At 41.0% G+C, this 72089-nt stretch overlaps 1 protein-coding gene across 1 annotated transcript; it reads left to right on the top strand.

Annotated features, from left to right (window-relative positions):
- Positions 1–17636: 17636 nt before the first annotated feature.
- Positions 17637–65971, top strand: LOC127448385 (5-hydroxytryptamine receptor 2A-like). Its single transcript, XM_051710870.1, has 3 exons — positions 17637–18090; positions 48197–48397; positions 64472–65971. Exons 1-3 carry the CDS (start codon positions 17637–17639, stop codon positions 65275–65277), a joined length of 1461 nt encoding a protein of 486 aa, XP_051566830.1. The 3' UTR covers positions 65278–65971.
- The last annotated feature ends 6118 nt before the right edge of the window (positions 65972–72089 follow it).

Genomic DNA, 72089 nt, shown 5'->3' with positions numbered 1-72089 from the left:
CCAGTATTAAAGAGACCTAATTTGGATCCATCCCAACCAAAGAACTACAGGCCCATATCTAAAATGCCTTTTATTTCTACAATTTTGGAAAGAGTGGTGGCTGAGCAGCTCACTTCTTTTCTGGTGAAATATAAAATCTTTGACAAATTTCAGTCAGGTTTTCGTAAAAAGCACTCCACTGAAACTGCTCTGCTTAAAGTTTCTAGTTATATTTTGATGGAAACTGATTCTGGAGAATTCACGGTTTTAGTTTTATTGAACCTTACTTCCACTTTTGATACTATTGATTACAGTGTTATTATTAATAGGCTTCATGATTTGGTTGGGATTTCTGGATCTGTCTTAGAATGGTTCTCGTCTTACCTTTCGGACAGGAGCTTCTGTGTTTTTGTAAATCAGATCTTGACAGAGACAACAGTCCTATCTTGTGGGGTTACTCAGGGTTCTGTTTTGGGTCCTGTTCTGTTTTTGTTATATATAATTCCTCTAGGACAGCATATCAGCCGGTTCAGTAATGTCTTCTACCACCTATATGCTGAAGATATCCACCTATTGTTCCTTCAAAGTTTCTGAATTTCAAAAATTATCAGGCTTAATTGGTTGCTTGACTGACATCAAGCAATGGTTAGTGGACAACTTCCTCCAGTTGAACACTGATAAAACAGAAACTCTGATCATTGCCCCTGATAGTGTAATTCCTCTAATTAGACAGCAAATTGGTTCTTTAGGCTCCTCTTTTAAAGTGAGTCTCAGAAACGTAGGTGTTATGTTTGACATATCGATGTTTTTAGATTGTCATTCTAAAAAGTTGGTTCGTAACTGCTTTTTCCATTTGAGGAATATTTCAAAATTAAGAAGGCTGGTTTCAAAGGCTGAATTGGAGATGATTATCCATGCTTTTATTTCTACTTGATTATTGTAATTCTCTTTTTATTTGTCTAAAGAAAAAAGCTCTTGATCATCTTCAGACTGTACAGAATGCTGCTGCAAGGCTCTTAACTGGAACTAAAAGAAGAGCACATATTACTCCTGTTCTATGGTCTCTTCATTGGTTGCCAAAACATTTTTATAATACATTTCAAAGTCTTGGTGTTAACTTTCAGGGCTTTGCATGGACAAGCTCCCCAGTATATTTCAGACCTGTTAAAAGTATTATTTAGCTACTCTGAGCCTTAGATCATCTGGTCAGAGATTGTTGGTGGTTCCGCACACCAGATTTAAAACCATGGGGATCGATCCTTTCAAGCAGTGGCACCTAGACTACTGAATGCACTTCTGTGGTCCTTACGTTGAATTGATTGTGTTGAGCCCATATTATGCTAATTTGCAGGTTCATGATTTTATTTTGGGGGTCTACTAGAATAGGTTTACATGCTTTAATGTTAAAAAAACACATTATTTTTCTCATACTGTACATTTCTGCTAAACCTATTTTCATCCTCTGTCTCAAACGCTCTGATTTAGGTCCTGTCTCTTTAAAGCCCCCCTTTCCGAAAACCACAGTCTACTCCAGTCTGCTCTGATTGCTCAGCTGGCCTAGTCTGTTGTGATTGGTCAACCACATAGAGTGTGTGTCGGAAATGTAACGCCCCTTACCATAACCGAGTTTCAGGCTTCTTTAACAGCTGTAAACACTATTGTAACTACAGTAACAATGGTGTTGGTTTTTGCCGTACCAGTCTGAGTCCAATAATGAAAGTTTGGAAGAACAAACTGATCGACCCGAACCACCTTCACAAGCACGACTTGAGCAGGACGTTTCTTCAGTGGTAAATTTGACTTTTGTAGCTTTTTTACAAGTACATTTTTGATTATTGTGAACCTAACAAAGCTTCAAGTAAAAGACACATAGTGCATCCAAGTTAGTCATCTTTTGTTGGAATGGGTGCAGCCAAACTTTTTTCGCCCAAGCTATGAACAGAGAACAGTGGCTTACTCCCAGTTAGTTAGCAAGTTAGCTATGGACTACCGTGGATAGCGGCCGTAACATTACAGCTTGTAATTATATAATTATATAAGACTCTGAGATCGACCATTTTGTTACACAGTTTTACGTAAAACTGGCCCACAGCTGAATAGTAAACCCTAACCAAAATAATAACATTACGTCTGCACTACCGTGGATTACAGACTGTTTGTAAAAATAAATCCATCTCCACACTTGATCACTATTTACGATAGTAAGAATGACAAACAATCTGCATAATTCTACACAGTTGTAAAAGTGGGCCCGTAGCTGAAGAGCAAAACTATTCCAACACAATAACATTAGCTAGCAGGTTAGCAGAGGCCTACAGCTGTGCACTGGGTGTACACCATTGCTACAACACAAAACTCCGCATTTGAACTCTCAGTAGCAGGTAAATCCACAAATAATCAAGCATACTTACAGGTTGTGATCCTGAAGCGCCAGATTGTCCCAACAAAGTGGGAACTGCACCATCTTTCAGGAGTAACAGTCTTGAAAATCTGGCATTGGTCGTGGTTGTACTGCTAAATAATTAAAATACATTTTAACCACCGATTCTTCAATTCATCTGCCGTTGGGAGTCCAAACAAAGAGGTTTTGCTTTTGCAGTGAAGAAAACAGCATCTTCTCAACATGGTGACAACACTAACCCAACTCATCCTGGCCTCGGCTATAACTAAGTTTGTTTGAGGGCAGGCCAAAGTAGCCCTTAGGCAGGCATTATGCAAATGTATTACATAGTGACATAGATACATTACGGAAGAAATGGATGGACTACAATCCAGCCGTTTCTTGTAGTTCTTGAGCAGTGTTGTCTGTGGGAGAGATTAACTTCCTTTTGCGTGGACTTTGTGCTTTGTAACTTTGCAGACCTTTTACATGCACAAACAGCTATATTAGCTACACACTAAAGGAAAGGTAAAATCCCAAAAAGCATAATAGGGCCTATTTAAGCTCTATGTTATATTGTTTTTCTACTGTATATTTTATTTGATAAGTTTCTGATGTTTCCTTGTATTGTGATTTATGGTTTGTTTTATTGTTTTATTGCATTTTAATATTTCTGTGAAGCACTTTGTGATTTATATCTGCGAAAGGTGCTAATAAATAAACTTTACTTACTTACTATATGCATGTATCGCAAACCCCCCAGGTGTCCCAGTTTGAGACTTTCAGAATCTGGTCACTCTATAGAAAACGCGCTAGCCATGTCTGGGACTTCAGTTATGACACATTTGAACCTTTATTGGAATGACTGTTCGTTGTGTTGCCAATGCATGATGTTAAGACAAAGAGAACAGAAACAATATAATATCCAGTAATTTATTCTGACTTTCTTTCACTCTTTCTCTCTATCTCTCTTCCACACACACACACACACACACACACATTCTCTCTCTCTTTTCACTCATTCTGTCTTACACCGTCAATCAGTGATTTGTTTTACATTTAATTTGGAATAGGTATAGAGATTTGTTTGATGTTCAGTTTTCAGAGTTGCGACAAGACTTACTTTCTCATGTAAAATGCACTAAAGTGGACTTTCGGTTAAAAAAATTAGCATTCTTAAATCGGAATTATGTGTTTTCTTCTTCTTTAATATCAGTAAAGAAATTCAGTTGGTCTTATTTAAATGAAGATTTTTAATATTATAAGTATTATTTACAAACTGTACATGTGGGTGTCCAGCTATATGACCCACGTTGCACAAATGCCTGTTTCCCCTATTCTATATGTATCACATGATATAAAAACTAAAACTAAAATAAAAATTAAATGTAATGTAATGAAAAAATAAAACTAAACTGTAAAATATTTAAAAACTAAAACTTACAAAGAAATTACAAACAAAATGAAAACTAAACTAAATTGGAGTGAAAAATGTAAAACTAAATAGAAATAAAAACTAAATATTATAAACTTGCTCTCAGAGTTATAACACTAAACAGAAATATTCATAAGGAGTCACAGGCCACAGGCCAATGACTTAAAAATCATGTTAAAATGTATGCGAATAGTCCCACATGGTGTACACCATATGGAAATTAATGCAGTCTGGAATCTATATGAACCATATAGACATATACAGCAGAGTTTATTAACCCTCTCACAACATAGTTGGAAAAGTAGGTTTATTTCTTTTGGGAGTACTTATCGAAAGAGCATGACGCCGCAGTCCTGCGGGATGGCGACCGACATGATTAAACTGCAAGTGTATAACCCTCATGGTAAGCCAGGAGGGGAGCACTTAGAATAGATATATGAACTATATAGTCATATAGGATGAATTAACCCCATCACGAGCCCAGTTGGGAAGGAAGTTTTATTACAACGAAAGTACTTGTGACTTTATGGGACATTTTCAACTATCTGTATGCAGATGGTTGTGTAAAATGACGGGGAAGCCTGCACTTAAAAAGGGGCACAAATTTGTTTGGGAAATGGGCAGTTCAACAGCAAGTAATTAGGCAGCTGTGTTGATTATAGCTGGAAGCCCACCCATAATAAGGGCTTGGGCTCACCTGCTTGAATGTAAGAAGCACTCTATTCAGAGAGGACTTGTGAGGAGATGAACGCCATGTCCAGGTTATAAAATCTCGCGAACGTGTTTTGTGAGGACCGTCCTGCTGCCAAACATATGTCCTGTAAGGACACACTGTTTGTGAATGCCCATGAAGAGGCCATGCCTCTGGTTGAATGCGCTTTGACACCAATAGGGCAATTCGCACCCTGTGATTCGTAAGCGAGTGAGATCGCATCAACGATCCATTGAGAGAGCCTTTGTTTGGAGATGTACATTCCTTTTGTGCATCCTCCATAACAAATAAAGAGCTAATCTGACAGCCTAAGCTGACAGGTGCGCTCAACACATGTATGCACAATACCCTCACTGGGCGTAACATATGCATCGATTGCTCTTCATCTGAATTAAATGGTGGTAAAAAGAAGGCTTGCAAACGAACCAACTGAGCCCTGAAGGGCGTTGATAAAACCTTAGGCATGTAGCCTTTAATAGGTTTAATGGTGTTTAAATGACAACCTGCTTCCAGTGTTCATCACCGACTGAACCAATTCTGGCTCGCCCGACCGTGCTCCGTTCAGAGGCCACATGCATAGGTACCCCAGCTCTGGCTTTGGATGCCAAATCATACCTTGTGCTTGAGAGAGAAGGTCTCTCCTCAGCAGTATTTCCCATGGAGGGCTGTCTAGTATTTCTATCATCTCCAGAAACCAGGACTAATTGGGCCATGTCGGCGCAATTAACAGAACTGATTCCATGTCCACTTGGACTTTGCTGAAGGAGACGCACTTGGGGAAATGCATACTAGCCAGCACATCCACGCCCAGCGGGGCTTGGGACACGGAGTACCAAAGGGGACAGTGGCCATGCTCTGAGGTGGCGAATAGGTTGACTTCCGCTTTGCCGAATATTTCCCAAATCCTCATCACTGTCTGAGGGTGAAGTCTCCATTCCCCTGGTAATGCTCCCTGGTGTTTGGCCTCATGTATTCAGATAGAAGACAAAGGCAGGCCTAACACAGTCATAAAACCTTATCAAGTCATAAATCTTACTGATAAAAACTGTGCCAAAATCAAACAAAGGGAGTCCAAAACAGACTACAAATCCCATGAAGCCTTGCTCACTAAAGGATCGAACTCTCAACTCCTATTGGATGAGGCACACGACAGAACGCACCTCAACCATGACATCATCAGGAGTAGAAATACCTCTGAAATGCTTCCGGGATTTGCTTCCAGCAACTTTGCTTGCCGTGCGTAGACGCAGCTCATCGCTGCTCTCAGGTGCAGCCTTGTGGCACAAGGAAGTAACGTCCGACTTGAAACTGTGGCCATACAATCTCCATCTCGCTGGACGATTTGAGATTACTCTGTGTTCCACCGAACACTCTAACGGATCTGAAGGAGACAGCCGAACAATCCGCATCTTCATCCGTTTGCCTGCAGAAGTGAAGAGATTTTTCTTCCATCTTCAATCAAGTCGACATCGCTGATTTCTCCGCCAGCCCGCCGAGAATCAGCAGCCGTACCGCCCGCCGACAGAGCGAGGAAACGGCCTCCCGTCATCACCCGAGCCTCGAGGAACCGAGTCTGAGTTAAAGGACGGATGAACACACATTCTGCATCCTCATGCGATTCAAGTAAGAGGTTTACGTCTGGGCAGAGATAGAATATTATAGTGTGTTATTCTTGTGTATCAAGATTATTGCTTGTACAGTTTACGGACCGCCATGTCTACTCATTATTAATACTCAGGGTATTAATTATCACGAATTTGATTTGCTGTATTGTAGTCCAACCACATTGGACTGTTGTGCATTTCCGCCATTGCGGGTGAGACCGGCAAACTGAGTTTATCCATTAAAGAATCAAAGACTGCGGGACAGTTTACGAGCCGTCCACCGCGTCTCTGAGTGATAAACTAACAGCTGCTTTCTCTCCCATGATCGCGAAATCGGCTTTGGGGCCATCACTTAATTCTCTCACTCTCTCGTACTAACCACACACGCACACGCGACCCCTCACAAACATTCTCACACACATTTTTGGCTAGTAGATAGCTTCATGATAAAGCTCAGCTTTGTCCCTAAGCTATCGTACAAGCAGATACACGCGGTAAACTGGTAGACACCATTGATTGGTTTCTCTCCGCCCACATTCGCGGCCATATTCTCTGGTTGGAAGTCTCGCGTGACATACTCTCCACGAGAGTCACGTCCGCCATTTTGTGCGCGTTTCTCCTTTCACACACACACACACACACACACACACACACACACACACACACACACACACACCTTATGTGTTATAGGATTATTTTGGTTTCCATATCTAATCATATCACTGTTTAGTTTGTAGTTGTAAGTCGGAAGTTTATTGACTGCATTGTATTAATTATTAATTGATATTACTGCATAAATAAACTTTGTTATATTACAAAGAGAAGTGTTTTGGTTTGTTTTGCATACACCTGTGTCATGCTGACGGGATGTCAGTGCTCGGATTCAAGCCTTCATTCATTGTTTTTTTCCGAAAATCGATATTCTTCGGATGTCAGTTTCCTAAGAAAACTATCTAATATTGAGACTGTTATACTATCTGGTTATTAGTCCCTGAATCCAGGGTGGTGCCCCGTCAATATTAATCCTTATTAATATTCTATTGATTTTTGATCATTGATAATTATCTTTGATGATTGTTGAATTTGAATGATCAATAAGCTAGTGTTAATTTGAATTAATGTTTCATCGATGTTAACAGTTAACGATTATCTTTGATAATTGTTGATTTAAAGGATTAGAAAAAGCTAACATTGATTCTCATCAATGTTCTATTGATTTTAATAATTAATAATTATCTTTGATAATTATTAATTGTTGCTAATAACCAAACCCGCTCCTAAACGTAGCACACTACATTTACTGGAGCCCCATATGAGGTTTTAATGAGTTAAGATTCAATTAATTAATTTAAATATTAATTCATAACTAAAGAAATAATCAATTATTTCTGATAGTAACACTGATCTAAACAACCAGTAAAGCCCTACACTGGCGTGACAACAGATCCGCTCTGAAATTCAGACGGCCTGGGACATGTGTCGCACAGAATGAGAGGAGATGATGCCCGCTCCATTGGAGGAGGCGTTGTGTCATGCTCATTAATTGTAGTCATCGGAGTCCGCCCTGGCGATTTATATATGCCACTACAGTTGTGTTATCCGAACAAATCAGCACATGGTGATTCACAATATTGCAATGAAAAGCTCTCAAAGCTAGAAAGACACCATCATCGCAAGGACACGAAGAAGCTCCTTGTCTTTGGCGTGTGCATGCTTCTCACCCTTGCTGGGGAAAAAGGCAGCAATGTCCTCTGTGAACCACTCAGCGAGTGACACAGCATCATCCCCATCATCAGAGGTGCCAAACATAATGAAGCCGTGCCCTCTAATAGAGGGCCAAAACTCATCAAGTGCATATTGTACAGGTGAGGATGTTAGATCGGAAGTTCGGGAGGCTCGCAGGGCTTGCGCCGTCACGAGATCCTCTCCTAAAACTTCCAACACAACCTCACTGCCCCACAGTGCCTCCTCCTCAGAGGACACGAGAGGCTGGACCTTCCCTTAGAAAGACGCGTATCACGCAAGTGCTCTTTTAGTCAATATTGTATATATATATATATATATATATATATATCCCCTCCAAGTCTGACCCACACCTCAACGTGGTGAGGGGGTGAACAGTTCAGTAGGGGATTGCCTACTCGGGCTGTGCCATCAGTGATGAAGGTGCTCGCACCGAAGAATCACCTAGGGCGTTACGCGAGGTGGACAGACCTTGCAGGAACCCTGAAAATGACTGGCCAAGTGGGCTCCGGCGAAGACTGCCATGGTGTCTCTTGGCTACAACTTGGCATGTCACAACATTGGCGAAGACAACACAGCAGTGGAGCAGTCGCAAGTCACTCTGATGGACGGTATGGTTCCCATCTTGGTATCACTTCTGGCCAGCTTGCTACACCAGCAGCCTCCAGCCTGCACATCTCAGTTTCTGAGCCTGCTGGCAACGGTCACTGTTGGAAGAGAGAGTGGGATTATTTACACAAGCTTCTCCCACTATAATCCATTCATTGTGATGGTGTGTCACAGACGCTAAGTCCTGCGGTGATGGGCGAGTGGCGATGGGTGCAGGTGGAGGATACCACTGGGAACACTTAGTCACGGACCTGCATGTAGGTGGCCTGGGTGTGATGGTCATTTGATGCTGACCTGGAACGACAGTACCATCCATATCCTGCCCAGGAGACAGAGCAGCCCTTTTTAGGGACAGCGCTGCTCTCTTCCACGGAAGAAGGGGATAGAAAAGTTTCCTCAAACATTGCTCGTTCCACTCACTCTGCTGGTTCACCGCGACCAGCTGAGTATGTGCGCACACTTTTGGACTCTGCTGATCGTCACGAATGGAGACAAAGAATACATATTTCAAAGCTGCATGTTTTTATTGTTGTGGAACAGTGGAGTAGGTGGTGTGTTTGCATTTGTATTTGTGTGTGTTGTGTGTGAGATTTATTATTTATTAAAAACATAAGCCATAGAGCATGACATCATATCATTTGTTGCCAGGTTTGAAGTAATGCTGCCTTCACGTGCTAACGGAATTAATTATCCTACTTACAATCACCATCCATAAGGACCATATTAAGGCTCAATCCTGTTCTTAGATCTACCTGCAGAGATTAGTTCTAACCCTGCTTTATAACACCTGTTTAGGGTATCGGGGGATGTTCCATATTCCTGGAGGGAAGCAGAAATTATTCCTATTCCAAAAGCAGGAAAGGATCATAATGATCCTGCCAACTACCACCCTGTTGCCTTGACGAGTTGTTTATGTAAAACCATGGAGAGAATGGTAAATGAATGTCTGGTATGGATGCTGGAATCACAACATCTAAGTTATGAGCAAGGTGGATTTATAAAAGGAAGAAGCACTATAGATCACCTCATCAGCCTTGAAAGCTATGTTCGTGATGCGTTTATCAAAAAAAGAACATGATGTTGCTGTCTTCTTTAACTTGGGGAAAGCTTATGCTACAACTTGGAAATATGATATTTTAAAAAGATTTACGTCAACATGGTTTTAGAGGACGTTTATCCATGTTTATTACTATTTATTATTTTTATTTTTTATTTGATCAAATAGACATTTTAAAGTCAGGGTAGGTAATACCAAAAAATCCAGCCTATTGTGCAATCATTTCACCCAAATATTCATGTATGAGAGTAAACCAAGGTATATTCGACCTCCTGGATTACAGATTAAACCTCATTGTGACAAGGAGGAGGGTGGGGCTGGGCTGTGACTACGCACGCCCGGCCTCCAATCAGGCCAATCAGTCGAGGAGAGGGATAAGTGCAGTGGAATGCGGCAGTTTGGCAGAGAGAGAGCCACACGCAGCTGCAGTGTGTGCATTTGTGTTCTGTGACTTTTTGTTTAGGTTTTCATTAAACTATTATTTTGACGGTTCAGCCGGTTCCCGCCTCCTCCTTTCCCATCCTTAAGCTTTTTATACTCATCTAGACAACCTAAAAGCTGATTGTGTATACTGGAACAGACACACTATTGCAATATTCCTCCCTGGAAAAAAAACAAAAAAAAAACTCAGAGAGATTTTTCCATCACACACTCCTATATATACACATGGATCAAAGTCTGGAGATCACGTGTCAGCTACTTTTGTGATCAATCGCCAAAACAGTGGAATAAGGATCACCAGTCAAAGCTCAGTTTTTACAGCAGAGGTCAATGCTATCGTCTTCGCTCTGGATTACAGTAAGACCACACAATCGAGGCATTTCTTAATAACAGATTCAAAATCACTCAGAAATGACAAAAATTATAACCAAACTGTCAGCTCTGGAGGCTAAGAATTTTAATATATACTTTTGTTTGGTACCTGGCCATTGTGGAATCCCAGGAAATGAACAAACAGACACTGCTGCTAAAGAAGCACTCTGGACATATCTTAAAAAATGCTCCATACCACCTTCAGACCTCAAACCAACCATAATCTCCTTCATCATTGTAATGATGCGTCAACGGAGTTGAGATCCATGTGCAGCTTTAATAACAATAAACATAATACAGATAGGCAGGGGTCAATCACCAGCAACAGTAATATCCAAGGTAATCCAGAGAGGTAGTCAATAAACAGGCAAGAGGTCAGGGCAGGCAGCAGACAATCACAAGTTATATCCAGGTAAACAAGGCAGTAATAGTAGGCAGGCAGCAATGGGTCAAAACAGGGTAAACAGTCTGGGATTATACACAGGAAATACAATAAACTCAGACAACGCTCAGAAATGTCAGCCAGGGCAAAACAAGACTTCGCAATGATAGCCAGTGAGAGTGAGACTTAAATTGCTGAGTAGATGAGGAACAGATGAGCTGGTAATCAGTGCCAGGTACGGGGATTATGGAAAATGGAGTTCAGAATGTAAAAGTCAATATTCAGGTGATGGAGCCCTCAGGTGGTGAGTGGGAGGAACTACAGAGGCGGGATTCGAGACAATCATCGACAAATGGCAAACTGAATGGGATCAGTGCACAACCAACTATATGAAATCAACCCTGTAGTGGGGAAAAAGACAGATATTTTACTTGAGCAATCACTGGGACCAGATCATTTACACCCGTTGCAGAATAGGACGTTCCAGACTCACACATACGTTTTAAAATCAGGCAAAGATCCACCATTATACACCTCATGCTAAAGTCCACTGTCTCTGAAGCATATTTTATTCAATTTTGATGGTTTTATATCTTTTAGGAAATTATTTTACACAGCAAACACTTTTGAAGAGATTTTTAACTAAATCAACTCTGAATCAGTTTTAGAATTTTAGAAAATAAATTTAAAAAACCTTATATAGGTTTTTAATATTATACCCAGAAATGTATTTTAACTTGTTTTTCACCATGAAAATAGCCATGGAAGCTGGCATGGCATTAAATTACAAATTCACTCACTCACAACACCTGTTTAGAATTTTCAAGTGAACCAAAAGATCATCTGTTTCAGATTTGTTTGATTAGAGCTGGAACTGAGCTCCGCAGGAGTTTAGATTTAAAGACTTTAGTTTTCACTGTATGATTAATAGAGCAAACATAATTATGTTTCTTTGCACAGATTTAAAAGATGCCTTTGTAATGTATTTTAAATCATTATTCCAATTGGATGCTGTTTTTGGAAAATGGTGTGGCACTTCAGCACTACCAGAGCCAAGGGCAACAAACAATTATTTTAAGCTTTAGTCATACATCATTTCTAAATAATTCCTACAAGCCTGAAAGTAGCCAGACTATAACAGTCTCAAGTATTTATATAAAGAATTAATTTATTTATGTGTTTTATTAGGTACATTTTACCTTTTTTATATAACTTATAGAAATATTTGCAATGTAATTTTATATATGACACTTAATGTTTTTTTTCCCTTTCTTTCTTCTTTCTTTCTTTCTTTCTTTCTTTTTCTTATGCTTTTCCTTTATTTTTGCAGTGGGCTGTTGGCCTTTGCATTTTCGTTGTTCTTACCTGCTCTGAGCGCAGAGCATCTTCATGGTTATGAGCCTGTGATAGGTCAAAAAGAGGCAACAATATGATTATCGCTTGGTTATCTCATTCCCTATTGAATGCATTGTTAGTGGCAAAGCCTTACCATGGCAACAACTGACAGTTAGTGGCACACGTGAGTTTGCTGATATCTGAGAGGAAAGCAGCCAGGGCTTACGTGTTAGTTGTGATATCCTGTGCAATAAATCTGTGTTGAGAGTTTGCTGTGCAACAACTCAAGTTTCCACACTATTATGAGCATATAGCAGGAACACCTCAAATTACTGAGGTGCTCCATGGAGTTCCACATTTTAAAGCATGGTGGCACTCTTTTATTAAAGGTCTTGGTCACACCAACAACACTGGAATAATGAAATGTGTTTGATATATCAGCACTATCACTGATAACCAAGTAATTCTTAATCAAATTACAGTAAAACGGACAATCAGCTGCCACTGCCAGTGGTCAAGTGTTTGTAATCTGGCTCTCTTAATCTATCTGTCTATATTCTGTGACAAAAGCATACAACAAAATGTTTACCACAATACAATAATAGCTGAGAAATAAAGTGAGAAAGGCATGCAACTGAAAATGTGATGTTAACGTTTACATAATGTATTTATTATTGAGCCTCTTCAGCTCTCATGAGCTGCTTAATAAAGACCTGTACTCATAAAAATAAAGGTTCTTCGATGGTTCTTTGTAGCACTTTAGGTTCTGCTAAGAACCCTCTTCTTATCAAGAAAATGTTTGCACTGCATCAGGTTCTTGAGTTAGCTATGAATATAGCCGGCAAATTTATGCGTTTATGTGCGACATTTAAAAAATTAAAAAATCAAGTCAAATAAATTATTGTAAACTCTGAGAGTAGCATTATAGCTTCTATGAGGCACGAGAGAGAGATTGAAACTGAATTTAATATGAATATGATTCTCTATACTCTTGCAGAAACGCTGGGTCTCTCTCACACTTTTGACACAATTTCAAATGTTATATAATTATGATATTTTGATGTACCGCAAAATATTGAATCATTATATATGTATCATGATACTTACCGTGTCATGAGGTGGTTGCCAAAACCCAGCCCTATCACCTTCTGGGGCCAGATTCACGGAACTTAAAAATGACATTCAGATCTTACTAAAATTGAATTTTCTTCTTATTTTCTAACTTGTATCTATCCTTTTTTTAATAAAAATTTCACTTAGGAATATTCTTTTGAACTTACTTTCTTGATTTCTTAAGAAGATTTTCATGTATCTTGCACCAGGTTCATAAAAGGATTCTCTGAATTCTGCTGTATTTCAGCATTTCAACAACATTTTGTGACATTTATTCATATATTTGTTTATTTGTACCTGTAATAAAACGTCTGTTGAAGACATACAGTACACATGCCTAGATGTGGGGTTTCGCAGGCATCCCTTTACATCTACTCGACAGCAGTTTTCTTTTGACCCCTTTTTTTTTTTTAAGGCGATAAAAATACAGTTCCGGGTATACAAAACTATACAACAGCTTGATATTTCATTGTATTTGAGGCATGTTTTTCATTATAAAAACAACCAAATCTATCAGATATTTCCTCTGTTTTTTCTAACAGAAATTAATTGACAACTATGGTAACTAAGATTTGTTTTCCTGCCTTTTTGTCTGTATCTATATGGGAAACAGTTCTTGATGTTACATTACAGATTCTTCAGATCAGTGTATTGGTATCTGGGTTCTTTCAAGTGCCAATACATAGATAACTTTTTATTCTATAGTTTTTAAGAAAGCTATCTCTGGACCTTAAAAAGGCTGTCCTATGACACCAGGCTGTAAAATACCTATTGGCTGTAATTTGAATCTTTAATCACATATAGCATTATGTCAGTGCTAAGATTACCTCAAATATTTCGCTCTTTTAATCTTCAACGACTCTCAAGCAGCTCACAGATAACCACAGATAGACCACTATAAAGCAAGTTAGAGCTAAAAATTTAAAGGGTACATTTATTTGTTACATTCATTTTGGGAGACCATTTAGTGTAATTTACATTCCTCTATGTTTGAATGAATCTAAATGGCTGTTTGATTTTATTGCATGCACCGCACAGTATCCCTTTTTTGTATGGAGAATAATTCAAAAGTCAATTGAATCTTCTTTTTGTTTGGTAAAGTATCAGCTTGCATGTGAATCTTTGTGTGGTGACTTCCATAATGTTTTAATGTATAAATCTCTCAGCAATGCTTGTTAGAAGGTAAGATATAATTGGCGGTAAGCATTTGATAGCCGACATCTAACGGGTTCATTTATTATCAGTGTCTCATCTCCACAGTAAACACAAACACATGCTCACATGCACAGCGTGCCACATTTCCATTTCACACTACTGCTAAAGCATGCTGCACACACACATTTACACATAAACACTTTATTCTACAAGACATGACTGCCAGGTTAGATGTAAAATAAAGAGGAAGATAAGAGATCCAGTGCTGGAGGTAATGAGACAGTTCAAATGTAAGAGGAAGAGTGGTAGGGAAGAGAGAGACCCAAGAGAAAGAGTGAGAGAGAAAAACAGAGCCTAACTGAGGTAAATTTGCTTATTAGTTTCATTTAGCTGTGTTCTTTGTTTTATGTTATTATTACTGGGAATTAAGAGTTTTCTTTTTCACTTTCATTATTACTTGTTATCAGAATCAGAATCAGAATCAGCTTTATTGCCAAGTATGCTTACACATAAAAGGAATTTGTCTTGGTGACAGGAGCTTCCAGTGTACAACAATACAAAAACAGCAGCAAGGCATAGATAATAATAAAAAATAAAACTAATTATACACATACGTACAGACACACACATACATACATACATACATACATACATACATACACATGGGTAGTGCAAATCTAATACAATCTGTTATGTACAGTGTAAATACAAATCTGTTATGTACAGTGCAAATGTTTTTTTTTTGTTTGTTTTTTTTTTCAGAGGAATGAAATGGCTGAAGTGGTTGGATGTGTTGGATAAATATAAGAAAGACTAAACTGTGTATTGCACATAGTTATTGCTCAATGGGGCAATTTAACTGTTCATGAGATGGATAGCCTGAGGGAAAAAACTGTTCCTGTGCCTGACGGTTCTGGTACTTAGAGCTCTGAAACGTCGGCCAGAAGGCAACAGTTCAATAAAGGTAGTGGGCAGGGTGAGTGGGGTCCAGAGTGATTTTTCCAGCCTTTTTTCTCACTCTGGAAGTGTATAGTTCTTGAAGGGAGGGCAGGGGCCAACCAGTAATCCTCTCAGCAGTCCGAACTGTCCTTTGTAGTCTTCTGATGTCTGATTTCATAGCTGAACCAAACCAGACAGTTACTGAAGTGCAGAGGACAGACTCAATGACTGCTGAGTAGAACTGTATCAGCAGCGCCTGTGGCAGGTTGAATTTTCTCAGCTGGCGAAGGAAGTACAACCTCTGCTGGGCCTTTTTCACAATGGAGTCAATGTTGGTCTCCCACTTCAGGTCCTGTGAGATGGTAGTGCCCAGGAACCTGAATGACTCCACTGCTGCCACAGTGCTGTTTAGAATGGTGAGGGGGGTCAGTGTTGGGGTGTTCCTCCTAAAGTCCACAATCATCTGTTTTGAGTGTGTTCAGCTCAAGGTTATTTTGACTGCACCAGACAGCCAGCTGTTTAACCTCCCTTCTGTATGCAGACTCATCGTCATCTCTGATGAGGCCGATGACAGTGGTGTCATCTGCAAACTTCAGGAGCTTGATAGAGGGGTACTTGGCGATGCAGTCATTGGTGTAGAGGGAGAAGAGTAGTGTGGAGAGCACACATCCCTGGGGGGCACCAGTGCTGATTATACAGGTGCTGGAAGTGAGTTTCCCCTGTCTCACAAGCTGCTACCTGTCCATCAGAAAGCTAGTAATCCACTGACAGATAGACATGGGAACAGAGAGCTGGTGTAATTTATTCTGGAGTATAGCTGGAATGATGGTGTTGAAAGCCGAACTGAAGTCCACAAAAAGGATCCTTGCATATGTCCCTGGTCTGTCCAGATGTTGCAGGATGTATTTTTGTATTTTGTATTGCAGGTTATTATTGTATTATTATTATATTATATTATTATTGTATTCTATTATTTTTTATTATTCAATCTTATTTTAAAACATTCTGTATGTAGCGGGAGCCAGCTGTTACGTGATAACTGTGCGGTATGTGTAAAACCTCACTCCCCTGGCCTCAAGAGGCACACTAGCTACTGCTGCTGGAGGCTGTGGCCTTTAGCCTCCTCATTAGCATGCCCGCCTCCCATACCTGCTGACGCTGGTTCAAATCCCACTCTGAGCGGGTCGAGCAGGACTGGTTACAGTGGTGCCATGACCCGGAAGGGAGTGAGGTTTAGGGAGGTGAGTGTAATGGAAGCCAGCTGGTACGTGATAGCTCATTAGCACGCCTGCCTCCCATGCCGGCTGACAACAGTTCAAATCTCACTTGGAGCGGGTCGAGCAGGACCATTTAAATGTAAAGATAATTGATTTGACAAAACTACTGTACATTCCAACTGTCATGCTAATTAAGCTTTTATTGAATTTGAGAGAGAGAGAGAGAGAGAGAGAGAAAGAGAGCAGTTGTTGCTCAGTGGAGATATTTTAACAGGTGACTGAAGGATATTTATCTCATAGAAAGTTTTCACTTTGTGTGTCTATATCTTTGTCTAGCAATTTTCCTAAGCTTGTTCGTTTCCATCCATCACATTTTGTTTGCGCCTTAAGCTAGTGTAGAGAGAGAGAGAGAGAGAGAGAGAGAGAGAGAGAGAGAGAGAGAGAGAGAGTGTGTGTGTGTGTGTGTGTGTGTGTGTTGCTTGTCACATTAAATCAGCTCCCTGCTTTGTCTTGTTAGCAGATGCAGGTGCAAAAGATAGAGGGAACACCTGAAGAACTTCCACCAAACCCCTGACTCACTCTTCATATTCTCTCTCTCTCTCTCTCTCTCTGTCTCTCCTTTCTCTCTCTCTCTCTCTCTCTCTCTCTCTCTCTCTCTCTCTCTCTATTTCTCTCTCTCAGCACAGCTGGATTAAAGAGAATGATCATTGGCTTGAGGAGCACCAGAACCTGCTATATCTGCACACAGACAGAGAGAGGAAGAGGGAGAAAAAGAGTGAGTGCACGCTGAACTATCAGGTCATCCAGCTTATAAAATCTGTTGTGCTCTGACAACAAGAACAGAGAGAGTCAAGAGAGTGAACACACACACTGCGCCTTCAGAAATGCTCGGAATATGGCAACAGCATTTCAGCTCCTACATTTTCCTGGTTTTATGCTTCTTTTGGTGACAGTAAAGGAAAACACTTGCTTAGTTTCCAGAAGGATTTCGAGTGTTTTCTGCAGGTGAAAAGGACAGAAATGAAGAAAACCTCAGATTTCAGGGTTTTATGAAAGATGTCATGAGAGAAAAGAAGGATACGTCACCACTTTTCTTCTCTCAGTTTTGGAGGTAACAAACTTTTGTACATTTTGAGAGTCTACAAGTGTCAATAAGTGACATTATGAACTTGCATGCAAACATTTCCAAAGGTGTCACCTCTTCAAATCTGATGCCCTTGGACCCTCACACCTGGACACCCAGCCCAGACAACATGCTGGGCAATGTGGTCCATAACAGTTCCTTTGGGTGTAACAGCAGCTGGGCTGGCACAGAAGCGTCTCTCTTTCCTAATCTATCAATCACCGGAACTTCTAGTGAAAGGACAGAACTGCTGCCGTGGCACAGGTGCAGTGCAGAGATGGGTCAAGAGGAGTTAGTTTGCAAAAACTGGGCTGCACTTCTTATTTTGGTTGTGGTCATTATAACAGTTACTGGGAACATCTTAGTAATCATGGCTGTCAATCTGGAACGAAAGCTGCAAAATGCCACCAATTATTTCCTCATGTCACTGGCAGTGGCAGATATGCTTCTGGGAGTTCTGGTCATGCCAGTCTCCATGGTGACCATTATGTATGGTGAGTCTGCTTTGATTTTGTCTTCACAAAGGTGTTTGGTGTACTGCAGTTATCAATGAGCAATATGTTGTGATAATTGTTTGTTCATGCACATAAATAATCTCATGTGACAGTGATATTTAGACGTATACTGTATGTACTGGTTTTAAGAGTTTAGTTTAAACTTGATACTTAGTGGTTGATTGTTGTATGCTCATGCAATTCTAAAAAACCTAATTAAATCAAACTAGATGACTGTAGTAATGTCTGTTTTGTTTATATCAGCTTTCAACAGGTCCAAAAATGCAGAAACATAGTGAAGAATTATTGCTGTGCAATTGCACATGTGCATGGTATTATGGGGAAAATACTATCAATGCAATAACTGCTGCAACATATTTGTGGCATGTTATGGCAATTAGTGGTACCATTCTGACTTTCAGTTTATGGAATTTTATATTTTATATAACAGAATAGTTTTAATCATTCATTGTTTTTGTTGTTACTCCTATCAAAGTGTTTTTAATTACATTTCTAAGCTATATGCTAATGTTTAGGTATCCCACATCATGTCATGAATTTTGCTGTGATTCACAATCTGTTGTGTTTCATAAGGTAAATGTCAATTTCTCTGTAATTTGTAATGTGTGTGTGCCTTAATTGATCATTAGTGTTCTTGTATATACTGACAAGGTTATTTAATGCAAGAGGATGTCTGGGTGAGATTGTAGATTAATTTAATTGCTGCTATATTTTATAATGAGTCCAAACACATAAAAAATGCATGATATGGTGTAATAAAAAAGCTTTGATATGACTGTGGAGGCAAGGGCATGGTCGAGCGTTCATCTGGAAAGAGAGTAAGCGGTAAGTGTTCTCACCTGAGATGAATTTCTGGTAATTGCTTGTTTCTGTGTTCGCAGTGAGAGACAGGGGAAATAAAAGTGGCCAGACCTCAGAGTGTGGGGAGAGAGTGAAACAGACACCCAAAGCTGTTTGTGTGGTGGCCGCTGCTGTCTGTGATTTGAGTGAAATTGAAGCTTCACCATTACGCTTTATGCAAACGTGTTTTTATTTTTGTGTTAAATAAAAAGTGACATTCCTAAGTTGGAATCGCCATCTCCCACTTCCTCTTTTCATTGAATCCGTTACACTGGTGCCAAAACCCGGGAGAAGAGGAAGAAGGATACACTGCCATGGAGTCATCGCAGTCTTCAGGTCCCTTGCCAGGATCCACCAGGCCCAACACTAGGCCCTCATGGACCTACACGTGGAGCAGCAGCAGCGTTTTGAGGCACTTCTCTGGGCCCAGGAGAATGACTGGCGGGTGCTGCGGATCTTAGGGCTGGGGCGACTGCTAGCCTTTCCCCAGGAGGAGCGAACCCTCACGTGTTGCTCAAGAAGAAGGGGCCTTAAGATGATCCGGAGGCACACCTTGAGCTCTTTGAGCACACGGCCAAAGCCCTATGATGGCCGCAGGAGCAATGGGCAGAACATCTTCTGCTGATGCTGACCGGGGAAGCCCAGACCTCCTGGACCACACGATGTTGAAGAAGTCCATCCTGCAATGAGTTGGCCGCAGCCCAGAAGAACACCACCAGCACTTCCATTCCTTGATGCTGAGCAAGGTCGGCCGTCTGTTTGCCTTTGCTCAGCAGCTCTGTGATGCCTGCCGGCAGTGGGTGCTGGCTAAGGAGGACAGCGACGCCGATGATGTCATCAACTTGGTGGTACTGGAGCAGTTCGTCTCCTGGCTGCCGAAGGGGATGGCCAAGTAGGTCCAATGCCACCGGCCGGCGTCGCTGGATGTAGCAGTCCAGCTGGCAGAAGACCATCTGGTGACATATCCAGGGGCCAATTGCCCCACACCCTTTCACCCCCTGTTGTCTCATCCCTAGCTCTCTCTCTCCCCTCTCCTTCCTTCCACCCTGTTCCATTCCCCCGGAAACGGGGGGACATTCCCCCAAAACTGGCTCCTTTGGGGGTTCCCCGCACCAACAAACCCTGTCTCTCCACTCTCTTCATCCCAGGTGAGGGAACCCACTGCCACAGGTGTGGGCGAGAAGCTTGGGCCAGTTTGTTGGAGTTGCGGGGAGCTGGATCATGTCCGAGATCAGTGCCTGGTAATGGAGGTGGGGGCCTTGATCCGGGTCCCCGACACTCCACAGACTGCCTCCAATCGAGCAGGGACGTACCAGATACCGATGAGTGTTAAGGGGGGTGCATACCAAGCCTTGATGGATTCAGGTTGTAATCAAACCTCCATTCATCAATGCCTGGTTCAAAATGGGGCACTGGATGCAAATAATTGGGTGAGGTGTGTGCATGGGATATTTATGATTATCCTGTAGTGACTGTCACAATAATGTTCTGGGGACAAAAGCATAATGTCAAGGTGGTGGTTAGTCCTCACCTCACCCATCCACTAATTGTGTCTGTTCTGCGTCAGGCTGGTGCCGGGGAAGGGGAGGAGTTTTCCTCCCCCGCCCTAGTAGAGGATTTCCCTCTAGAGCAGTTGTGAGACGAAACGCTGAAGCACGCATTTGACCAAGTGATAGTAATTGTTTTTCAATGTCTTCAGCCGGGCATCACAGTCCTATATCCATATTTTTCATTTATAAAAGATCGGTTGTATAGAGTGGCACAGAGCACTCTGACAAAAGAAAATACAACCCAGTTGTTGGTATCAAAGAGCTGTCAGGAAATGTTAATCCAGGCAGCTCATTATAATCCGATGGCAGGGCACTTGGGACAGGGGAAACACTAAGCCATCTCATGGCCCGTTTTTATTGGCCGGGCATCCACAAACGGACAGCTTGGTCGAACAATTTAATCAGACCTTAAAAAATATGATTTGTAAGTTTGTGCATGAAGATGCTCGGAACTGAGATAAGTGGCTCAAACCCCTGAGTAAGAGGTCCCGTAAGCCTCCACGGGGTTTTCCCCGTTTTAATTGTTATACGTGCGTAAGCCCCGTGGCATGTTAAACGTCATGAAGTAAAATTGGGAGGAGGGACCTTCACAGAGATGAAATTCAATACATTCTTGGCCTGAGAGCAAAACTCCACACACTGGGGCGACTATCACAGGACAATTTGCTACAGGCGCAAGAACGCCAGTCCCGGCTGTATAACAGGGGAGCTTGGCTACAGGAGTTTGCACAGGGAGATAAAGTACTTATATTGCTGCCCACATCAAGCTCGAAATTACTTGCAAAGTGGCAAGGGCCCTTTGGCGTCACACAGTGTGTTGGGGAAGTTGACTATGAGGTAGTGTGGACGGATAGGTGCGGGGCACATCAGATTTACCACCTCAACCTCCTAAATCCATGGAGAGAGGCTGTCCCTGTATCCTTGGCGATGGTAGTGCCGGAGAGGGAGGAGCTCGGACCAGAGGTGAATCTAAAAGCCAATCAGTTCACCCCAGTCCCTTGTGGAGACCACCTCTCACCGTCTCAACATACGGAGATGGCCAGGATGCAAAATGATTTTTCTGACATATTCTCACCTCTCCCCGGCTGCACTAATCTCATAGAACACCACATCGAGACAACCCCCGGGGTAGTGGTATGTAGTCATCCCTACCACCTACCCAAACAAAAGAAACATAGTACGGGAAGAATTAAAGGCCATACTTGAATCCCTCAGTGATTGGGCCTCCCTGGTGGTTCTGGTGCCTAAGAGCGATGGCTCAGTCCAGTTCGGTGTGGATTATAGGAAAGTCAACGCTGGGTCAAAATTTGATGCGTATCCAATGCCTCGTATTGACGAACTGCTCAATCGGTTGGGCATGGCTCGCTTTTATTTGAAGCTGGATTTGACAAAAGGATATTGAAGATGGTTCATTACTGTTAGTGTGGGAATAAGCAAGGAGTTTTTATGATGGAGCTTGACAGTGAAATGTGTTGCATTGTAATGCTGTATTTCAGCTTCTCATCACCGTTCCATGCTAGTGGTTTGAAGAACCCCAAGGCAAAGAGGTTAGGATCACATACTGAAAGAAACCTGTCACCTCTTTTCACAATTCCCATGTCTCTGTTTCTGTTCCCTTTGCACTTGCATTGGGTTGTATGTATTAGCATTGGCTTGTACGTATTAGTACTATTAGTCAGGGTCTAGATGTGAATAACGTCAAGACAATCACATGTTACAGCTAAAACCTAATTAACATAACAAGGTGTGAGTGTGTGAGCTGAATGACCTCTGCAGCTTACTTAATGCCTCTGTCAAATGAGCAGACAAAAGAACTCATTAGGAGTGATGATGTGGATGGAGAATTGTGAGAGAAAGTTTAATTATTTGTCTCCTGGTTAAACTCTGGACTGATGCTATTCAAAATTAACTGGATGCTGGAGAGAGTGCTGCTCAGCACTTTAGCTTTGCTTTTATGAAGCAATCTGTCTTTGTCTGCTGGCTGGTTGTGCTCTTTTTGGTTGCACTGAAAATGTGTTCTTGCTGTTCTTGCTCCATTTCTATGCACCTTTTCTTATACCTGTTAATTGCCTTAATTAATTTCTTAGTCCTTTTATTTGTTGGTTGAATCATCCTCTGTCTGTGCCATTCTCTTTCTTTCTCTCTATAAATCCCTCTCTCTCTCTCACACATTTGTTTTTCTGTCATGGTGATATTGTTTTTTATACTGTGCTTTTCTGTTCCCTCGTATCCTATCCCTAACTTTCACAGAAAATGTCTTACATTTTCATTAAAACATTATTTAATATGTTTATAGAGGCTTTTTCTTCATGGGAATTTTTGTCTGGTCCCCTCAATGTAGGTGATTTCAGGTTTTACTATTTTATGGAAGACATTTGATCAATGACACATAGGCTAAATTAATTATTGGGTTATATGCAGAGGAATAATCTTGTTTTTAATTAATGTTTCCAGGTTTGCCTTCTTGTTCTAAACCCCTCACCCTAAGTACTTCATCTCTACAGACATAAATGATACCTAAAATCATGCGGCTTGTTAAGAAGAGATGTACTATTACTGGTCTGAGCAATCAAGACTTACAATTTTGGCCACAGGCAAGCGCCACACAAATTTTCTTTAGGAAATGTAAACATCTGTTCTTGTTTATTATGAGGGCTTGACAAAGCAAAAATACTGTTTTATTATTTCAGATTATCAGTCTTTTTCTGAGACCAAAATCTTCAAACTCTGACTCCTCCAAGTGTTTTCAAGTTTCTTCCACCTGACGGTCACTCTATCTGTCTGCCTACCTTTTGACTTTGGCTTTTAAAACCTTCACACTTCATGCTTTTAAACCTATTTTAAACTTTCTGTCAAACGTCAACATCAAAGTATCCTTTTTTTTATTAGTAGTATTATTTTGCAATAAGCTGTTTATGTGCCCTTTTGATTGAATGATAATTAATGTTTCTTTTAACTGATAATGGGTTGATTCAGCAGCCAGCTGGTTTATACTGTGTCAGCAATAGCATAATGCAGTCACAGAGGAAAAAAGCTCTGTCACTATAACACTGTGGGATGCTCCCCAAAATCAAGACTTCAGAATGGTCTATTTTCATGCACAGGTATTCTAAAGAATATGGAATGTATACAAACTCAATCTTAGTGTACACAAAATCAGATAACTCTAAGAGGTAAATAAGGGAATTCTGAGTGGTACAAAAGGGAATTTCTTGATGGACATATAGTGATTCCACAGAAATGTCTTGCATCAGAGACATAGCCTGGCGGGTAGTGCATTCTTGCTGAAAAAAAAAAAAAAAACACTTTTAACCAGCCTATGCTGGTGTTGGTCTTTACTGGTCTTCCAGTCTGGTCAGGCTGAAAAAAATAATAAATGAAACAACAAATATTGCTCATAATATATATATATATATATATATATATATATATATATATATATATATATATATATATTAAAGACTTATAAATGTATGTTTTGAACTTTACCTAATTTATATAAGTAATATAGTCATGACACAATATATTGAGTTTATGGTGTAAAAATAATGAAGAAATTCAACAAATAATTGTGATTGAAATTGACATTAATCTGGAGTTTAGTAAATCTAACATCTAACAAATCTAATATTTAAGATTCAATGGGAAAGCATGTGCACTCAAAGTTTAGTTTACTTAAAATGAAATCAACACAATTTCACTGAGTGAAATACACTAAGATTTGTAAAATGTAAGTTTACTCAATCCATTTGTGTACGAGTGCAAGGGAGGCTTAAAGGGATCTGGCTGAGTGCTTGCAGAAATGTGTGTGTGTTTCTGGTTAGAGAAACAGGCGAGAGAGAGGTTCCCTGTCTTAAATTTTGAATGGGAGTTCTTCTGTATATGTATTGGCATATTTGAACATACTGTGTGTGGTCTACAAATATATAGATAACAAAATATGATGTTAAGAATAATCATATGAATAGGATCATGAGCACATGATATACACAATATGTTAAGTAATAAAAAAAATAAATAAATAAATAAAAAGAATTGTAAATTTACATGTACTTGAATATGTTCAATCCAACAATCCAAAGTTATTAATATAACTGATAAGGAAAAGTTTAGCTTAACAATATGCTATTATACATTTCACTAAACATTTGTTAAAATTCTGATTATTCACACATAAGGGTTGAAATGATAAAGAACACAACTAGGTGGCATTGTTAGGGCTTTGGTATAATTTTTGTTGGGACAATAAGATTTATTTCATAAGCTTTTTTAAAATTAAAATATTGCTTAATAATATTTCATGTGGAATATGCTTAAAAAGTGTGCATTAATAAAGTGCAAAAATTATGCACTAGACCAAACCAACTCTGGCTGGTTTCCAGCAGAAAGGTTGCTTACAGGATGTTGACACTTACATGCATTCAACAAATCCAGCTTGTGTCATCCCCCAATGCCTTTTCCCCCCAATCATTTCATCTAAATTATCCATTGTATTATATATTAAAAGGTGAAAAGCTCATAAAACATGATTTTAAAAAGGTGTCTTTCTCTGCAGCAAGTGGTCAAGTGCAAGAGAGCTGATTTTAGTTTCATCTTTACATAAGCCCTTTCATTCTCTGCCTTTACATTATCACCTGTTCTGAGGGAACGTCTCTCTGGAGAGCGCACAGAGAACATCCTGAGAACACAAGGATCACTAACAAAGGATTGGAGAAACACCAGTGAAAATTCCACTCAATAACTTGTATACATTCCGCTCAGCTTAGGGGAGAGCAGAGACACTGAAAAGCTTTCAAAAGAAAGAAGAGATGGCAGACACATGACAGAGAGAGGGAGAGAGAGAGAGAGAGAGAGAGCAAGAAACTGACACAGTGGACAGAGATTTTTAAGACAAGTACAGAAGAGAGGGATTTTATCTGAAGCAACAGTGGTGATAAAATCAGAGAGGAACTCCCATTGAGTCCCGTGTGCTGACGTATTATAGCTGTGACGAAGTGCTGAGTAATCCAGTGCCACTGTATAAATAGCACTGTGTATTTGTTAGCCATGATCAAAACAAGTAAGGATAGATACAGGCATGAAGAGGTGACAACAGCTTTATGATAAAACAAAAGACACCAAAGTTAAATACATTTTGAAATAATTATTAATTAAAATCAGTTATTCCACCAAATAATACAGTTCAAAAATCTAACTGTAAGCTGCTTACAGTTGCCAAGCAACACCTGGAGCATTTTAGGTATAGTTCCCCAAAAATTACAATTTGAATCATTTACTTAACTTAATGTCATTCCAAACGTGTATGACTTTCTTCTGCAGAACTCAAAGGAGATGTTATGTTTGAGACTGACAGACTCCACTCTCCTGTCACAACTGACTTTTCAATGCATTTTTTTTTTCCATACTGTGAAAGTGAATGGTGACTGAGGGTGATAAAAGAAAGTCATATGGGTTTGGAACAACATGAGGGTGAGTAAATGATGACACAATTGTTATTTTTTGATAGTGAACTTTCCTTTTAATATAGATTATAAGGTCACAGGTGTGTATTTGAAATATAGTCTGAAATATCAGTTTTATTATAATAATTTATCTGCTCAGTTTGTAAAATTTTCAGATTCTTTAGAAATAAATCATTCAGAAATAATTCACATTTTATTTTCATTGTAGCGTCTCTTATATTCATGTTGCTTTTTTGCTCTTCACTGTTCCCCATTTGTTTCTGTTTATTTTTCCTTAGCTGAGGATGAAGTGACAGTTAGGGAAGCCAAAATAAAGGGGATCAGAATACACACAGACACTAATTTCCCCTTGATTCTTTATACCCCTTAATCTCTACAGCAGAGCTCTGGCATAAACTCCCGCCACGTCATTTTACCATGACGATAGAGTGTTCCAGAGCAACACTCAAAGCTCAATAGATGCCGTTAATACAGCACTGATGGTTCTCTTGCACCGGTGGTCTCTAGGTTGCCACAGCGCTCACTGACTAAAAAGAGAGGAGTGACTTAATGAGCAGCATGAAAAGCTAATGATGAGAATCTGCATAAAGAAAGAAATATATCATTCATTTCATTCTCATTAGGGCCTTGGCCACTTCAAGCACTTACCTCTTTGTCATGTTTATAATGGCTGCTTAACTATTACCCATGGATCATTCATCTGCATTATAGATCTTGAGGGGTGTACTATCTGTAGCATGGTTGTGGAGAACTATCATCATGTTCTTAAAATACGTGAGCCCTTATAAGAAACCAGAACTGAGGCAAAGGCTATGTTCACACTGCAGCAAATATGGTTGTCAGTCCTGGGGTGTGTTTCCTAAACAACGATGTAACTCATGGCTTAACCACCATAGTACGATGCATCGTTAAAATTAACTCACTAGTCACGACTGTTTCCCGAAACCGTAGTAACTATTTTGCACATCTATCATTCGAACCATGTTAGTTCAACAATATAGAGCTGTTGTTAATGAATTACACAGGGGGTGGAGTAATAAATTCTGCAAATATTAAATTATAATAGCTCATTTACATGTACACCAGAAAGCTGTTTAATGCGAGAAAGCTGATGAAGACAGGAAAGCAGCGTACAATGTGTAATGCGATAGATATGCATGCTATATATGCTGCAATAGTGGGGTTTTCCTCTACATCAGACATCTGCTGAGCTCGGAATTGCATAATACCCATACTACTCTTACTACTTCTGCCATATCTATCAATGGCAGAAATAGTATGAGTACAGTAGTATGGGATTATGCAATTCTGAACTCAGCACTTGTTTACCACCCCCCCACCCCCCACACACACTTGAGCACACCCGAACATGTGCACTCTTCAAAAACATATAAATGCCACTTAACATAAACATGCGCTAATAAACACATAAAAGCCGTGTTCTCCGACAGAAACTGTGTGTGACAAAGTGCTTTCTCTTAACAGCCTATAATCCCCTAAATGGCTGCATTCGCGTTTACGTGATGTTTCAGAATGTCGCTTTCTGCGAAAACCCCGGAATAAGCTGTTTTCTTAAATGCACGTAAGATATATATGGAATGAAAGATATAGAAGTCTCAATGAAGTCAAATGCTGTCCACACAGCAAACTAACAAAAAACTATGCTTCTAACCACAGGTAAAGTGCAATGCTGTTTGTGAATGTTTGTTGGAACTATGGTTTCAGGAAACCTACTTATTCATGCGATTATCTAATCAGCCAATGGTGTGGCATCAGTGCAATGCATAAATCATGCAGATACGAGTCAGGAGCTTCAGTTAATGTTCACATCAACCATCAGAATGGGGAAAAAATTTTGATCTCAGTGATTTCGACTGTGGCATGATTTTTGGTGCCAGATGGGCTGATTTGAGTATTTCTGTAATTGCTGATCTCCTCGGATTTTCACACACAACAGTCTCTAGAATGTATTCACAATGGTGCCAAAAACAAAAAACATCCAGTGAGCGGCAGTTCAGCAGACATAAACACTTTGTTGATGAGAGAGGTCAACAGAGAATGGCCAGACTGGTTCAAGCTGACAGAAAGGCTACGGTAACTCAGATAACCACTCTGTGCAATTGTAGTGAGCAGAACAGCATCTCAGAATGCACAACATGTCAAACCTTGAGGCGGATGGGCTGCAACAGCAGAAGACCACATCAGGTTCCACTTCCTTCAGCGACAGCTGAGGCTGCTGTCAAGGAATGGAAAAACATAGCGGTGGTCTTAATTTTTAATTTGTAATGGATTATTTTATGAGTAGCATACCCAACACTGTTAATGCATTTAAATACTTTAACTATAGTGCATGCCTTATCGTTTGCTTCAAATTGTGCTGTAGCTTAAACGATAGATTGTTGCACTTGTGATCAGTGTAGGGCAAGCTACTCAAAAAATTAGCTAGCTGTAGCTAGCTGAGCTACCAACTACTCAACAACAACAACAACAACAACAACAACAAAAATAGTTAAGCTAAGCTAAAAGCTACACTTCAGAGAAAGTAGCAAGTTACACTACAAGCTACACGCCAAAAGTAGCTTGCTATATGTAATGTTTTTTTGTTTTTTTCCACAACCAAATGTATAGAGCATACTGTCATAGACAAAGCATCTAAAATACTAATCACAATATGATTATCTAAGCCATGGTACAGTATAGTGCAATACAGTATACAAGTAAACAGTATGGTGCAATATGAAATGTTTGTGCATGTAAAAAAAAATAAACATGTAAATTAATATTTATACATGCTACCTATACAAACGCATGTGTTCAAAATGAAAAATCACTATTATTAATTTTTATTTTTCACATTTACAGTATACTACTACCTCTACAAACCCATGCCCATTTGAACATAATTTCCTTTGCACATTCCTGTATAAAAACTTATATATACTTATATTTATTTACATATACTATTCATTTGATCCTGTAATTCTGTGTCTAGCTGTTGTATTTCTGTGTGTATTAGGAATTTATGTTCAGAGGCCAAATTTTGTGTGCGTACTATTCTGTATTTACAGAGTGCTTTAAAGTACTTCATGGTACACCCATGGTAATTTGACATATGATTACCATATTCATTTACAATTGAATTTAAATGGCGCTTCAAGGTAATTCAAAGAATACCAAGGTTCTACTATGGTACTTCACTATATGATTTACTTACATATACCATTGTCTTAACATGGTGCCCCCTAATGGTACATGTCCAAAAAACATGGTAATTCCATTGTATCTTTTTTATGTATTTTTTTATTTATTTTTTATGTGTTTTCATGTTGGCTACTAAATGATTTGATACTCTTTCAGTGGTAAAATATCTTTCCCTGCAGTGCTGTTCACAAGCTGCACATATCTTGAACTTAATAAAGACTTTCTTCATCACTGGCTAATGATAGGACACTCACAGGTTTGGTTTCCATTGATTGTAGATCCACTGCAACCAGCATTATCATTATTTTCTGTATTATAAATTATTCTGTGAGCATTTTGGCAAGTGAGAGCACTCGCCAAATGATTCAGCAGCGCGTGTGAGCTTTCTGAGTCATTCACTGTCAAATTTACACTGCTACCTACTCAAAAATATAGCTTCGCCACTGAAAAGTTACTTGATTTAACTTAGCAAAGCTACCACCTTGCTATTCAGAAATGTAGTTAAGCTAATAGCTTCGCTATTTGTAGTGAAGCAACTGCCCATCACTGCTTGTGATACAAAGAATCAGCCTAGAGTACTGAAGAACACGTGTGTCTGATTTGAAAATGTCATAGAAACACCACAAAAAAACTTGGTTGCTTCAGTAATTGCCTTTTTCATCTCACATTTGCTTTTTATGACATTAACGCTTAGGTTAATGTTCAGGGTAGGTAGGTTTTGTTGATTTAAAACTCAATAGAGCATTAACCTTAAAAACCTCATCTGTTTGGGAGAAAATTTAACATGCTTCTAACACTACTCAGTGGACATTTCACAGTCACATTTTATTCATGAGATTAGGCTCGATAAGACTTTCCAATGTTATGGAAATTACCATCTTTAACACAAGTCTCTGTCGCTATGGCGCTATTCATGGCTATCATGTGTTTAGGAATGTGGACTGGCTTTCATTTAGACTAATTGAGCCACTCCTGTCAGATGTTGTATGAACATGGTAATTCGAGAATTACACTTATTAAATGTATTTTAACATTCTAAAACATAGACTGTGTAAATGTAGCCTAAATATAACAAGATGTCTGGTTCTGTATCTGCAAATGTAGGTCAAATTAAACCATTTTGAGTTTTTTGCTGGACAATGAAGAGGTTAAGCCACAGAGTGAAGCTGTGAGAAAGGTGTGTGTGTGTGTGTGGACGGGAGGGGGCGATTAAATAATCTGATAGATTCAGGACTGTTTAACGAGGCAGAGGATGAGTTCAGGAAGGGTCCGAAAAAACGAGGTGAGCCAGTGGGATTGTAATTATCCACAAACACGCACACATTCCTCATGACACTTACAGAGAGATACCTCCCTGCCTGGCTTTTTTCTGTTTCAACGTATTGATACTCTGATGCATGTAATCATGCCCTCTCAGTGGTCATTGCTTCAGCGTCCGGATCAAATCAATACTTACTGAATTAATGCAATTCAATATGTGCTGACACTTGTTGCTTTTCTAGAGTCTTTTGTTGAGATTTGTCATTCAGCATGCTTAAATCTTAGGTTTGTGGTTTTTGTACATTTGAGTGAGGCAAAGCCTTTAAGGGGGTTGGCTTGTGTGTATGTGTATGTGTTTATTCATTGTTGATAAGATGTTGTCAAACAATTTGTAAAGGTTAGGCTACACACAAAATGAAAAATCTGTCATGATTTACTCACACTCGTATAATTCCAAACCTGTAAGACTTTCTTATTTATGCAGAATACAAATTTTTAATTATTGTCTTTTTGTCATGATGCCATTTTGGTCTTGTTTTATTCTTGATTTGGCAGGATTATTTTATCGTGTTGTTCCTGTGTGTTCCAGTTACCCTCAGTCGGTTTGTTTCATGTTGTTCCTGTTTATCCAGTTTTCTCCCAATTGGTTTGTTTTCAGTTTTATTATTATCTTGTTCCATTTTGTACTCCCTTGTTAGTGTTTGTTTGTAAGTTGTTTTGTTTATTTTGTAAGTTGTTTTATGATTTGAAGCTCGATTACACTTCCTGTAATGCCATCTAGCGCTCTGTGCATGCATCAAGCACTAGGGAGTGTAATCAAGCTTGAAATCATGATTGTACCTAGAGACTCAAAGCAGGGGCGGTTCTAGACCATTTTGACTGGGAGGGCCAGGGTGGGGCCGGGTGTACTTGAAGGGAGGCAACTTTATTATATGTTAAATGTCCCCTGTACACATTTAAAACATAATTTGCTGTTTTAATATTTGCGGACATGTAATTGTTTTAGGTAAATCAAAGATTCACCAAATTTGTGACCCCGTCTGTGAAATCCCGGCTAAAGTCGCATAATCTAATTATGAGATTAAGAGCATCAAAGTAGTCATAGCCATAAAAAAGACGAAAATAGGTAATGTGTGTTTATTGCTGTAAATTATATACCATGGGATTTGAGATACAATACTTAAATTTTCATTTATAACATGAAAAATACTGAAATGAATGATTATTGGCACTTTATAATTTTGCGCAAAAAATACCGGACGTGGGCTTCCTAAACATTGATTTCAATCGGCTCTGGGTTTATTTTGGCACAAAAACACCTACTGATTCTTGTATCATTCGGTTCAGGAACTTCTTTTCTACCAATAGAAAGTGTAAATAGACCTTATTATCAATCCGCACGAGCGGCAATTAGGTCAACACCAGTTAAGGCAAAAAAATGCGACTTAAGCCGGGTTCCGATGTCTGTGGAGATTTTTTTCGTGTCATTCTTATTTTAAGAACAGTTTATTTGTTTTGTAGCTCAACATTCTGTCAATAATAATCAGCTTATTTGAAGGACATTTTAGGCCTACTACGTGTCAATAAATCGTTTTCTGGATGCTGATGCGTCGGGTTGATGAATTAACTGTCTGACATGGCACCTATGAAGTGTGAGCAGGAACAGAAAATAGCTGATTGCTTAAACAGCTTGTATGATATTAATCTCAGTGGAATTGACCCAAATTATGATATAACCTGTTTTATAGCGGATTATTTTCTGGAGGATGATGGTTCTGTGTATACAGAGTTTGAGACTGACCTGTTAAAGGGATAATTCCCTATCTGTCACTCACTCGACGTTGTGTCGATGTAGTGACACTAGGGGTCATTCTTGGGAGCCCGAGACACCTCTGGTCTTTGATAAAATGCCAATGAAAATTGGCGAGTGGTATTTGCATGCCACTCCCCTGGACATATGGGTATAAAAGGAGCTGGTATGCAACCACTCATTCAGATTTTCTCTTCGGAGCCGAACGGTCATGCTCACTGAGCTGAATTCTACTGTTCATTCACATTTCAGCGGCTTCTCCCTCCTCTGCACTGGTGCACTGCAGAAAACGCCCCTGGGTGCTTCGGCAGAAAACAAAGAGAGTATATTTTCTGATAGAGACTTTTCCTCTAAAAAGTATATTTCTCTAAAAGAGCGGCACACACGGAACGTCTTTTTAAAGACGCGTCTTTTTAAAGATGCCTTTCCACGCCCCGCTACAGTGCCTTTCTTCCTGGAAGTGCACGAGGAGCTGACGAATCATGGTAGGCACCTTTTACTGCCCGGCCCCGATTCCGCAGTTCCCCCACTCTCACTACCCTCGATGGCGGGGCGGCCAGGGGCTATACGGCGACGCCATCGAGGACTTTGCCCAGCAGTTCTCGGCGGTGAAACAGCAGACGGAGGCTATCCGGCACATCCTGCCCCGGCACGGCTCAGGATCCCGCACCCCGTCTGCTCATGTGGGGACTGCACTGGCTCCACTGCAGCCCACCCCTTCGGCCCGGCCCCGGTGTGGAGCCCACCACAGGAAGCAGACGCCACCCGTCTCACAGTCGGCTGCTAAGAACCCACGGAGGTCATCAAAGTGCCCCTGAGATGGGCGTCCCAGGGACGAAGAAACCCACTCACCTGGAGCTGGTAAGAAGACCACTCCATCCCCCGGTGGAGGGCCGGGTGGAAAATCTTCTGTTGCCTTTTTGTTTGATTTCGCCACATGCCCAAGTGGCTGCGGTACTCAACAGTTCAGCAAAAGAGCGGCTTCCTTCCTCCCTGGGTCACATATCCAGTGTGCACGGTCGTAATCACGACTACCGTCCACGGGTTTTTCCTTGCAGGATTGGTGCTCCAGCAGTGGTCTTTCCGCCCCTGAGTGCCCAGCTGTGGCACACAGCTGCCCCTAATGTGTCAGTCTCCATGGGTTATTAGAACAGGCCTCTTCCTCCCCTGTCCCAGGCTGTTCCGGGGGTGTTCACAAGGAGCCAGGTAAGTGCTTTGATGTCCCTAGACTCAGCACGGCCACGACGTGGTGTGGCACCTTGAGCTCTGCCCCGCCGCGAGGCCCCACCTTGCATGGTATGCAACCACTCATTCAGGTTTTATGCTGAGGAGCTGATATAAGGTCCGGCCATTTCAGCGGGTAGTTCAGCATTGTGGCAGGAGGGACACAATGTCTTGTTCCCTCCATCAGGGAACGGAGGTTACACAAGTAACCATGACGTTCCCTATCTGTCACTCACTCGACGTTGTGTCGATGTAGTGACACTAGGGGTCCCTATACGAAATGCCACAAATGGCTGAACTGTGTTACGTGAACTGGCGGTGTGTGGTGGGCAGACTACTGTGTGCCTCATAGCCAGCACACCAGGTCGACACGTAACCTCCCCCAACATAGTTATGAGTGTCGAACGGCCCTTTGGGGAAAAGTCGACTACCCAAAAGATAGAGACAGGCTAACCCTCTTTTCCCCTTCTCTTTTTCCACTCCCTAAAAAGAAGGGGGAATATCTGACTGGGCCACCAGGTCTAGTCAGGGGGTGTCCCTCCCAAGGGGAAGACACCACGGAGACCACATCTCGCCCAAAGAGGGGGGGGTATTTAAGTGAAAGAATACGTCACATGGTCTTTCCAACCATGTGGAGAGTCTTCAAGGTAGATCCTACCCAACGGGGGAGGAGTTACTACAAACATGGAGACTGGGGCAGAGGGGTTCTGCCCAAGGAAGATGCAGTTTGCCAACAGAGAAACGAATTAGCGGAAGATATATATCGCATGGGGTTAGCCTTACAGGGAACTGCCACATGCGGAGCACCTACCCCAGAACAGGACTCTTAATTTAGCACGTGTACTGGGCCGGCAGCGAGTCTCTCCGAAATCTTGACTGCCACAGGGCTCGGAGGAAGTCAACCAGAGAACAAAGCTTGTGAACACTACTGAGAATTAATGGCGCATGTCTTCAGCTCAAAATGAGGTGGAAGGCGCTATGTGCAAGCGATACACCCGGCCGGCTATCCTGGGCTTATCCGCTTGTATTGCATGCCACTACCTGGGACGAAACCGGTTCCACCCGGAGGTTGTAGAACCTTGCAAAGGTGTTGGGTGTTGCCCAGCCTGCTGCTCTGCAAATGCCTGTTAGAGAGGCACCCCTGGCCAGGGCCCAGGAAGCCGCTACACCCCTGGTAGAATGCGCTCGTAGCCCTACCGGGATGGCATGTCCTGGGCGTGATATGCCATAGTTATGGTGTCAATGAGCCAGTGGGTGATCCTCTACTTGGAGACAGTGCTTCCTTTCCGCTGTGCACCAAACCAGACAAAGAGCTGCTCAAAGATCCTAAAGCTCTGCGTGCGATCCAAATAGATGCGTAAAGCACGCACCGGACACAGCAATGATAGGGCTGGGTCTGCCTCCTCCTGGGGCAGCACTTGCAGGTTCACCACCTGGTCCCTAAAAGGGGTCGTGGGAACCTTGGGCACATAGCCCAGTCGGGGTCTCAGGATCACGTGAGAGTAACCCGGACCTAACTCCAGGCACATTTCGCTGACAGAGAACGCTTGCAGGTCTCCTACCCTCTTGATGGAAGTGAGCGCAGTCAGGAGGGCAGTCTTCAAGGAGAGTGCCTTAAGCTCGGCTGACTGCAAAGGCTCAAAGGGGGCTCTCTGTAGATCCTGAAGAACTACAGAGAGGTCCCATGAGGGAACGAGGTGCGGTCTGGAGGGATTCAGCCTCCTGGCGCCTCTTAGGAACCTGATGATCAGGTCGTGCTTCCCTAAGGACTTACCGTCGACTGCGTCGTGGTGTGCTGCTATGGTGGCAACGTACACCTTCAAGGTGGAAGGGGACAGCCTCCCTTCCAACCTCTCCTGCAGGAAGGAAAGCACTGATCCGACTGCACATCTCTGGGGGTCTTCCCATTGGGAAGAACACCACTTAGCGAACAGACACCACTTAAAGGCATCCAGGCGCCTCATAGAGGGGGCCCTAGCCTGAGTGATCGTGTCTACCACCGCAGGTAGTATAAATCAGCTGGACCACCTGAGGGTGGAGTCTCTACTCTCCCCTGAGGGTAACCTGCCGTGACAGCACGTCCGCTGTAGTGTTGAGGTTGCCCGGGATGTGAGTGACTCGCAGCGACTTGAAGTGCTGCTGACTCCAGAGGAAGAAACGGCGGGCGAGTTTTGACATACAACGAGAGCACAGACCACCTTGACAGTTGACATATGCTACCATTGCCGTGTTGTCTGTCCGAACTATCACGTGCTTGCCCTGGATCAACGGCCGAAACCTCCGCAGGGCGAGCAGAATTGCCAACAACTCGAGGCAGTTGATGTGCCAATGCAGTCGCGTGCCCGTTGCAAACAGTGCCCCAGCCCGTTTTGGAGGCATCCGTCGTGACCACGATGCGCCTGGAGATCAGTTCTAGAGGAACACCTGCCTGTAGAAACGAGAGGTCGGTCCAAGGGCTGAAAAGACGGTGAAAGACTGGCATGATGACCACGCAATGTGTCCCGTGGCACCATGCCCATCTCGGTACTTGAGTCTGAAGCCAGTGCTGAAGCGGTCTCATGTGCATCAACCCGAGTGGGGTGGCTACCGCCGAGGATACCATAAGCCCCAGGAGCCTCTGAAAAAGTTTCAGTGGAACCGCTGTTTTCTGTTTGAATGTCTTCAAACAGGCCAGCACTGACTGGGTGTGCTCGTTCATAAGGTGCACTGTCAAAGAGACTGAGTCCAGCTCCAAACCGAGAAAAGAGATGCTCTGAACTGGGAGGAGCTTGCTCTTTTCCCAGTTGACCCAAAGCCCTAGTCGGCTGAGGTGTGAGAGCACCAAGTCCCTGTGTGCGCACAACATGTCTTGAGAGTGAGCTAGGATTAGCCAGTCGTCGAGATAGTTGAGAATGCGAATGCCCACCTCCCTTAACAGGGCAAGGGCAGCCTCTGCGACCTTCATGAAGACACGAGGAGACAGGGACAGGCCGAAAGGGAGGACTTTGTACTGATACGCCTGACCCTCGAATGCAAACCGCAGGAAGGGTCTGTGTCGAGGAAGTATCGAGACGTGGAAGTACACGTCCTTCAGGTCTACCGCCGCGAACAAATCTTGATGCTGGACGCTTGCTAGAATGTGTTTTTGCGTCAGCATCTTGAACGGGAGTCTGTGTAAGGCCCGGTTCAGTACTCGCAGGTCCAAGATTGGCCGCAACCCACCGCCTTTTTTCGGTATGATGAAGTAGGGGCTGTAAAACCCCTTCTTCATCTCGGCTGGAGGGACAGGTTCTATCGCGCCCTTCCGTAGGAGGGTAGCGATCTCTGCACGCAAGGTAGCGTTTTCGTCCTTGACCAAGCAAAAACTCGACCTTCACTGTCTCACTCCCCCTTTCTGTCACAAGTTCAAACACAAATTTACAGCACCTCATAGACACACACACACACACATACATACAGCAATGTTACATTAATTGATTATTAATTAGCCTCTGGTTTTGATGCAGTGTCTTCTGTTTGAGCTTGATTGAATGAAAGCTACAGCAGGCAGAGAGGAAATAGATAACGTTCTTCATCTCACATAATCTATTCATAAGCACCTATTCTGCCTTTTATTCTTTCACTTCTATATTTTCCTCTTTCTATGTATCACTCTGATCTTTCTCTCCATTTTGTATGTTCTCTGTGTGTTTGTGTTTATATTGAAGCCTTCATCAAGACTTTGATTTTGATTTACACCATGATACATCAAACACACCTGGAACTTCACCCTTTCTAAATATTCTCTCAAAAGACCTTCATGTCTCATCATAAAACCTGCTCCCCTTCAGTAGTTGCAGTTTGTATACTGTCACATAGATAATACTGCATGTGTTTATGTGTCAGCCCTGTCTGTATGTTCCTAGTAAAACACATCTATCTTTAACTACTGTGTCACCAAGACTTCTTTTTATACCTCAGTAGATAGTAAAAGCAGAAGTGCGTAGGAGTTCTTCAAAGCTATGATAATGTTATTTACTCACAGTATATCTCCTGTGCTGCTGTGTGAATTTATTAGACTGCAAACTGAAACTGATATTTTCTTCTGCAAAGAAATTCAAAGAAGTTGTAAGTGTTGAATGGATCCTCGAGTGTTTAAAGCAATCACAGACTTATCTCACTTTGAAAAAGTGCACTAAACAAGGTGCATGCAGGAAAATAAAAGCAAAAGTGTGACTCAACTAAAGTGACAAACTCAAGGGGTCAAGGTTTGGCCAAGTTAGCCCTTTCTGATAGCAGTAACCACACCATCTGGACCCAAAAAGCATCTTTATCCAGTGACAGCCATTCAAAAGTAGCGGTGTATTCTGACAAATTTATCACAAAGCAACATTTTTATTGCTTATATTGCATTATATTATAGTAGATTATTATAGTGTTATTGTTAGAAAATGCCTGAATGCGGAACTGATTGTCTGTGAGCATGATGGCAGATTTTAAATCACGTTCCTCTGTCTGTGCAAGCTGAGCAACTGTGCTTGAGATGAATGGAAAAATTAAAGGCCCTGGTACACTTGAGGTAAAGTGATTCTTCGTTCTTCGTGTAGCCAAGTGAAGAAATTTCATGTAATTTAACTCTAGTTATAAATTGGACGTGGCTCTTTTAAGAGTTTTGCGACACCCGCTTTCCGGCACTCTCTTGTATTAGAGATGTGAGAAGATACGTTGTGCAAGAAAGCTCCTGGTTTTGTTCATCGGTTGAGAATTCTTTGGGTAAATGTAAAATTCTACAAAAAATGTTGTTAAATTGCATTAAACGTGTTCAGAAAAGTTGTATGCTACAAGTGTTTGTTATGAATAATTTTTGAAGGATGTATGTGGATTGCATGTGTGGAGTTTGACCGTGTTTTCTATACATGTGAGAACTGGGTGTGTAAATTTGGAATTGGCTATGTCTTGTTTGGTGATTTGTGACCCAGGGTGTTTTCCACTTTGGTGGGTAGGCGAGGTGCGTGTTGTATGTGAAAATATGGGGGTTCTGTTGTTTTGAGCTGTTGTGCATATCCTTGAAGCCTGGTTGAAGGTGTGTGGGATGCTTTTAGTAGTTTGGGCATGTGTTGAGTACATGGAAAGCTGTTGGTGTGCTGGGTCGTATGGATGGGCTAATGCCCTGTTTGTGTTCTTTTGACATTGGCCTATACCATATTTCGTTGTACCATATTTCATTGCTGTATTTAATTTTTGTGTTTCATTTTTTGTATTTTCTATATTCTTTTTTTATATAGTGCAGCCCCATCGACTGCTGTTTTTCTTCCTTTTAATAAACAGCCATCAGAATAAAACCTCAAAAGATATTATTGTGTCCTGTGGTGATTATTTCAACCCACCGGCTACATTCACTTAGAGCCAAAAATATGTTTGAAATTGCTGAGCAACAACATAATGTTTGTGAACATTCAGACATCCGCCACGCTGTTGTTTAGCGGTACAATACATTTAAATGAGGACGCTCAAGACTACATGTAAAACATCAACTAATATGACATTAAAATGTGTTATCAATGACTTCAGGTCTCATTCTATGAGTAGAATTCACACAAGATCAGTAAAAGAAGATGTATTAACTACTTGTTGATTATTTAAGGAACAGTAATATACTGTATACTGTTTGCAGTAGTGTCTAATTTGTCATGTTTACATTTTGCATTCATGGTGCTAATGCGCTAGCACGCTGTACACAGCCATACTATGCAACGATTACACTCTGTTATTGTAATTAATTATGACACTGATACTCCTGCAAAGATGGGTTTGTATCACAATATAAACCCTGACAGGGTGATCAGGACCCCGATATGAAGCGGACCCTGAGAGCGCATGTACATCACCCAGTCCTCTATTTGATGTCTGTGTTTACATCTGGAAGACATATTATTTAGGTTTTTTGCTCATCTGCAATACAACTATAAGACGTTTCCTCTCGGATGTCAATAAGACATTCATCAGATGTCTTTGAGACGTTTATGATTTAGAATGTTTGTAAATCTGATCTTTTTAAGATGTTTAGCAGATGTTCACTAGAATTTGATGCTTTCCAGATCAAAAGATCTAAAACAGACATCTGTTAGATGTACGTGTGCAATCTGGGGATGGGACATGTATCAGCCTAAAGGGGTTTATCTTGTGATTACAACCAGCTGTCTTTATCCTGCTTATTAAACAGCTATTAACCACATAAATAAATACATAGATATAAAATATAGATTTTCTTGAAATTATGTAACTATGTGAGAAGAAATAAATCTATGAACAGCTAAAATCCACCCCTGGTTTGCATCAGAATTCTATTTGTGTTTATTCTGTGCAAATGACTGTCTGACTGCTCATTATCCAGCACATTAAAATACTTTTTGCCAAATAATTAAATAAATGCACATGAAACATTGATTTCAAATTATTTTATAAGCTTAGATTGCACAGTGATCCGAGAAGCAGGAAAGATGGCTTGCAATACCTGGATGAGTGGTCTGAAATGTGGATGTGCAGTTGTTTCTTCAAGATATCAGACCGTTAGATGGCGCCATTGACCTATCAGAATCGAGTATTCCAGAGAGCCATGTAATAAAAGAGTGCTAATGGGTAGAATACAGACAAAAGAATGATAATAGGGATATCTTACTATGGGCATATGTGTGAATGGCTTTGGGTGGCAGATGGCACATGAGTGAAGCAGTGTAGGTTCTACTGGTTGTTTAGGTCAGTGTTACTATCAGAAATAATTAATAATTATTTCTTTAGTTATTAATTAATATTTCAATTAAATAATAGAATCTAACTCATTAAAGCCTCATACGGGGCACCAGTAAATGTAGTGTGCTACATTCAGGAGCGGGTTTGGTTATTAGCAATAATTAATAATTATCAAAGATAATTATCAATTGTGAAAATCAATAGAACATTGATTTTAATCCTTCACATCAACAATCAAAGATAACCATCAAATTCAATAGAATATCAATTATTATAAAAGATAATCATTAATTATTAAAATCAATGGAACATTGATTAGAATTAACACTAGCTTATTGATCCTTCAAATTCAACAATCATCAAAGATAATTATCAATTATCAAAATCAATAGAATATTAATAAGGATTAATATCGCCGGGGCACCACCCTGGAATCAGGGACTAATAACCAGACAGTATAACAGTCTCAATATTAGATTGTTCTCTTAAGAAAATCGACATTCAAAAGGAAACAATGAAGGCTTGAATCCGAGCACTGACATCCCCTGCCAGCATTTGACACAGGTGTATGCAAAACAAATCAAAACACTTCTCTTTGAAATATAACAAAGTTTATTTATGCAGTAATATAAATTAATAATTAATACAATGCAGTCAATAAACTTCCGACTTACAACTACAAACTAAACAGTGACATGATTAGATATGGTAACCAAAATAAGCCTATAATACATGAGAGGAAGGTGTGAGTGTGTGTAAGGAGTGACGCGCACAAAATGGCGGACGTGACTCTCGTGGAGAGTACGTCACGCGAGATTCCGGGCAGAGAATATGGCCGCGAATGTGGGCAGAGAGAAGCCGGTTAATGGCGTCTCCGCTTGTATGATAACTTAGGGACAAAGCTGAGCTTTATCATGAAGTTATCTACTAGCCAAAAGTGTGTGTGTGTGTGTGTGGTTAGTACGAGAGAGAGAATAAAGTGGTGCCACCAAAGCCGGTTTCGCAATCGTGGGAGAGAAAGAAGCTGTTAGTTTATCACTCAGAGACACGGTAGACGGCGCGGTCTTTGGTTCTTTAATGGATAAACTCAGTATGCCGGTCTCACCCGCGATGGCGGAAATACACAACAGTCCAATGTGGTTGGACTACAACACAGCAGATCTCATTCGTGATAACAGTACATTACAGTAATACCTTGAGTATTATTAGCAGCAATGAGTGGACTCAGTGGTCTGTAAACTGTACAAGCAATAACCTTGATGCACAAGAATAACACACTATAATATTCTATCTCTGCCCAGACGTAAACCTCTTACTTGAATCGCATGAGGATGCAGGTAGAATGTGTGTTCATCTGTCCTTTAACTCCGACTCGGTACCTCGAGGCTCAGGTGAAAACGGGAGGCCGTTTCCTCGCTCTGTCGGCTTGCGGTACGGCTGCTGATTCTCGGCAGGCTGGCGGAGAAATCAGCAATGTCGCCTTGATTGAAGATGGAAGAGAAATCTTTTTCTCTTCACTTCTGCAGGCAAGATGCGGATTGCTCGGCAGTCTCCTTCGGATCCGTTAGAGTGTTCGGTGGAACACAGAGTAATCTCAATTCGTCCAGCAAGATGCAGATTGTATGGCCACAGTTTCAAATCAGATGTTAATTCCTTGTGCCACGAGGCTACACCTGAGAGCAGCGATGAGCTGCGTCTACACATGGCGAGCAAAGTTGCTGGAAGCAATGACCGGAAGGATCTCAGAGGTATTTCTACTCCTGATGACGTCATGGTTGAGGGGCGTTCTGTCGTGTGCCTCATCCAATAGGAGTTGAGAAATCTGTTTTGGACTCCCTTTGTTTGATTTTGGCGCGGATTTTATCAGTAAGATTTATGACTTTGTGTGTGGGCCTCAGTCAGGTTTTACGACTGTGTTAGGCCTGCCTTTGTCTTCTATCTGAATACATAAGGCCTAACAGCAGCAGATCAAACAACAGAAAGAATAGGCACTTAGAGTATTTGAGTTAATTTGATTCCTTATGTAGAGTAATTAAACAAAAAAATCGCAAGACATATTCTTAGAAAATGTCTCTTCTCAAATGATTGTACAGATGTAGGTAAATTTGCACCAACTCGCAAATAACTCTGCACGCCAGTGTGTTCATGTTGACTGCTCTTAACTGACTGAACAGGAATGAGCTGTTAGCTTCAAAGTAGATGGAGCTCCAGGACAAACTTAGCAATGACTTGTACCAACTGCAATAAGAAGGTGTTTAGCAGCCAGTAAGACGTTTTCCAAAAAGTTCACCCTGGCGAGCTGTTACGAACCATCGAAGCAAACTGAAAAACACATTCGTTTTGGCCAGATTTTGTTCAAAATGACGTCACACCCATTTGTTTTTCAATTTCGCAGGAAGTGTGCAGGGTCCTTAATCGAGAGCTTTTTCCTGGTATAATATTTCACATTGGACAAACTGATACTGAACAAATCCCTTGGTGAATTCGGATGTTGCAGTAAGTGCTGTTTTTGAAGCTTAAATTAAAATCGAAAATCACTTTTATTGTCACACAACCATATACACAAGTGCAATAGTGGGTGAAAGTCTTGGGTGCAGTTCCAAGCAACATAGCAGTCATGACAGTGATGAGACATGTAACAATTTACAATAAACAGATTTACACACAACACAATATACAAATAATAATATACAATGTACAGTATACAATACACACAATATAGAATACATATTATACAATAAAAATATACAGTAGGTTGTATTGTACTGTAATGACATTCAGGCTGTCAGTTGATAGTCAGTTGCCAGTGTGTTGTTAAGAGAGAATATAATTTATGACAGTCCAGTGTGAGATAATAAGATTAATAAAGTGCAGTGCTGATGTATATTGATCGTGAGTTCAGAAGTCTGATTGCTTGGGGGAAGAAGCTGTCATGGAGTCGGCTGGTGCGGGTCCTGAAGCTGCGATACCGCCTGCCTGATAGTAGCAGTGAGGGCAGTCCATGGCTCGGGTGGCTGGAGTCTCTGATGATCCTCCGAGCTTTTTTCACACACCGCCTGGTATATATGTCCTGGAGGGAGGGAAGCTCACCTCCGATGATGTGTCTGGCAGTTCGCACCACCCTTTGCAGGGCTTTGCAGTTGTGGGCGGTGCTATTGCTGTACCAGGCAGTGATGCAGTCAGATAGGATGCTCTCTACAGTGCTGGTGTAGAACCGTGTGAGGATGTGGCGGTTCATTCCAAACTTCCTCAGCCGTCTCAGGAAGAAGAGGTGCTGATGAGCCTTCTTCACAATGGCCTCAGTGTGGACGGACCATGTGAGTTCCTCAGTGATATGGACACCAAGGAACTTGAAGCTGCTGACTCTCTCCACCGGTGCTCCATTGATGGTGATGGGACTGTGTTCTCTGTCTTTTCTCCTGAAGTCCACCTCAAGCTACTTTGTCTTGCTGACGTTGAGAGAGAGGTTGTGCTCCTGACACCATCATGTCAGCGTGTGCACCTCCTCTATGTAGGCTGTTTCATCATTGTCAGTGATCAGACCTACCACCGTCATATCATCAGCAAACTTAATGATGGCATTGGAGCTATGTGTTGCCACACAGTCATGTGTGTACAGGCAATACAGGAGTGGGCTGAGAACACAGCCCTATGGGGCTCCAGTGTTGAGGGTCAGTGATGAGGAGATGTTGCTACCCATTCTAACCACCTGACGTCTGCTTGACAGGAAGTCCAGGATCCAGCTGCACAGTGAGCTGTTTAAGCCCAGAGCCCGGATTTTCAAATCAAGCTTGGAGGGCACTATGTTGCTGAATGCTGAGCTGTAGTCTACAAACAGCATTCTCACATAAGTGTTCCTTTTTTCCAGGTGGGAGAGAGCAGTGTGTAGTTTAGATGCAATGGCATCATCAGTGGAGTGGTTGTTGCGGTAAGCAAACTGCAATGGGTCCAGTGAGGGAGGCAACACAGAGCAGATGTAATCTCTGATTAGTATCTCAAAGCATTTGCTGATGATGGGGGTCAGAGCAACAGGACACCAGTCATTTAAGCAAGTGATTTTGGATTGCTTTGGTACAGGCACAAAGGTGGATGTTTTAAAGCATGTGGGGACCACAGACAAGGAGAGGGAAAGGTTGAAAATGTCCGTAAAAACACCAGCCAGTTGGTTCGCGCACGCTCTGATGACGCGGCCCGGAATGCCGTCTGGACCCGTGGCTTTACGGATATTCACCCATCGGAAGGATCGGGTTACATCTGCTACAGAGACGGAGAGTGAACTAACCTCTGTAGCTTCGGCTGCGAGAGCTCTCTCCACGAGGGTGGTGTTATTTCCCTCGAAACGAGCATAAAAAGTATTTAGCTCATCCGGGAGAGAGGCAGCGGTATTCACGGCGGAGTTTTTATTCCCTTTAAAGTCTGTGATGATATTAATTCCCTACCACATGCTTCTAGAGTTGGTGGTGTTAAACTGTCCTTCAATCTTGTCCCTGTACTGGCGTTTGGCTGTTCTGATAGTTTTGCTTGTTATGCTCCTCTGCATTCCCTGAATTAATAGCGGAGGTCTGTGCATCAAGTGCAGTGCAAATATTGCTATTTATCCATGGCTTATGGTTGGGGTAGATCCATATTGTTTTGGTCGGAACAACATCCTCTACGCACTTTCTGATGAAACATGTTATGCTATCATCATAAATCTCGATGTTGTCATCAGAGGCAGACCGGAACATCTCCCAGTCCACATGATCAGTCTTGTAGCGTGGAGTCTGGTTGGTCTGACCAGCACTGGATCGTTCTGAAGGTGGGTGCTTCCTGTTTCAGTTTCTGCCTGTAAGCGGGCAGAAGCAGAATGGAAGAGTGGTCCGATTTGCCAAATGGTGGGTGGGGGAGGGATTTGTAGCCATCCCGCAAAGGGAGAGTAGCAATGGTCCAAAACCCGGTTCCCTCATGTGTTGAAACTGATGTGTTGGTGGTATTTTAGTGCAATTGATTTAAAATTGGCTTTATTAAAGTCCCCGGTCACAATGAACGCGGCCTCAGGGTGCGTGGTTTCCTGCTCACTTATAATCCCATACAGTTCCTTCTGTGTCGGCTTGTGGCAGGATGTACACAGCAGTGATAATGACCGCTGTGAATTCCCTCGGTAGCCAGAATGGTCGACACAGATGCATGAGAAATTCCAGATCAGGAGAGCAGAAAGACTTGATAGAATGTACGTTCCTCTGATCACACCAGGATTTGTTGATCATAAAACATACACTACCACCTCTGCTTTTACCTGAGAGGTCTTTCACTCTGTCCGCTTGGTGCACGGAGAACCCCGTGGGTTCGATGGCTGAATCTGGAATCTCAGCAGACATCCAAGTTTCTGTAAGGCAGTTAATGCAGCAGTCCCTCGTCTCTCGTGGGAAAGAGATCCATTCTCTCAGCTCGCAGAGCTTGTTGTCCAGAGACTGAACATTTGCCAGTAGAATACTGGGTAGCGGGGGTTGATTTGCGCGACGTCTTACTCTGATGAGAGTTACTATTTCTCCATTTCCTTCTGCGTTTCCGCAACCGGGCTGCCCAGAAAAAGGGCTCCGCTGGCGTGTTTGTAAACAGCGGGTCGGCATTGAGGTATTTAAAGTCCGGTTTTTGGTGTGCTATTGCAGAACCAATGTACAAAATTGTTTGTCTGTTGTAGACAATAAGGCAGACAACATCCAAGACCAAAAAATATTGAATTGTAAACAAAACAAACAAAAAACTGCAGTGTTGTGTCGGAGCTCGCAACACAGCAGCCATACTCGGCACCATCTTGAGTCCAAATGTCCAAATGTTTGTGTTTATGCTCTTTGTATTGGTGATTGTTGGTCCTGATCATATTTCTTTGCACATAAGCTCTGTACATTCATTCATACACTACACTGTATATGACTAATCTTCTCTTCACTTCCTCTCTCACTGTCAGCTCTCTCTCTTTTATTTCATGCATCCCATTTCCTGCAGCTCCTCCTTAAATCTGTTTACCTCTTACCCATTTCTTTCTTTTTTTAATTTTTTATTTCTACCTAATTTCCTCTTCCCTTAAAGGACCATTTTCTTTATGGCACAACATTTTATTGGCCCTTTTGGCCCTTGCTTTTGTGCTTGCTTTCAATCTCTTGTCAGCAACATAAAACCTTTCATTTGTTGCTTTCATAAGAAAGCACTTGCAAATAATTGCAAAATGCTGTAAATGTGTTACTCATTCAATATTTCCCCACTTCTTGATGTATGTGTGTTTTTGGTACAAAATGACAGCAATGTTAAGAGTGAACTTTACTGTGATGAGTCTGTGGAAAATGGTCATGCCTGACTGCCCAGAACAGAGCAAGTGAATGCTCGTCCACTCAAGAAACAGAACAAATTCTCCACCAGTGGCAGTGGTTTAGGATGGATGGATGAATAGATCAAATGTATTTTTTCAAAGAATTTCATCAAAAGAAATTTAACCAGCAAATGCAGTTCTGACTCACCCTCATATGTTTGCATGTAGATCGGTTCCCTCATGGCAAGAATGTTTCTGCACTTCATATGGGCTCTTTGAGCTCCTCTCATGCTCTTTTTGCAACAGCACATGATTAATTTGAGCAAGCCAAAGATCAATATCATTATAAGCATAATTATAATCAGCAAACTCATTATGTATGTCAGAACTCCACCTATGGAACCAAATATGCCACTAAACCAAGATTCCAATGATGATACATCTAATTACTTATTAAACTTATGTATATTATTAACTTCATGATGAACCACCTTTGCCATTTCTTTGTGATCCATGCCTGCATCTAGAATATACTGTATAGGCAACAATTTGTCCCTATAACTTCACACCTCCTCTTGTTGTAAGCAGCATATCCAGCACCATTCTATTTTGTATAGCTATTTGTCTAAATGAAGTTAAAACTTCCTGTATAATATTATTTGTCTTAGCAGTCTGATTTATTTACTTTCTTAAATGTGTTTTGCAGTGTCTCAGCCTCTGTCTGCAAATCATATATTCCCAAACTCAAAAGAAACCTATTTATCCAGTTAATGGTCTTGCTTAAAGGGATTGTTCACCCAGAAAATAAAATTCTGTCATTATTTACTCACCCTCAAATTGTTCCAGAATTGTATGACTTTATTTATTCCATGACACAAAAGGAGATGACTCAGTCAGTCACCAGTCACTTTTGTTCTATAGCAAATAGATGCAATCAAAGTGAATGGTGAGTCTATGAGGTTGAGTAAATGCTGAGGCCTTTGTTGGGCCTTCAGGCTTTACATGTGTTCCGGTTACACTAATCTTACTGGGGTCCCAAAACACACAAACCTACTATCAATGATGGAAGGCTTCTTTGCACATACAAAGACTGAATTCTCTGTGACCACTTGTGAATTCTGATTCAAGTTAATTAGCTTCCCTCAATATTTAGCAGCAATTTTTGAATGTCCCTGGCCTACCCAACATACCAGGCTGTGAGTTGGTATAATCAAAACACTTGTCACTGGTGATGATTCATTTACCTGTGCTGAGCAAAGGCATTTTCTAATTCCTCTGAAAGCACAATTATCCAGTGATCTTCCACACTTCAGTACTGTTGCACTGAGGGTAAGTGTCCACGACAAAGTTAACGATTTTGTTCCGCAGGTATATGCAGTATTAGTCACATTGTAGGTCAGTGCAAACACAAAAACATTTTACATCCTAAAATGTAACATAATGGTCATGCCCTGGTATAAGTAGATATTCCCTTTCAACACATATTTTTGCCCCCTTTTTGGTAGGTAGGTGGGTGGATGGATGGATGAATGGATGGTACAAACAAACACTCTCAAACACATTTGTATATTGTTATGTTTTTAATTGGCTTCAAAATCCAAAGGGTTAGTGACAGTAATCTGACTACATAAGGTTACACCAACAAAAAAATGTGTCAGGGTTAAATCTAGAAGAAATGTCTGACTCTCTCTCTCTCTCTCTGTGTGTGTGTGTGTGTGTGTGTGTGTGTGTTTCTCCTCTTCAGGTTACTTGTGGCCCCTCCCTGCTGTACTATGTCCCATGTGGATCTACCTGGATGTTCTCTTTTCTACTGCCTCCATCATGCACCTGTGTGCTATCTCCCTGGACCGATATGTGGCAATCCGCAACCCTATCCGTCACAATCGCTCAAATTCCCGTTCCCGTGCATGGGCCAAGATCACTGCGGTCTGGACCATCTCTGCAGGTAAACCTGACGCCATCATGCCATGACATAAAGCCACGTGTACTTTGAAACTGGAGCCTGCCAATCCACAAGCTACTAAATTAAAGTAGCTAAAATACATCTAAACTAAAGTAAACTACTCATAAAAAATAATAATAAATAAATAAAAGATAGCCGTACCTGTCTATTAGGGACATTATTAATACCAAGACATATGCAGAAAAATGTCTTTAAACATTTATGTATATGTTTGCTTGAATTGAAATGCTTTTGGGACTAAAGAATTAGTGGCTAACAAACTGCCAAAAGGTGCCAAACTGCTATAAACTCAAACAAAAGGTGCCAGACTATCAGATACATGAGTAGGGGAGGGAGGGAGGGAGGGAGGGAGAGAGAGAGAGAGAGAGAGAGAGAGAGAGAGAGAGAGAGAGAGAGAGAGAGAGCGAGCTTACAGGGCACAAGTTGGGTATCTAGAAATGAAAAGTAAAATTTGCAGCAGTATTCAATATTTAGTCATATTATAGATTGAAGCTGTGAGAGGCAGCAGCTTCATCAGTATCCAGCTGTTATGTCAATCGAACACTACAAGAAAGAAATAATTGAGAAGGAATGAGTTGGAAGAAAGATTAAAAAAAAAAATACCATAATAGAAAGCTGATTTTTAATTAATTTTGCAGGTATAGATTATTGCATGACGATAGATTGAGTTTCACAGCATGTTCTGATTGAAATAATGTTGATATTCTTCAAAAAATTACCTCATTTCAACCTTGTCCTTTGATCTCCATGCAGAAACGCTTATGATGACCAAAATGTAATAAGAAAGTAAATGCCATGGTGCCATTTAAATCATTGTAATGCAAAAAACAAAAACAAAACAGTGTAATTAAAACACATATATAATACAAAGCAATAACACTGTGGTCAATGAGGACCAATACCAGAAGAGAAGTATCCTAAAAATATCTGCACTAATAAAACTGTTTTAAAATGTACTGGTACACTTTTCACAGAATTATATTACATTTAATGAACACACTTCAATCCCTGGAACTTCATCACTTTTGCAAGCCTCACAGTGGTCAAAGAGCTAGTAGGCTATTCCTTTAGATTGAAGAAGACTTTTAGTTCATAATTATGTATTGTTTGGGGATCAAAGAAGATTTACTGAACTAAAGGAATTTAAAGTAATTATCAGTTGAGATGGCGCTAGCCTAATGATTGTTGTCATTAAAATAGGAATAATATGGAATTAGCAATCTCTGTTTAAAGGGAAATACATGAAATTGTTGTCCTTCTTCCCTGCATAAAAGTATCTGTATTGATAAAAACAAAACAAAATGTTGGCGATATATATACAACCCCAATTCCTAAAAAGTTGGGACAGTATGAAAAATGCTAATAAAAACAAAAAGGAGTGATTTGTAAATTATATTTACCCTTTGCTATATTGAAAGCACCACAACTACACATAATATGATGTTTTACCTTGTGAATTGTATTGTTTGTTTGAAAATGTACAATAATTTCAAATTAAATGATTGCAACATGCTCCAAAAAAGTTGAGACAGGGGCAATTTAAGACTAATAACAATTTGATGAGTTGAAATAATAAGGTGATATGAAACAGGAGATGTTAAACTGGTGAGGCAATTGTGTCATAGCACTGTATACTGTATAAGGAGTCTCCAAAAACAGCCTAGTACTTCAAGAGCAAGGATCATTCGAGATTTGACAATTTGCCAACAGATGCTTCAGCAAATAATCCAGTACTTTGAGAACAATGTTCCCCAAAGACAAATTGGAAGGATTTTGGGCATTTCACCCTCTAAAGTGCACAATATAGTTAAAAGATTCAAGAAATCTGGTCAAATCTCTGTGCGAAAAGGGCAAGACGAAAACCACTTCTGAATGCGCATGATATCTGATCCCTCAGAATGGATATCATGAACATGGTCTTGGGATAACTTTAGTAAACCTATTTTATTTAACACCACTCACCGCTGCATCCACAGATGCAAGTTAAGACTTTACTATGCAAAGGAGAAGCCCTTCATCAGCACTGTCCAGAAATGCTTCTGACTTCTCTTTGCTCGGTCTCATCTTAGATGGAAAGTAGAACAGTGGAACAGTGTTTTTTGGTCCGAAGAGTCCACATTTCAAAACGTTTTTGAAAAACAGAGACGTTGTGTTATCCGGACCAAAGAGGAAAAGGACCATCCAAGCTGTTATTAGCATCAGGTCCAAAAGCCAGTGTCTGTATGGGCCAGGGGTGTGTCAGTGCCCATGGCATGGGTAACTCGCACATCTGTGAGAACACTTTTAATGCTGACAGATATGTACAAATTTTGGCGCAACATATACTGCCATCCAGCACCGAATTTTCCAGGGACGTCCCCGCATTTTCCAGCAAGACAACTTCAAACCACATACTGCCCGGATTACAAGTACATGACTGTGTGAGCAGAGTGTGGGTGCTAGATTGGCCTGCCTGCAGTTCTGACCTGTCTCCAATTGAGAATGTGTGGTGCATTATTAAATGCATTAGATGGCAACAAAGACTCCATACAATTGTGTAGCTAAAGACCTACATAATGGATGAATGGGGGAAATACCACTTTATAAACTTAACAAACTTGTGTCTTCAGTGCACAATAAGTGTTATTAGAAGAAATGGTGATGTTTCACAGGGGTAACCACTCGACTGTCCCAACTTTTTTGGAGCGTGTTGCAATCATCTGATTTGAAATTATAATATAATGTATAGTTGTAGAGCTTTCAATATAGCAAAGGATGATTATAATTTACAAATCACAAATTTTTGTTTTTATTAGCATTTTTCATACTGTCCCAACTTTTTCAGAATTGAGGTGTGTGTGTGTGTGTGTGTGTGTGTGTGTCACATATCCACCTGACCTTTCCGCCACAAACACTCAACCTTCCCGCTCCCCCGAATACTGATCACCCGCACCTGTCTCCTATCACTGTGTCAGTCAGCTCCTCTATATAACACTCCACTCTCCCTTCAGTCTTCGTCTGGTATCAAAGCAGTCTGGTATCAAAGCAGTATACAGACTCACTTACCTTCTACTTACCTGACTCTTCAGATGCCATTCCAGCATGCTCCCTCGACGATTCCTCTCCAGCGCTATTCTGAAGTTTGTTCCAAGTCTCCTCTCCTGCTTCTCCTTCCCTTGGTGTTATCCTCCAACCCAAGTAATACTTCTACCTGCAAATACAATAAACTCCATCAAGTACTGTTGTGTTCCTGAACCAATCTGCTCATTCACCACTCACCTGCATTTGCTGTCTGTGTTTGTTCAAATAAATACCTGATTTTGGGTTCACCACCATCTTCGAGTCAGGGTTACTGTTACAGGATACCAGACTTTCAAGAATCATGAACCCAGCAGTTCTGGATCTCATCCAGGAGCTGGTTGACACCTCATCTAACCTCACTGCCCCGCCGATCTCGAACAACACTTCTGCAATTTCTTCACTGGTCTATTCTGCCAGTCCCTTGGTCAATCCAGCGCCATACTCCGGATTGGCAGAGAACTGTGGCAGCTTTTTGCTTCGATGTTCACTCGCCCTAGAGATGCAGCCACATCTATTCCCCACAGAGCGGTCTAAGGTGGTGTATATCATCAACTTGCTCTCTGGACGAGCACTGCAGTGGGCCCAACCACTTTGGGAGCAAAACAGTCCTGTTACTCAAACTTTTGAGAACTTCACTTGACAATTCAGAGAGGTTTTTGGACACCCTGTGGGTGATACTTCTACTGGTGAACAACTCTGTAATCTTCATCAAGGTAAAGTCTCCGTCCAAGATTATGCTCTCAAGTCCCGCACCCTAGCAAACTCCAGTGGATGGAATGAGACTGCTCTACTCACCACTTACCATCAGGGGCTCAACCCAACACTGCGGCTGCATCTCTTTTCATTTGATGACACCATGGGGCTTGAGAGCTTCATCCAACTTTCCATCCGAGTCGCCAACCGAATGAAGCCCTGCCTCAACGAAGTTCCCGCCTTGCAGTCTCCGCCTGTTCCTACACGATCACCCTCAATCCAATCTTCAGAATCAGGCGGGGAGCCTATGCAGATGGATGCTTCCCGGCTATCATCAGCAGAGCACCAGTGTCGGTTGACCCAGCGGTTGTACCTGTACTGTGGTGGTAAGGGACATGTCATCTTGGCGTGTCCCATTCGTCCTCTGCGCCCACTGGTGAGTCATGTTACTTACCCTAAATTTGTTCCTCTCCCTTGTCTACCAGTGTGATGCTTACTGCTCCCAACTTTTCCCTTACAGTACTCACACTCTTCGACTCTGGGTCAGCCGGCAACTTCATCTCAGATGCGCTCTGTCACCAACACCAGCTCCATCCGCTGCCATGTCAGCCCAACCTAAAGATCCATTCCATTATTGGCAAACCCATCGGCAGATGTGTGATTCATCATTGTGTGGGTCCCGAGATGCTCCAAGTCGGGTGTCTGCACCACAAAACCATCACCCTCCTGGTTTTAGAGAACTTCACCGCTGACATAGTGTTGGGACGTCCATGGCTCGAACTGCATTCCCCCATCATTTCCTGGTCTTCCGGCGATGTCTTGAAGTGGGGCTCCCAATGCTTTCCTACCTGTTTCCCAATCTTCCCATCCCAAGGCCCTCGACTATCGCCAGGAAATCTCCTCCTCTCTGTCTCAACTCCACCTCCATCAAGAGTCCTATCTGCTCCACCTCGGTGGAAATCCCATTATGTTACTCCCACTTCCAGGATGTTTCTGCCCACTCCGCGCCTCACAACTTCCTCCTCACTAACCTTGGGACTGTGCGATAGACCTTCTCCCTGGTGAGCCAGTGCCCCGTGGCCAAATATATCCTCTCTCCATCTCTGAACAGAAGGCTATGGAGGAGTACATCGAGGAGGCTCTCTACCAAGGCTACATCTGACCTTCCACATCCCCTGCTGCTTCAAGCTTTTTCTACGTGGCGAAGAAGGATGGAGGTCTCCGGCCCTGTATTGATTTACCACTCTCTCAACAAGATAACGGTACAGTTCTGATATCCACTTCCCCTCATCCCGTCTGCCTTGGAACTGTTGAGAGGAGCTACAATCTTCACCAAGCTGGACCTGCGCAGCGTGTATAACCTCATTCGAATCTGTAGGATAGATGAATGGAAGATCGCCTTTGTAACTCCAACCGGCCACTACGAGTACCGGGTGATGCCGTTTGGCCTGGTCAATGCCCCCTCCATGTTCTAGGGCTTCATGAATGAGGTGTTCCGTGAGTACCTCCATCGATTCATCCTCCTTTACATCGACAACATTCTGGTGTACTCCCAGAACGATACCGACCATCGTCAACACGTCGTGCTAGTGTTGGAAAAGCTGAGGGAATACCATCTGTACCTCAAGGCTGAGAAATGTTCCTTTCATCAGTCGTCCCTCCAGTTCCTAGGTTACAACATCAGCCCTGAGGGTATCCAGATGGACGAGGGGAAGGTAGAGGCTGTGCGATCCTGGCCCACTCCTACTACCATCAAGGAACTCCAGCACTTCTTGGGTTTCGCCAACTTCTATCGTCGTTTTATCAGGAAATACAGCTCCCTCACAGCCCCCTTAACATCTCTTCTCTGATCCAAGCCTAAATCTCTGACCTGGAACTCCGAGGCTTCCTACACCTTCCAACATCTGAAGGAGGTCTTCACCACGGCTCCACTTCTCATCCACCCCGATCCTAGTAAGCCTTTTGTGGTTGAAGTAGATGCCTCCACTAAGGGCATAGGAGCCGTGATTTCTCCGCAGCAGGGGAAACCATCTAAGCTCCATCCATGTGCCTTCTTTTCTCGAACTCTCCCCGGCAGAGCAAAATTATGACATCAGAAACCGGGAGCTCCTGGCTGTCAAGTTGGCCCTGGAAGAGTGGCGGCATTGGCTAGAGGGGGCCCAACACCCCTTCCAGGTACTAACAGACCACAAGAACCTTGAGTACCTTTGGGAGGCTCGTCGTCTAAATCCTCGCCAAGGACACTGGGCCCTCTACTTCACACACTTCAGTTTCACCATCTCCTATCGTCCGGGGAACAAGAACATCAAGGCGGATGCCCTTTCCCAACTTTACGCTCCAGAGGAAAGCCTTGAGAGTTCGGACACCATCCTTCCTCCTCACATAATTGTAAGCTCTATCCAATGGTCCCTGGACAATAGAATCTCTGATGCCACCACCACTGAACCTGCTCTGCCGGGCTGTCCCACCAACAGAACTTTTGTACCCTCCTCTCAACATTTATCACTCATTGACTCCGTCCACTCCTCATTGGGCACTGGCCACCCTGGGTCCAATAGGACCCTCTCGCTTATCCAGGACCGGTTCTGGTGGCCGCACATGAACAAAGATGTCAGAAGGTTCATCTAGGGATACCTGGAATGTGCCATGTCCCGAACTCCTCGACATCTACCGACTGGCAAGCTCCTTCTGCTACCCTGGTCACACCTAGGGGTCGGCTTTATCATGGACCTGCCATCCTCTGAGGGATTCACCTGTGTTTTGGTGGTTGCTGACCACTTCTCCAAAGCCTGCAAGTTGATACCCCTCAAGGGTCTTCCCACTGCCCTTGAAACCGCTGAAGCCCTCTTCAACCATGTATTTTGAAACTATGGGTTTCCCGAAGATATCGTCTCAGACAGGGGTCCCCAGTTCAATTCCAAAGTCTGGAGAGCTTTCTTTTCCATCATGGGAGTGACCATCAGCCTCTCTTCTGGGTATCATCCTCAGAGCAACAGGTAGACTGAGAGGAAAATTCAGGAGATCAGCGTTTCCTTCTAATCTTCTGTCATCACCGCCAGAACCATTGGAGTCATTTTTTGTCCTGGGCCGAGTATGCACAGAATTCCTTATGTCAACCCTCCTCCAACTTAACACCCTTCCAGTGCATACTCGGCTACCAACCTCCTCTTTTCCCCTGGTCTGGAGAGCCATCTGATGTCCCAGCGGTCAACCATTGGTTTAGAGAGAGCGAGAGGGTCTGGGACTTAGCCCACCATCACCTGCAGAGGGCTGTGTTATGCCAGAAGATCCTTGCCGATGCCCGGAGATCAAGTTAGTTACAAACCCGGGCAGAAGGTTTGGCTCCCCACTAAGGACATCCGGCTGCACCTACCATGCAAAAATCTAAGTCCCCGTTACATTGGTCCCTTCACTATCACTAAACAAATTAATCCAGTCACCTACCAACTCCAACTTCCCCCCAAATACCGCATTCACCCTACTTTCCACGTCTCCCTCCTGAAACCTCACTATCCGTCTCTCTCTCCTCACCCCTCAGAACCTGATCCAGCTGACAATCCCCCCCAGCCACTAATCCTGGAAGACAGACCCGTCTATGCAGTTCATGACATCTTGGACTCCTGATGCTGCAGGGGTCACCGAGTACCTCGTAGACTGGGAGGGCTATGGTCCCGAAGAAAGATCATGGGTACCCCGAGACAACATCCTGGACCCGACCCTACTCACTAACTTCCACGACACTCACCCAGACCGTCCAGCTCCTCATGGACGGGGTCGGCCATGGCGTCAGGAGGCTCATCCCTCAGGAGCGGTCCATGGGGGGGTAATGTCACAGATCCACCTGCCCTTCTTGCCACAAACACTCAACCTTCCCACTCCCCTGAATACTGATCACCCGCACCAATCTCTTATCACTGTGTCAGTCAGCTCCTCTATATAACACTCCACTCTCCCTTCAGTCTTCGTCTGGTATCAAAGCAGTATACAGACTCACTTACCTGCTACTTACCTGACTCTTCAGACACCATTCCAGCATGCTCCCTCAACGATTCCTCTCCAGCGCTATTCAGAATTTGTTCCAAGTCTCCTCTCCTGCGTCTCCTTCCCTTGGTGTTATCCTCAAACCCAAGTAATACTTCTACCTGCAAATACAATAAACTCCAAGTACTGTTGTCTGTTCCTGAACCAATCTGCTCATTCACCACTCACCTGCCATTTGCTGTCTGTGTTTGTGTTTGTTCAAATAAATACCTACTTTTGGGTTCACCACCATCTTCAAGTCTGGGTTACTGTTACAGTGGTGTGTGTGTGTGTGTGTGTGTGTGTGTGTGTACTGAAAAAAGGTTTAACCTTCAATTGTTACCTTAAGAATCTATTTCTACTTGATCTACTCTTTGTTTTATAGTGTTCACTGTAAAAAGTGGTAACCTGCAATTGTTACATTATTATTTCTTACTTGATCTAACTCTTAAAATTAGCTTTGTTAGTCTAGCCTAATGTACTCAGGTTGATTCAGTGATGTTAAATATTTTTTATTTGAATAAAGCCAGTTAATTTAGATTTAAATAACATTTTTGATTTAAATCAAAACAGTTTTCAAAACAGCTTTAGATTTCACCACCTTAAGCAAAAAAACAAAACAAATAAATTCAGTGTTTGAACAGATTCCTCCCCTAAAATTGACACAAGTTCCGTTAAAAAGTCAACCCTCCTAAAAGTCATTTCAAGTGTAATTCACACCCTGTATAGAATAACTGAGATCTGAGTGTCAATAAAACCCTTTGAGGAGGAAAAGTGCAGTCACTACATTTGAGGAAATCACTAACCCCATTACATTACATTGTTTTTATAACTTTCAACTCTGTTTACTCACATCTCTAGGAAAGGATGAGTAATGATGCCAGGGGAGAGATGTTGAGTGTGAGTGAGATAACCCCCTTTAAATTCACTTTTTAAAGTCCTTTGTGAAATATTTTGAAAAGAAGCCTACTGATAGTATATCTTATAATCTCCTCCTCATCTTCCTCTTAGATTTTGACAGCAAAATTTTTTACACTCTGTGTTTCTTTTCATAGTCAGTCAAGGCCTCCGGTTATCGACAGATGTAAAGCCAATGCCGGGAATGGTGTCCAGAGGCACAGGGTCCATCATACTACAACACCCCCCCCCAATACCAGCTCTTGTTTCCCGCCAACAAACCCCAGAGATCAGACACAATTTGCAGAGATATATTGTTGCCATGGAGATGTCTTATCATCATGGCAGTATCACTGAAATTTTGTCCTTGAGCGATACAAGCTTCCCATTTGCAAGATGATGCCAGAAATTAGACATATATCATATACAGCACAGACACATCCTCTGAACCAGACGCTACTAGTTGTAAAACATTCAGAATTGAATTGAGAATGCCTGTTAAAGGAATTCTTCATCCAAAAATTCTGTCATATTTACTCACTCTCTTGTCTTTCCAAGTCATATGACTTTCTTTCTAATATGGAACACAAAAGGAGATGTTTTAATGAATGTACTGATCTTTTCAATACAATGGAAATTGATACAGACTGATTTTAATGTTTAAAGAAGGACCCAAAAGTATCATAAAATTAGTCTATGTGGCTTGTGCATCATATTCCAAGTCTTCTAAAGGCAGACGATAGCTTTTGGTGAGATTTCACCCAGAATGTGAGCCATTTTCAGTGAAAATCTTCTGATGCCCGTTCCATGTTCATGAACGCTAGGAGAGAAGCTTGTTCAAAGTGGCACGCATGTTCACGTGAGAACTTGGGTTGTATTTAGCGGTAAAGATTACTTAGATTTTATTTTGTTTTGTTTTTTACCAAAACCTACACAAGAATGTAATGAAGAAGCTGCATGGTCTACTTTTGGGTCCTTTTTTAAGCTTTAAAGTGAGTCATCGCAGATGTGGAAAGTATCGAATTACAACTATTCTCATTACAGTACTTGAGTACATTTCTCACATTTGTCTACTTTTTCAAGTATAAATAAATCATAGTACTTTTACTTGAGTTGATTAAAAATAAAGTATTCAACCAAGTACAAATAAATGACCTAACATCCTTGAATGTTCAGCAAGTCATAAGCTCTAAATCTGCTTCCATCTGCGTGACATGACAGAAGCCACCAGGGCACAGCAGAGTGCTCCAAAGATCGGATAGCATGAATCTCTTGAGTGAGTCCTCCAGGCTTTACACGATATCACAGCGAAGAGCACAAAACTAATACGATTCATTTGAATTCTACATAGAATGCTGTACTCTAAAGAACTGTGGAGAAATTCAAACATCTGAAACGGCTAGACAACCTTGACATTCAAAACAGCAATGGTGAAGAAAAGAGGAGACAACACCAATATAAAATACAAGTCTTCTCAAACTACACATCATCACCCTTACTAAAATGTATCATGTTTTTACCCACCTTTTTACTTACCAGTATGCTGTACCAACAACTATGTGCAATGCTTTTAACATAAACTGTGTGGTGGAATGACCTGCCCCTCCCTCTCATCATCGTCGCCCTGCCTTTGAGGACCATCCTTCAGCCAGGCTCATGACAGGAGTGGGCAGGAGAGAGAAGAGGCGCATAATTAATAAGCCTCGTTTTGGGCAGCGGGGTGGAACGAGGCACACCTGATGTGTGTTTGGCCTCGTCACCGCTGCCAAATAAACATAGAGTGTGGCTCTTCTTGGGGAGCCGGCTTCTAATCTCCATATGTGTACACACTGGCATCCTCCACAACCAGGACCAGAGCGGGGAGGGTTTGGCCAAATTAGATTCGCTGCCGGACCTGCTCCTCGGACCTCTGGTGCGAGTAAGATGTGTTGCCAGGGGAGAACAGCACGCATTGTGGCCGATGGGCTACATCTGCATCTGCCGCGGGCCTGGGAAGACAGGCCGCTAACGACAACAATGCCCCACGTGCCACGGATCCATGAGGGGAGCACGTGTGGCCTTCGGACCCCGCTCATGCCTGGGCCATTCCACGGACACTTCCCTGCCCTTCACTGAGCCCCGTTTCACCGTGAGGATGCCAGATTCCCCTTTGTTTTGATCATCATCCATACTGGACACTATTTACTCCCCCTTTATGAACATTTCAGGTTTATTATTATTTTCAGTAAATGCCTCTCCGAGCTTGACGTGACGACCCACTGTGACTGTCTCTTACTCATCCTGCCACAACTGCCAGTACTCTCTTCTTTCATTTCCCCATGAAACTGTCTGCCCTGTCAATTAGACAAGAACTGGAATGCTAAAATCTTTTGCATATTTCATCATCTTATTCTCGAAAGGAACTGTTTAGTCAGATATGACTGGACTGACTGACTGACGTGTTAAACCACTGATCACACTACTTTGTTTTTAAGATAGGCTATGTTTTATCCGTGTTAAACATAACAATCTAGTTTAACAAACACGTTTAAATATCTTGTTTTCTTGCAACTATCTGTCTTATACAAAGTTTTTAAATACCTTTAAAAAGATACAACGCCTCAAACCTTTCAGGTTCTTTTTCATAAACATATTTTTGGAGTTAAAGGATTAGTTCACCCCAAAATGAAAATTCTCTCATCATTTAGTCACCCTCATGCCATCCCAGATGTGTATGACTTTCTTCTTCAGAACACAAATCAAGATTTTTAGAAGAATATGGATGTCAACTGCAGCACCATATTGGAACGGTGAACAAGGAGAGCTGTTTGAATCCATTTGAATGCAAGTGAGTGAGTGGAGGAGATGCCTTAGACCGAGCCTCTTGATGAGACCGCTACATAAACTCCTTTTATGTCATAAAAGCAGTGGTGTAGTAGTGTCTGAAAAGGTGGGCATACGGTGTCTGAAGCCCCCCCCCCCAAATTATGGTTATTCCAGGGATGCTTTTGCATCAGCATTAGACGCTGGAAATGTCCCGCCCCTTATTGAAATGGAAAATATGATTGGTTAGCAAATATCAAATCGTGTCTGAAATGAGCATTCTGATTGGTGGATCAGATTAGTCGAACTGTCTGTCTTGCCCATGCCAGCAGTTGCGCTCCCGCCTCCCGCAGCTCTGTGCATATTTAGAGAGAATCTCTGTACACTTAAAAAAAAAACAGTGCTGCATCATAGTGTTAGTAGATTGCAAAAGTTCCGGGTCAAAAGCCTACACGTTGTTCGGCGTCCATACGTATCATCGCTTATTTTAGGTGGGCATATGCAAAATCCTAAAAAACAAAGGCGGGCATATGCCTGCTTATGCCCTAGACTACACTACTGCGTAAAAGTGCCACGGTCCATAGAAACAACTGCTAATAAAGGATCTACATATGAATATCTATGCAGAGGAGGCTTACGTGCTTAAGTCACGTGAAAGGCAGTTTGAACTCCACCCTCGTCAACATGCAAACCTCAAGCTGGCCGGAAGTGAACATTTTTAGTAAAAAAAGTTTTAAATATTGATTTATTTTTTACACACACCTAGCATTTCGCTTCAGAAGACATTAATTAATACAATGGAATTGTATGGATTATTTTTGTGATGGCTATATGTACTTTTTGGAGCTTCAAAAACTTGGCACCCATTCACTTGCATTTTATGGACTTACAGAGCTGATATATTCTTCTAAAAATCTTTATTTGTGTTCTGCTGAAGAAAGACAGTCATACATAATTTGGATGGCATGATGGTGAGTAAATGATGAGAGAATTTTCATTTTTGGGTGAACTATTCCTTTAATATCAATTTCTGAATTTGCAGAAATGCTTCTTAATATAGCCTACATTTTTTTCTTTAAAAATGTTATGAATCCATTTCGACCTTCTCTTAAAATAACAAAGGAAAAAAAAAATAATCTCAAATTAAGTAAAAGAATTTACTACTTTAAAAAAAAAAAATAAATAAAAAAATAAAGTTTTAATAGCCTAATCTGATAAATTTAAATTTAATATTGTTTAATAATCTAATACCCTACATTTTCCTTAGCGGTCCTAATATAGGCTATATGCAAAACTGATATCTAGATTCTATGAAAATAAATATTTTCAGCATCTTTTTATATTGTCAGTAGGCACAGCATGCCACAGTAAAAACACTAGCTTAACAGCTACTTGCAAGTTAATTGATGTGCTTTTCTTAAATAGACAGTAACCATTTTAGCAGTGTCCATAACAGTTATGCCAAGTTTAAAGAGACAATAAATTTATCATAAAATACCCTTTAATCGAATATTATATAGCTATATATAGACTGCTAGACACTACCGCTGAAATGTTTTTGTACACTAAGACATTTTGACATTTTCTTTTTAAAAGAAATGAATGCTTCTGTTTACCAAGGATTCATTACATTGATCAAGAATTACAGTAAAGCCATTTATAATGTTACAAATGAATATTTGAACAGCAGTGCATGGAATACTGTAGCCTTCATCTCTCAAAAATAGAGGATGAATGTCAGAAAAAAATTTGTCAGAAAAAATTTTAAACCAAAATTTGACTTGCAAGTGTAAAGCAGAACATGCAAATGTGCTAAATTCCTCAGCAACATTCAATTGTTCTAATAATACGAAAAAGAGTGTTAAGTACAATATTAGCACATTAGAATGATTTCTTAAGGATAGTGTGAGTTGTATATTATAGTATAGTGTGTAATATATTCTTGGTAGACTGGGGTAATGACTGCTGAAAATGGGGCTTTACCATCAGACTAGAAATTAAATTAAAATAAATAAAGATATTAAAACACCTTTTTCAAGTTGTAATTATAATGTGCAATATTAGTAATGTTTTTTTCAATATTTTTGATCAATTTAATCCATCCTTGGCTGTTTCTAGCTCTAAGTGGTATAAGCAGCCACTTATGGCCTCCGAACCACCAGGGGGCTCTGCAAAGCAAGGTAGTTTTGAAATGTTTTGGTATATACACTGGCGGCCAAAAGTTTGTGATAATGTACAAATTTTGCTGTTTTGGAAGGAAATTGGCACATTAACCAAAGTGGCATTCAACTGATCACAAAGTATAGTCAGAACATTACTGATGTAAAAAACAGCACCATCACTATTTGAAAAAAGTCATTTTTGATCAAATCTAGACAGGCCCCATTTCCAGCAGCCATCACTCCAACACCTTATCCTTGAGTAATCATGCTAAATTGCTAATATGGTACTAGAAAATCACTTGCCATTATATCAAACACAGATGAAAGCTATTTGGTTCATTAAATAAAGCTTAACATTGTCTTTGTGTTTGTTTTTGAGTTGTCACAGTATGCAATAGGCATATTAGGTCAATATTAGGTCAAAAATGGCAAAAAAGAAACAGCTCTCTCTAGAAACTCGTCAGTCAATCATTGTTTTGAGGTTTTCATACAAAGGTGTATGCTACAGTCTTCAAAGACAAAGGACAACTGGTTCTGTCAAGAACAGAAAGAGATGTGGTAGGCCAGATGTACAACTAAACAAGAGGATAAGTACATCAGAGTCTCTAGTTTGAGAAATAGACACCTCACATGTCCTCAGCTGACAGCTTCATTGAATTCTACCTGCTCAACACCAGTTTCATGTACAACAGTAAAGAGAAGACTCAGGGGTGCAGGCCTTATGGGAAGAATTGCAAAGAAAAAGCCACTTTTCATAACAGAAAAACAAAAAGAAAGGTTAGAGTGGGCAAAGAAACACAGACACTGGACAACAGATAATTGGAAAAGTGTTATGGATCTTAACCACATTGAGCTTTTGTGGTATTAGCTAGACTGTAAGGTGCGTGAGAAGTGCCCGACAAGACAGCCACATCTATGGCAAGTGCTACAGGAAGCGTGGGGTGAAATGTCACTTGAGTATCTGGACAAGCTGACAGCTAGAATGCCAAGGATCTGCAAAGCTGTCATTGCCACACGTGGATGATTTTTTTTATGAGAACACTTTAAGTAGTTTAACATTTTTTTCAAATTGTAATAGTAATTTTTCAATGTTATTAATGTCCTGACTATAGATTGTGATCAGTTTAATGCCACTTTGGTGAATAAAAGTACCAATTTCTTTCCATATGAGCAAAATCTGTACATTATTCCAAACTTTTGGCCACCAGTGTAGTTATTTTTAGTTATTTATAGTCATTTATTGTTAATTTGTATAGGTATTTATTGTTAATTTATTGTTAACTTTCTGTTAATTTATTTGTATTTTTTATTTATTTATTTATTTATTTTTGCATTTTCTGTAATTAAAAGTAGGATTTTGCTTAGGGACCCCAAGTAAGATTTCGCCATATGCTCAGAAACGGCCCTGCTTGGTGAACAAATCATCAATTTCTTTCAAAAATCAAAAATGTCTTTGTGTTCTAAAACTTTTGAATTTACTTAATATATATAATTTTCGTAAAAGTAATTTGTAAAGTAACTACTTGAGTATTTTTTTTTTTTAACCAAACTACTTATTTACCCTCACTTGAATCATATTATTTCTCAGTACTTTTACTTGCACTCAAGTGAATTATTTCTTCAGTAGCAATAATTTTACTCAAGTAAAGATTTTCAGCACTCTTTTCACTACTGGTCATGATATCAACTGCCATTGCATTGAAAGGATGGACCGGTATATTCATTAAAACATCTCATTTTTGTGTCATTCCAATTCAACTTCCACTTCAGCCTCTTGTGAGGTGTGACCAATTCAATTCAAATTTCAACTTCAAATTTAAATAAATTCTGAATTTTGCCCAATGGTATTTTATTGATGTTACACTTCTATACTGTCATAGCCAATTGAAGAAAACAGCCCTGTCAGTTGCTGCCATCAATCACATTGGGTTTCCCTAGAGCTGCCCATGGATTTTAATAAATAAACCACCTGTGCTCTCATTTTGAGACAGTTTGAATGATATTTAAATAGATGATCTTTTTGCTTTATTCAATTAACAATTGATGGAAAATATGAACACATGATTATGAGCCAATCCAATTCTCAACATTAGCATCTCTCTTTAAAAAAGACGTGATGATAGAATATCAGACAGAATGATACTGTTGAACTGATTTTTGGATATCAGCATTAGCCATCTGTTTAAGTCATATTCCTTTACATGAGTAAACTCATTCCAGTTCAAATGAATAGCATATAGTGTCATTAAGCAGGTGGTTATCTTGTTGCCCTCTCTTTCAGTGAACGCTGTCAAAACAATTGTAATTATTTATGTCCACTTTTAAAAAGAGACTGCAAAAACTACATGAATAGTACAGATGCATATGTCATAGGCAGCTTACAGGTTACACATGTGCATATCTACCTTCTTTCTTTCTGTAGGAATTTCAATGCCAATTCCAGTGCTGGGTCTGCGAGATCACACCAAAGTTTTCAAAGATGGCAGCTGCCTATTGACTGACAATTCCTTTGTGTTGATTGGCTCATTTGTGGCCTTCTTTGTGCCATTGACCATTATGGTGGTGACCTACTTCCTGACTATCAGTGCTCTACAGAGTGAAGCTACACTCTGCTTAGACCAGCTAGTGCCCAGACCCAAATGGAGTGCTGGATTCACACTAAACTTCCTTCCCGGCCCTGCATTCTCTCCTTCACAGAAAAAACTCTTCTTTCGTCACTCATTGAGCCGCGAGGCAGGGGTTGAGTCAGGGGTTGTAACCTCGCCATTTGGACGTCATACCGTACAGTCCATCAGCAATGAGCAGAAGGCCTCCAAAGTTCTGGGCATGGTCTTCTTTCTGTTCGTTGTCATGTGGTGTCCATTTTTCATCACTAATGTTTTGGCGGTGGTTTGTGAACCAGCAGCATGTGATGCTGTTGTAATGACTGGACTGTTGAATGTGTTTGTGTGGGTTGGCTACCTTTCATCCGCCATCAACCCATTAGTCTACACGCTCTTCAACAAGACTTACCGCTCTGCCTTTGCCAGATACATCCGATGCCAGTTTCATGAGGAGAGGAAACCGTTACAGCTCATTCTGGTCAACACCATTCCACCACTGGCCTATCAGTCCACACACCTGCCGCTCCCTGGATCAATAGGCAATGGGGATTTCTCACTGCCCCTTCCAAATAAAAACCACCATCTTCCCAAAAGCTGCAAAAATGAGAGTGTTAGCTGCTTGTGAATTCATTCTACAAACTGGCAAACATAACCTCAGATTTGACTTGAAATTATTTCTGGGTTCATGTTTGGCATCATCTCTTTGTTACCTCTAAAGAAAGCAGCTCGGATTGGCAATGGTGCAGTAGGACCTAAATAATCCATATCCAGACGGCATCTACACTAACAAACAAAAAGCATGACAGTCTCTGAGTTTATCACAGGCTTCTGATGCATCAAAAGACCTTTGTCTGAATAGAATCAGTTTTGATTCAAATGCAAGTTAAATCAATGGGTTGTAACCTATCTGGGTATAAAACAAATATTGTATATAAGTGTTTGATGTCCAGACTTTTAGTTTTTTATGTAGAATTTTATATTTCAGAAGGTAGAGTTTAGATTTATGGGAGCTCAGTGGTTTTTTGTTTACAATGTCAGGTTTTTCCAAAACCAGTGTTGATAAAATTGAGTAAAACTTGTAATGTGAATTTTGTATTGCATCAAATGAATGGGATGCTGTAGCCTCATTCATAAAACATGACTTGTGTGTTGCTGGTTTATCATCTTAGCAAACATTTGAATGAACTGTATCAGGAGGGAAAAAACTTCTGCTCAATGTCAAAAACAGTTGATGTGGTGTCTTTAAAAGAGTAGACACCTCAAATGATAAAATCTGGTTTATGTTGTTTGGGGACCCACATATTAACTTTAAAGGAATAGTTCACCCAAGAATGAAAATTCTGTTGTTATTTACTTACCTCATGCTCCAAAACAAATGAGGAAAAAATTTAGTAAAGCGCTAGAACAGGGGTGGGGAATATCAGGCCTCAGGGCCGGATAAGGCCTGCGAGACAATTTTATCCGTGGGACCATTTGAGAAATAATTAGAAAAGCAAAAAAAAGTTAAAAAAAAAAATAAATAAAAAATGCCCTTGATTCAATTAACTGTAAAAGAAATTCCATTAAAATAATGTTTAAAATAATTTTAATTGATAACTCAAGTAAATAAACGAGAAACAAAATCCTACACACTGCTGCTGCTTGAGAATAAACAACTTAATTAATACAACATTTCAGTCATGCAAACTTTGTCAGGTATTTGAAAACAAAGAAATGATAACAACGCAAAATATTGTATAATAGACAGACCTTTAAGTGTTTTTTTTTGGCGCATGAGCACATAACGGAATGCGTATGTTAATTTCAACCTACAATCAGAAATTGCAAATAATTGTATGGCCCATGAATAATTGAATAAATACTCAAATGGCCCTTGGTGGAAAAAAGCTTTCCCCACCCCTGCTCTAGAAAATGACTAACTATTACTAAGACCATGCATCATAAAAATTGTCTCAAAAAAATAAAAGAAATTTCCTCATATAACTTTCTATCTTGCACCTTGTCATTTGAACCTATCAAATATAATTTACAAAAGCTACATTTTAGAATGGCACTCAGATTCGAATTGCTCACATAGTGCCAGTCCTAAACCCTAACACTCAAGCTGTCAGATATAAAGTTCTTTGAAAACATGCTTTTAAGAACACTGGGAAATTTGTGGTTCTGAAAATATACCTCTGAATTCATGGTTCCCTGGCAACACTGAGAGCAATCTGAGGGACTTTCTCGACCTACACAAGGGGTTTGTGAAAACCTCTGATTTGTCTTCTGATTCTATTTTCAGTGAATTTACAGTGGTGTTGTTGTTATGGTGACAGTCATAAACTTGTTTGCAGACACTGAATTAGTCATCTTTTTCATATTTCATATTTCTGAGTGGATAATTATACCAGGTTTATATGTTTATATGTGCAGAGTTTATCATTCCAACAAATCAGAAACATTTTGTAGTAGTCTGACCACTAGAGCTGTAGACAGACATTTTACTTCAGAACTCAATATTCCTAACAGTGTTGTTTTTGTTGCTTTTATGCAAGCCTCTGTATTTATCATGTTGAGTTCCAGTGTTTAGTCCCACCTCTTCACCAGGATATTCATAATTTTTGTCCAGTATGGGAGGCCAAGGCATTGAGTTATACACAGGAGGGTTTGTGTGATGTTTCTTAGTGTAACTTACACTAGGAAACATCACACAATCCCTCCTGTGTATAACTCAAGGTGACTCAATAAAAGAGTGCAGAAGTTGCTCATTTTAAACTAATGTTGTAGAAATTATTTCTGAGGACATTAGACTAGAACATAAACCTGCCATTTTAACCACATGACCATCCTATCACTGTAGTAAATGGAGTTCCATCTGCAAAAGCCAAAGAATCAGAGATGAATACTTTATGTCCCCAGAGTTCCACTAACGAGCAGTAAAGTGAAGAGTGCAGTCTTTAAATGCTTATAATTACTATATTACATCAGGGGTATTCAGCAAAGCAATAAGCCACAAGAGGCCGTACGTTACAGTGATTTTATCAGGGGTAAGGGGTGTTTTTGGTTAAATCACTGTAAAGCATGCACTGGAATACCAGTGAGCCTCATCAAAGTGTACTTTGTAACGTTTTGAAATAATGCAGCCCCCTAGTTTCTGGTTATTTGCGTTTACATGTGCCATAGTTGCCTCGTTCCCGAAACGCCACTAAAAATGAGTGTTCGGAAGAAGATTTTAAAGTACGGATATTTTCAGAGACAGGAGAAGAAATATTCTGTATATTACTGTGAAAAGCTTCAGTGGAAGTACAGTTTTCAAAGCTTTAATTAAGCCCAAGCCAATCTGAGAAAGCAATGGCTGGTATACATTCCAACCGCATTTCACCTGTTCTCCTCACACGGAGGCCTGTGGCAAACATTTAACCACAGATCATCTTAATCCGCAAATGAAAGAAGGTTGAAGGAGACTAGTAAAGGGTCTCTTTGAATGAAACAACTACATACTTCAAACACTGCAATGCTTCATGTGTGAGGGAGGATAGAGGCCTGATGAACACATGTATTATCCTGTTTTTATTAACTGTATGTTTTAATCTTTATTTTGTGTCATTGATTTATTCATAAGTATATCAATATATGTTGAAATGTAAATGATCAAGTAGAAGAGCTGCCAAATATAATGAGTTATAACATTTGAACGGATTAAATACATATAGTGTCATTATATATATTTCAGTGCAGTTATTTAATTATTTAATTTGATAATAAAACTGCTTCATTCTGTTCTGAGTGATTTTTAAAGCCTAGTCAGAGCAAGAGAATGGCTAACGCATTTATAAATCAATCCATCTGGAATATTTAACCGAAGAAAAGTAATTTGCAATCGTTGTAATGATGGAATTTACCATTGAAGCTCAACAGGTATGACATATCATCAATGAATGAAACGCATGTTAATGAGAAGACCACACTACTGCAGGTTATATATATATATATACACACAGGTGCATCTCAATAAATTAGAATGTCGTGGAAAAGTTCATTTATTTCAGTAATTCAACTCAAATTGTGAAACTCGTGTATTAAATAAATTCAGTGCACACAGACTGAAGTAGTTTAAGTCTTTGGTTCTTTTAATTGTGATGATTTTGGCTCACATTTAACAAAAACCCACCAATTCACTATCTCAAAAAATTAGAATACATCATAAGACCAATAAAAAAAACATTTTTAGTGAATTGTTGGCCTTCTGGAAAGTATGTTAATTTACTGTATATGTACTCAATACTTGGTAGGGGCTCCTTTTGCTTTAATTACTGCCTCAGTTTGGCGTGGCATGGAGGTGATCAGTTTGTGGCACAGGTGGTATGGAAGCCCAGGTTTTTTTGACAGTGGCCTTCAGCTCATCTGCATTTTTTGGTCTCTTGTTTCTCATTTTCCTCTTGACAATACCCCATAGATTCTCTATGGGGTTCAGGTCTGGTGAGTTTGCTGGCCAGTCAAGCACACCAACACCATGGTCATTTAACCAACTTTTGGTGCTTTTGGCAGTGTGGGCAGGTGCCAAATTCTGCTGGAAAATGAAATCAGCATCTTTAAAAAGCTGGTCAGCAGAAGGAAGCATGAAGTGCTCCAAAATTTCTTGGTAAACGGGTGCAGTGACTTTGGTTTTCAAAAAACACAATGGACCAACACCAGCAGATAACATTGCACCCAAAATCATCACAGACTGTGGAAACTTAACACTGGACTTCAAGCAACTTGGGCTATGAGCTTCTCCACCCTTCCTCCAGACTCTAAGACCTTGGTTTCCAAATGAAATACAAAACTTGCTCTCATCTGAAAAGAGGACTTTGGACCACTGGGCAACAGTCCAGTTTTTCTTCTCCTTAGCCCAGGTAAGACGCCTCTGACGTTGTCTGTGGTTCAGGAGTGGCTTAACAAGTGGAATACGACAACTGTAGCCAAATTCCTTGACACGTCTATGTGTGGTGGCTCTTGATGCCTTGACCCCAGCCTCAGTCCATTCCTTGTGAAGTTCACCCAAATTCTTGAATCGATTTTGCTTGACAATCCTCATAAGGCTGCGGTTCTCTCGGTTGGTTGTGCATCTTTTTCTTCCACACTTTTTCCTTCCACTCAACTTTCTGTTAACATGCTTGGATACAGCACTCTGTGAACAGCCAGCTTCTTTGGCAATGAATGTTTGTGGCTTACCCTCCTTGTGAAGGGTGTCAATGATTGTCTTCTGGACAACTGTCAGATCAGCAGTCTTCCCCATGACTGTGTAGCCTAGTGAACCAAACTGAGAGACCATTTTGAAGGCTCAGGAAATCTTTGCAGGTGTTTTGAGTTGATTAGCTGATTGGCATGTCACCATATTCTAATTTTTTGAGATAGTGAATTGGTGGGTTTTTGTTAAATGTGAGCCAAAATCATCACAATTAAAAGAACCAAAGACTTAAACTACTTCAGTCTGTGTGCATTGAATTTATTTAATACATGAGTTTCACAATTTGAGTTGAATTACTGAAATAAATGAACTTTTCCACGACATTCTAATTTATTGAGATGCACCTGTATATATGATATATTAGGAGCTGAGTGTAGCTACATTTTAAAAGGAAAAAAATATATTTTGTGGCAAATTTCAGCAAATTATAAATTTTAGACATCACATTAGCACCAAAAACATGATTTGTTTTAATCACCAGACAGCCCTAAATAAAGAGAAATAATCTGCCTTCTCATGAATAAATCTCTGCATGTAGGCGCGCTGAATGCTGTAACCGGAAATGCCTGAGCTGCTCTACTAAGAATGAGGAAGCAGTTGTGCAAGTAGTCCTTTGGGTGGCTTATTGTTTGTATTAAACAGATGTATAACAGCAATGTAATAAAAGATTTTTAGATTCATTATAAATAATTACCACAATATACAATTCTTCACCATGTAACATGGTTCACTCGTAACTGTACATGTCACTGGACTTCCTGTTCATGTTGCTGACTGCACGCTGCACAAGTGTTTTTAGCCTGCTTAGCATTGCTTATTCTCATAAGTTCGTCTTTTTATCCTTTGTCATTTTACCGTGTTTTTTGGGTTTTTCCACTTTTCTACTGTTTCATCTGTGTGTATTTTACCTGTGGCTGCTGGTGCCTAGCTCAAGCCTGTGTTTGTAGCCTGCAAGCTTTTTTAGCATTGCTTATCTATCTGTTTTCAGCCTTTAATCATTAACATCTGCCATTTTTCAGGGCACATCAGGTTTTCCCCCACATTATTCTCTTATCGCAATTCAACTGCATGCATTTTCCACGTGCATCCACTTTCTATTTTTATCGTGATTAAACTGCATGCATTTTACAGCGCACACCCGTTTTTCTCCTCTGTGTTACACGGATTATTGTATCCATCTCAAAGCACCGCTTATCAAGAACAACCATAACAACAAACAATTGCGTGAGGGATTCACATCGATCTCAAACCCTAACCACTCAGGAACAACCAAAACAACAACAAACAACTGCGGTAAGTCATGGCATCCGCTCATGTTATTTCTTCCTGCATTGCATGTCACATGTTTACAATAGCTTCTTCCATCAGCAGTGAGGGTTTCAATGTGATAAATGTAAGGAATTAGTCAGGATGACGGAGAAGGTTCATGAGTTAGAGGCACGCATCCGAATGCTAGTGGAGGTCAGTGAGAAAGAGAAGCCGGTAGATACTGTTTCGGATGCGGGCAGTACAGAGAGCAACACACACGCTTTGGTTCCGGCTGTAGAGCCCCCGCAGCAGGGCGTTTGTGTGACATCTTGGCGGCATACTCGCCCAGCAAAGCGACACCACTCTCCTGTTCCTGTTAGGGTTTCCAATCGATTCTCCCCACTCAGTGATGCACCCACTGAGAATCATGTTGAAAGAGCCCTTGTTATTGGTGATTCTATTGTAAGGAACGTGGAAATAGAGACTCCAGCCACTATTGTTAAATGCATTTCGGGTACCAGAGCATCTGACATCAAATCAAATTTACAAGTGCTAGCTAATGCTAAACATAGATTTTCTCAAATTGTTATTCATGTCGGCACTAATGATGTCCAGCTTCGCCAGTCAAAAATCACTAGAGATAATGTTAAAGAGGTGTGTCAATTCAGACACTGTAATATGCTCTGGCCCCCTCCCTGCTCATCGTGGTGATGAGGTTTATAGTAGATTAGTGTCACTGAATGGCAATTGGAAGAGTTTTCGGGGTAGACCTGACCTGCTAAAGAGAGACGGACTCCATCCCTCCAGGGAAGGTGCCGCTCTCCTCTCTAGTAATTTGACTCATAGTCTTAATAATGACAGTATTTGACTAACTGGGGCCCAGGTCAGGAAGCAGACAAACTGGTTAATCCGAACATCTGCTAGCTGCCTTGAGACATCACACAGGTCACATAAACTACAACACATAGAGACTGTAT

Source organism: Myxocyprinus asiaticus, chromosome 11, assembly GCF_019703515.2.
Source record: "Myxocyprinus asiaticus isolate MX2 ecotype Aquarium Trade chromosome 11, UBuf_Myxa_2, whole genome shotgun sequence".
NCBI lineage: Eukaryota > Metazoa > Chordata > Actinopteri > Cypriniformes > Catostomidae > Myxocyprinus > Myxocyprinus asiaticus.
The sequence above is the reverse complement of the archived record's forward strand: the minus strand, read 5'-3'. Positions and strand labels throughout refer to the sequence as shown.

Excerpts from the sequence above, each read along its gene's own strand:
- LOC127448385 (XM_051710870.1), top strand. The coding sequence starts at position 17,637 with ATGAACTTGCATGCAAACATTTCCAAAGGTGTCACCTCTTCAAATCTG. Across the intron at positions 18,091-48,196 it reads CATGGTGACCATTATGTATG|GTTACTTGTGGCCCCTCCCT; the intron begins GTGAGTCTGCTT and ends TCTCCTCTTCAG. Across the intron at positions 48,398-64,471 it reads GGTCTGGACCATCTCTGCAG|GAATTTCAATGCCAATTCCA; the intron begins GTAAACCTGACG and ends TTCTTTCTGTAG.